The sequence below is a fragment of the Ostrea edulis genome, chromosome 8 (assembly GCF_947568905.1).
Source record: "Ostrea edulis chromosome 8, xbOstEdul1.1, whole genome shotgun sequence".
NCBI classification, from domain to species: domain Eukaryota; kingdom Metazoa; phylum Mollusca; class Bivalvia; order Ostreida; family Ostreidae; genus Ostrea; species Ostrea edulis.
In genome coordinates this window covers 28,740,743-28,801,690 of record NC_079171.1, presented here as the reverse complement: position 1 = coordinate 28,801,690, position 60,948 = coordinate 28,740,743, and the positions used below count along the sequence as shown (strand labels likewise).

Genomic DNA, 60,948 nt, shown 5'->3' with positions numbered 1-60,948 from the left:
ATTGAATTAGCCTTATTCTCCAAAATGTTAAAAAACAAACTAATATGGACACAACGTCCTTATAGCATGGTTTACATATAATTTTTTCTGTTTATATTAGTAGATGTACATCTGTTATAGTTATTTATGAAAAAAAATCCATACCTTTCCTTAATAACTTCAAATCTATAGCTTCCAGAGTATATATACCCTCATAAAAAAACCTAAGTCTGGCACCATACAGCTGAGCTATTCAAAACCACTGATGGATTAAAATTTTATGTAATTACATGAAAAGACACAAATAATAATTCCTTATCACCTTGGTTAAATGTTTGTGAAAAATATAGGAAATCTATTGCATAATGGACTTGATAAATAATTTAATGAAAACAGAGTTATTGTCCTTGGATTCAATATTTTGAAACACATTATTGACTATTCAAATATAACTAAGACTTTTGAAATATTTTATGGCTAACAAATTTTTTTTACAATAACTATTGAAAAAGACTCCAACAAAATTTATGTTCCAGTCATTAAATTATTGACTTTGGAAAATCTTATGACGTCATAGGAGTGTGGAACTACGTTAACAAAACCTTTAAGAATATATAGTATTTTTATGAGTCAATTTTGGTTAAAACATGGGTGTTCTATTTTTAGTAACACAGCTCGGTGAAGGTGTGTCATATGAAAAAAAAATATCACCGAATGAGTTCCTATAAACAATGTTACTATATATATATAAGTATCGGCTCAATCCCTGACGGTCGACTTATCACCATCTACCTGATTTTTACGTCGAACCATACTTAATTATATGTAGGAACAAGAGGCCAATGGGCCTAGAATCGCTCTTCTGATACATTGTAGAACAGGCAAAAATTTTCTCTAACCAAGATTCATCAATTAACAAAGTTTGATGATGTTAAGCCAAATAGTACCTGAAAATTTAAATGTAACTGTCCAAAAGTAGGTCACGGTGACCTACTTTTGGTCGACACACTGAACACTCAAGATGCATCAACTGACAAGTCAAATAGCATTCAAATATAGCCGTCAAATTCCAAAAGAAGGTCACAGTGACCTACTTTTTGGTCGACACACTCCAAAGACTGAAGATGCATCAACTGACAAAGTTTGATAATTGAAGTCAAATAGTATCTAAAATATTCAGATATCAATGTCAAATTCCAAAAGTAGGTCACAGTGACCTACTTTTTGGTCGACACACTCCGAAGACTCAATACCCATCAACTGACAAAGTTTGATGATTGTAACTCAAATAGTATTTGAAAATATTCAAATGTAGCCGTCAAAATCCAAAAATAGGTCACGGTGACCTACTTTTTAGTCAACACACTCTGAAGACTCAAGATGCATCAACTGACAAAGTTTGATAATTGTAAGTCAAATAGTATCTGAAATAATCAAATATAGCTGTCAAATTCCAAAAGTAGGTCACGGTGACCTACTTTTTGGTCAACAAACTATGAAGTCTCAATATACATTAACTGACATAGGTTGATGATCCTAGCTTTCATAGTGTCCAAAATATGCATCTAAAATTGAAAATGTGAAATTTGAATATCTGCAAAATTCAAAAAGTGGGTCACTGTGACCTACTTTTTTAATAAATATGTTTTGAGGCCTCTAGACGCATCAACTTACAAGGTTTGATGATTCTAAACCTCTCAGTATCTGAAATAACAACCTAAAATGTATTCATAAATGATTAGCTATAAAATTCAGAAAGTAGGTCATGGTGACATACTTTTTAAATGACGCAGTTCAAAGTTCAATGAACTATCATTTGACAAATTTTAATGATCATTGGCTCAAAAGTGTCCAAGATAGGCATCAAAGTCCATTTAATAATAATTACCTGCGAAATTCAAAAAGTAGGTCACCATATAACTTTGAAGTGACCTTGATACCACACCCTTTGCCCCAGGATGATGCCTTGAACATTTTTTTTTATCTACAACCTATCCTCATCCTTATACATAAGTTTGGTGATAATTTGCTCAGTGGTTCTTAAGAAGAAGATTTTTAGCAACCACTACTTTTCTTTGCATTTTCCTAATTATCTCCTCTTGTGAAAGGATCACAACCCTAGTTTTAATACAAATGAAAGCCCTTGTGCCAAGGATACCCTGTGGCAAAGTTGACAAAAATTGGCCAAGGGGTTCTTGAGATATAGCCCTTTTTTCAAAAAGTTGATGCACACCGCACGCCAGACATATGATTAGCTCTTTGCGCCTTCGGCTCAAAAGAGCTAAAAACCTGGATAACCTGGATAAATGCAATTGCTTTCGTATTGCCTTTTGAAGGGCTAGGCTGAGAGTGCTTGAGTAGAAATTGTGTATCGGGGAATTTACTACTAGACTTTTGCGAGAACGACTGACTTTCACGGTCAACGGCTGACGTGGACATTTAAATCTGAGTATTGTACGGAAGCACGGAATTGTTAAATATATGCAATGTCGATTTGTTGAACAGAATATAGGGAACTTCTGCCTCGCTCTTGAGCTAGTTTGATAGTTATTTCTCTTGATCACGTAAATTAAGCAAAGACGACCGTGTTCAAGCCGCTGCACGTTACAAAATGGTGACAATGTAGTGAATCGGGTGTTTGGCTGTCCAGAGGCTTGCTTCAGGTAGAGTATGTTTGGAGCTCTGGGACTGTGTGTCCTTATACGCACGTAGTTTCGTCCTGGGGCGACGGTGGTTGTTGTCGTGAACGACATATGCTTTTGCTAAAGAGGTGCCAAAAATCATAGAAGACCCATGCTAAGCTTCGGGACGAAGCCTTCCTGAGTAGGGGAAGTGTAGCAGACAGTATGTAGGGATTTTCTACGGCCTCGCTAGTGAGGTAGTTTTTCTAGTGATATAGTAGAGTCTCTATCTAAGCAACGACGAGCGTGTTCAGATCGCTGCACGTTACAATATTATTACGGTAGGCCTGTTACGTTTCAAACCACTTGAACTTCTTTCATTTATCTGACAATTATCAAAACATATTTCACACATGGCTATTGATTCATTTCATTTTCTGCATGCATACCTGGGTGTAAGATTTTAACTCGCACAGATACCTTGTTAAAACACTACAAAAAATCATTGCATTATGATAAATCAAATGTAAGTTTATCATGCAAGAGTTTTGCATTTTACTTTATCATGAAAATATATGACGTTGTTACACAACTTTATTCAATCAAACACACACAGATACCACACAGAACATGATAAGCGTACCTACAATTCGGAATTTTTATTTAAACAATATTCTATTCACTAATAAGTGAATGGGATTCAGCAGCAGGCATAGCCTATTTCATCCCTCGACCTACTTCGGAATTACATGTGCATCTGCACTAATGTAGATATGTAGCTCTATGGGGGAATAGTTGGATATACCAGAGAGCTACAAATCCACCAATTATAAAAACTTCCGATTTACGGCGTAGGTCGTTGTATTCTTGCATCATAATATCAAAAAATTCCTAACATATTTTCCCAGTATACCGTATTTCTGTCCAAACATTTATTAAAGCCGTATGTGAACCGAAAACGCATATCTTCAATTGATTATGTTTGTAGAGGTAGCCATATTAGATAGCAGTCAATTCGAACCCCGTTGATTTTTTTTTATATCTATTCATTCTATCCAATATGTAATACGTAAATATTGAAAAATAATCCTAGTACGTTATGAAAGCCATACGTTTGGTCCCCTTTCTCCAATCTTTTCAATACTCAGTAACTGACATATAAAAACAGAGCTTGGCGGGGATGGAACTTGAACTGTTTCATCTAAAATATTTAACTAACAAATGGCCCACGGCATAGCATTGAAGAAGATCTATGCTATTTTTAAATGGTTTACACATAAACACTAAATACTAGTTCCTAGTTTGGCCCCGTCCTGGAGTCAGAACGTCTACCCCGATATCATGAAATTTACAATTTCGGTAGAGGCCTTACAGCTCTACATGACCAGATTTTCTTACAAATGTAAGGAATATTTTAACATTGGTCAATTTTTGCTCCTTCCGTGCAGATGTCCTGAAATTTATGATTTACCTCCCCCCCCCCCCCCCCCCCCCCTTGTCTCCAAGATGCTTCATACCAGATTTGAAAAAAAAATGGAATGGCAGTTACAGTATTAGGAAGACGTTAAGAATGGTCAAGTGTTCACGCACGGAGCACGACGACGGATGCTGACCAATTGCATTAGATCAGGTGACCAAAAATATTTTTGGGGATATTAGGTCACATAGTGTTTACTGTTTTAGAAACAGTGAGAGTATGGAAATGAACCGGAACAACTCTATAATGTTTGGACAACTTGACCATTTCTGTACATCACTTATTCATGTATTCAGATATGTCACGAAGAGGTTTCCGTATAGTATGCTCGTTTCAAAGTCAGCCTTGACTGTAAAAGTCAGCCCATCTCACAAAAGTCCACTAGTCACAAGTATGTTATTTGATTGGTCAGTGGCTCATCCATACGTCACATACACACGCACTCTCTATTTACATTGTACAGCCGGCATTGCCTATATAAGCCCTCTCCATAACCATGACGTCAGGGTTATGACGTGTGTCATTAGCTCCATGTGAAAATGAAGTGGCGGTAGTGATTATTTTGAGTTATACATTATTGTTCGCAACACTTACAACTTTTTAAGTGGGAAAGGTGTGTAACGTTTCTATTAACAAGAAAATGTATGACTAATATGGATAGATCTCTTTACTAATGCTGCATTGAAGTAATACAACGTAATTAAAACTATAATACACACTGAACATCATTCTTTAGTACAACCCACATGTAGATCACGCTAAGCACAAAAACGTACACACACGATAGTGAAAGGTGAAGATAACGAACAGTGATCAATCTCATAAAAAATCACATAAGTATAAAGCGGTAAAGTTGTTAGAATTCTTCGATATGTAGTGTATACAAAATAAAGTACACATAGCTACACCAATACGATGACAAATTGCATCCCAGATATCATTTGTTACACTTACTTTACTTTGACTTCAGCAATGCCCATTTTTGATGGTAATGCATTAAGTAGAATAACATATGAAACAATATTGCAATACGCTAAACAAATCATCAAATGACAATGAAAGTATTGAAATATATATGATTTAGTCCAAAATTTGGGGAGGGACTTCGGAATGTTTAGGTTTACATGTTCAGGTCATATATATATCACACATTTGTAGTAAACATAAACTTGAAGCTGTAATGAAATGAACAAATGAAGATAAAGAACAGTGATCCACCTATAAAGAATCTTGTAAAGAATGCTGAATTAAGAAAGGGGCAAACTCGGACCCTTGGACACACCAGGGGATTCGAGTAACCCTTTTCCGGGTTTTCTTAAATGTATGAGCCTCTACATATTCCACCATGTGTTTCAATATTTCCGAATTGTCTTAATTTGAAAGATGTCAATCCCACACGTACATCTAATTTTCAACAATAGTTGTGTACACCGAAATCGTTTGGAAACGGACATACATGCTACGAAAAGTATTCGAATTATCATGTTAGGCTATGGTTCTTTGGGTAACCTAACACACGAAATCATACACGATAGAACTCAACTATCTTTGTGCCATGTTGAGGTCTTTTCTAAGATCATGTATATTCTTTCTTACATCTACGAAGGTATCGTTCAAGAAGTTGAAGAGATTCTTTCTTTCTTTAAGGTAACCCCTTTCCTTTTTCAGGGTCTCTATCGTTTCCGTAATACTTTTCAAATGACCAGGGATGTATTCCACAAAACATTTTTCTATCTGGTCTTCCACGGGTTTTACGACGACTTTCAGAGAATTTTTAATCGCCTTCTCATCAAGATTTTGAATGCATCTATCATAAATAATATTTATAACTTTCTCTTTCTTTTCCACACGTGTATATTTATACGCTTTGGCAATAATCAGTGGCAGAAGAATTACAACCGCTGCTAAACACACCACTCCCGCTATAAGGAGGAGGGGTACCCATAGCGGGGAAGTGGCAGCGATTCCTACCACCAACGGCACGTTGGAATCCGACTCTGTTTCAGCACACTCGCCCATCAAATCCTCCTCAATTTTACTCAATTGTTCCTGCATTGTTACAAAGTTTCTTATCATTTCTTTTTCGGTTTCTTCAATTTGTTTTCGACATTCCCCATCAGTCATCCACTTCTTGATCATGTCCTCAATCCTAGCTGGGATTTCTGTTGCCAGATCTCTGAATCGCATTTCTTTGATTGGTTTTTTGTCTGGTGGATTTAGAGCTTTGTCTTTCCACACACTACTATTCATATCTTCGACAAGTTCAGTGCTTAAGAGTTTTAGTTTTGCTTTCAATTTTTGCTTTAGATCTTCCTGAATCTGAAATGTAAATATGGGTTTCTTAACTTGGAGTTCAGCATTATTATATATCTTTTATAAGTTCCTCGCTTAGTCCCCCTAAACCATAACATATTGGTGTCTTGCGAAATAGAGAGTTGGGCAAACACAGATTCCTGGTGTATAGGATGAATAAGCATCCACTATTGACCGGTTACACCTGTCATGAATCCTATATCTTGATCAGATAAACGGTGTACTCCGAAGTCAAAACCAGTGTGTGAAGAACTGTGTAACAATCGGTATGAAACACGTCAAAAAGTATTGACCCAATGAAATATTGGTAAATTAGATCGTCATAACGACCATAGTATCTCTCTTGAAATACCTGTAACATCAACTTGTTTTTTAGTAGTTTCCCTCGATTATACGTATACCTGTTTACATTTTCCCTCCATTCCTATAATTTCTTTTTCCATACGAGATATTTTAGCCTGGTAATCTTCTTCAGAAAGGTCAAATATCCTCAGCCTAGCTTTAATCCCTCTCTCTGCATTGTGAGCAAATTCAATGAGGAAACTGAAAAGAAACATATAATTAAAATTACGATATGAAATAATAACTTTGTGAAATGATTCAGCAGAAGAAGCTGGACATCAACAAGTAGGATAATTTCTTTAGGTATCGTCTGATAATAATGCAATAATATGTCAATCTAAGGCAATGATATATATCGAAAACTTCAGAATATCAGAAAGTTGAAAGCAGTGTTTTTCTTACCATAAATGTTCCTTCATCCTTTTGTTTTCGGTCTTTGTGACCATATCTGCAAGCCTCGTTTTAAATCGAATGTATTCATCACTTGGATCCTAAATAAGAAGCTTTACAAATATGAATACTAAATGACTCATTAGCAATTCTTAAACTGAACTCTCAACTAGAGAAGAAAAATTATGTGTGGTTTTACCATTTATATGCCCTAACAATATATCTTCAAGATTACAAAAGAGGCAAAACAAAATATTTGCAAAATAAATATTTTATATCGATGAACAAGTGAAGATCACGAAGAGTGATAACTCTCAAAAATCCTATAAAGAATACAATCTTAAAAGTAGGACAAACACATATCCCTGGGAATACCAAATTTAGGAGCAGATGCCTAAGAGGAGTAAGCGTCCCCTGTTGACTTATCACACCTCTCGTGTGCCCTATATCTTGATCATGTAAACGGAGTTATCCGTAGTCAAAATCAGTGTACCAAGAACGGCCTAGCAATTGGTATGAAACACGTCAGGCACCATCCTACCAAGCGACATGTTCCATTTGTAAATTAGATGGTTATATCGACCATACAATTTGCGAAATATAAGCTGTAAACGAGATAGTTGAACCCCCCTGTAACAACAACTTCTTTTTTTCAATAAGCTGTTTCAACTTTAAAACTGGCTGTTAACAACCACACCCGATGTGATGATCATATGCAGAAAATGTACCTGCAATTTGAATCATTTCCGAGGTATAAAACCATTATTAAGAAGGTCAAACTTGAATATTGCTAAATATTGCATTGGCTTTACTAAGGTAATTCCTGTAACACTCGATTACAGATCGCACGTTGTACCTGTTCTTTAAGTGTCATTCGAAATGCATTTCTGTCGTCCTTTAGAGGCCAGACGTCCTTTATTTTCCGGACAACAGTCCTCCAGATCCTGTCTAGTTCCTCATTTCTATGTACTTCGTTCTTCATTTGCAATTCTTGCTCGTCCTCCTCGTCATCTGAGTCCACTAAAAGATCAGGGATGGCAACTGTGTCCCATTTGTTGATCAAAAATAATACATCCTGTTCTTCGAAGCACGGCATGTCCTTTTTGTGTTCTTGAATAAGTTGCAGCAGTTTGGGAATCTTTTAACGAGAGATAACATTACAGAATACATAATAATCCTAGCACATTCCTTCTTTAGACACGACGACCACAAGTAGACTTTTAACTATTGAAATTCTTACTTGAAATAAATTGATTATATTTATTCATTGAGTAAAAAGAGTCGATTAAATTCAGATTAACATCTACCCGATCACATTGCACGCCTCCATCATTCGCCACATTCAGTACAAATATAAAGGACAGGGCGTTTGGTAGGTATTCCTCCAGCATGGATTTAACCTTCTCTTCTTCATTCATTCCCGGTGTGTCAACAATCACAACGTCCCCCTACAAGGTATTTTTCGAGTGAATATATCATCATTTCATTTCTGAGGTCTGTTTTAAGGAGGACGATTCCATGCGAACATTTCAGTGAAGATACAATGAACAAGTATGATGTATCTCACTTATGTTCAGAAGATTTTATACTTTAAACAACAGTGTAAAATAGAAATCACGTTGTACCCCGCAAATATTTATACAGAAATGTTTAATTGATTGGATAATATTATCCAAAAAATAAGGAGTAACTTGTCACATTATGAATATGTGTTTCCTTCGTTCATGTTCTTTACAATAATATGCTTACTATGACATGTTACGTTTTAACGAAGTAAAAGTGTATACCAGTAGGTCAATGAAAAAGGTGAAAACTGTACCAACATTCTGACATATACTTACTTTCAGAACATCCACTGGGAATAGAAGATCGACGTAATGAAATGTTTCCTGGGACATTTCTTCATTCTTCTCACAGTATTTCCTTAATGTTTTTTTTAGTTCCGTCGCTTTGTCAATAAAGATTTCTTGAATCATTTGGTTATCTTTTGTGTAAAGACGGATCCCCTTCTTCTGTGAATTTCGAACACGACACACTCGCCCTGTGTTTGATAAGTGGTCCGAGGTGAGTATAGGCCGACCCATGATTTTATTGAGAAGAGTCGTTTTCCCTGCATTTGTCTCACCTTTAATACAAGAGTTCAAAGAAACATATCAAATCAATCCTTGTATTGTATATTTCATACTCTTTGGTAAAATAAATTGCAATATATGTTTATCTATCGATTCGTTATACTAAAAGCCCTGTGTTAACAAATGAGTTATGTACAGAAGCAAATGACCGTATGTCGTGGGACTGTCTCCATTTTCATAAAAAATTATTGTATGTTCGTCTTATCTTCGAAATAGTTGTGGATATTATCCTTAACAAAATCATATCATAAATGCAATGTAACCGTAACCAAATAAAAACTATTTCGAGATTATACTGCTCAATTCTTCACCGATGTAAAGGTACATATAGTTGTTGTAGTGATTAATGATGTATTCTCTACACGACTTCCTTCTCAGATAGCACTATTTACAGCTAATACCAAGGACACACAACTTGCATTCCATTATATCAAATCCTCTCCAGATAAAAATAATTCCGTCCACCACCAACCAACCACCCCCGATTATCCTCCATCTTCACTGATTTGTCAAATCTATCACAATGACAGTGTGTGATAAAGTATCCTAAGGTTTTGTCATACCTGCAACAACTATAGACGAGTCTGTTCTTTTGAGATCTTTAGCTCTTGTCGAGAGAACCGTTCTGTATTTTGGGCACACAAGTTCCAGTTCTTGCTTCAGGGCACTGTCGTATTCCTTTAATGAAATGATCTTTTCCAATGACTCGTATACACGGCTAAGTCGTTCTTGTCCCTCTGAGAAGGTGATTTTGGAGTCGACAAAGCTTTCATAAAATACAGAATAGACAATAACTATATTTGCCTCAAATCAATGTCAATTCTATGTCAAATTTAGAAAGGACTCCAAAGAATCAAATCATACCACATGTTTTTACCCTTCTTATTTCGGGTGTTGCTAAAACGCAGAAAGGAAAACGGAATAGAATTTAAGAATTAGAATGATTAATGTAGCTGACACCAAAAATCGGAAGAAAATTGTTAACATTTAAATAAAAATTTTGAAAATTTGTTTATAAACGGTAAACAATTCATAATACATTTTTAAAGCAAAATTAAACGTTTGTATCAGAATTTACAAAGCGTTCTTTCAGAATTTTGAAATGTCGGCATTGACAGATGTGATAGCGAGCAACTTTTGCCCTTGGTCTTATCAAGAACATCAAGATCATGTTAGTCATATTGGTATTGCGGCACCTCTCAAATTCATTTTCAGTAACGTTGTGATCCTTTGGGGCTAGGTTTAGGACACAATATAGATTCAAAACTTTTATGAGAATACAAATTGATCAAAAAAATCTTTTAAAAATAAACAAGATGTGTTTGTGAAACAAATATGCCCCCGATGATGGCCAATTCCAAAGATGGCCAAGGTCACAAGGAGAATTATTTTGATACCAGTAGAAAGATCTTGTCACAAGAAATGCTCATGTACAATATGAAAACTCTAATATTTACTATTTAGAAGTTATGACCAATGTCAATTTTTTTTTTTTTAAAGTAGGTTAAACGCCAAGGCGAAAAGTTTTAGTACCCACTGAAAGGTCTTTCACAAGAAATATTCATATGAAATATAAAAGCTCTAGCACTCACTCTTCAAAAGTGATTAGCAAGGTTATTTTTTTTTAAGTAGGTCAAACTCCAAGGTCAAGGTCATAACCGAAAACTGAAAATAGACGAAAGTTGAAATTTTGAATCCCACTGACTTTTGTAATTATTTTCATTAACAAATTAAATTTTCAGAATATGTTTGCATTTTTATTTTATAAACCAGGGGCCGTTTTACAAAACAACTTAAGACAAAGTTGACAGACTTAAATTGTATTACACTGTTATTATTTTGAGTGAATGAAGTAAAACTTTTTTGAGGCTTAGTTTTCAATACATGTATCTAAAAAAATATTTTGCATTTGGAGTGAATGATATTACAATAAACTAGAAAATTCTAGTATGTAAGTTGGTCGTAAGTTCCTTTTTAAAACGTGTACCATTCCTTTAAAGGAAACATACGTGCTAGATAAATCTTAAAATATAAGTAATCAAAACTTGGACTTGATTATATTATCATTTATGGTCTTGAGGACAGAATACCTCTACTTTGAGGAATATGAAATCTTAAACAATTTCCGTCCAGCCTCTATGGGCCTGAAAAGCAAACATCATGAAATTCACAATTTGGCTCTCTCTTCCTGAAAAGAGGCTTTAAAAAAATTCTTAACATTTACATAAACAGTTATTGAGAAATGAATAATGTGCATTTGTTAATGTGCGATGAACGTCGACAGATTGCAATAAGTCACATTAGTGATTCAAGTGATTTAGAAGCACAATACAAACACATCGACGAAAACATTTCTTAAACCTTACTGAACCTCTCATAATTTACATTAACGTTTGTACTACTACCTTTCTATGTCAGGAAGTACTTCCGCTTTATCCTGAACGCCTTCAAGCTCCTTCTCAATGTCTTCAATGGTCAAGAGTTGATTCACAAAAGCCGAAAGTAATTGAAACTTTTCATTAGGAGTCCCCTCTCTAAATAAATCACAAATGAAGACAATTTTTAAAATAATCATTACATATAGGTTGTAAGAGAGGCGTATAAAATTCATTTAATATTTACTGTGCCATTGACTCGCTTAGTTCCACGGCCTGCTTCAGATCGAGCACTGATTGCGATACTGCATCTGCAACATTTTCCACCGAGTCGTTCCATTCCTCCATGGTATCGTTTGATTGTTTTCTTTCTGGGTCCAGGGTAACGTCTGCTTCGTCTTCACCGGGGTCTACGAAATCTGAATCAACGACGACTGAAAGATCTATCGCTGATAACTCATCCAAAGTCGCAGAGTCCACAACTCTGTTTGATGATATTTCCCGCCTTCCTTCAGGGGATTTTACAGGCCTTTCTGGAGGAATCTGAATATCTATCGACTGGTCTTCCGGTTCTGTCACGTCATAATCCTCTGCTGTGCTATAAACACATATACCAAATATAAAGTCTGACTTTATTTGGCGGAACATCTTTTTACACAATTCGTAAAACGCAAAGCGAACATTAATATTTATTTGTCCAATATATCTGTAAACACAAAGTGCCAATTACGTCAGATGATATAAAATAGCTGTTAATAAATTCGTAGTGTGTACATGAAAGGTGAAGATAACAAGCAGTGATCAATCTCTTATAAGCAATACAAAATAGATAGTTGGGCAAACACGGCCCCCTCGACACACCAGTGGCTGGATCAGGTGCCTAGGAGGAGTAAGCAACCCCTAGCTACATGTATATCGTTCTACGTCAAATTCGAAAACTGTTCACTTGTCTAGATGAAAGGTGAAGATAACGAAGATTGATCAATCTCGTAAATCCTATAAGGAATACAAAACAGAGAGTTGGGCAAACACGATTACCTGGATATACTAGAGGTGGAGTCACAAGGTCAAAGACCTATGGAAGTCCTACCTAAAATAGTCCTTATAGACTTAATAGGTTAAGTTGTCTTTAAACTCCAAGGTCAAGGACACAAGTATAAACACGTTGGCACCAACGAAAATGATATGTCACAAGGAATATACATATGAAATCCCTTTCACTCACCACACAAAGATGCAAGGTGAAGATAACGAACAGTGATCAATCTCATAACTCCTACAAGCAATACAAAATAGATAGTTGGGCAAACACGGACCCCTGGACACACCAGAGGTGGGATCAGGTGCCTAGGAGGAGTAAGCACCCCCTGTTGAGATGATATGAGATGAGCGAGGTTAAAGTTTCAGACAGACTGACTGACAGGACAAAATATACCCTCGACTATATTCGCAGGGGTTTAAAAACTTAAATCCACATAACTTGGGAATATTTGCATTTCAATTAGTGTCGCCTTGCTATTCCTTAAAAAAAGAATTTAGTCATTCCCTGAATATTTTCTTATCACACTTTCATCCCCTATTGTGGCCAAGCCCTACGTCGGGGACCATAATTTGAACAACCATATTTTGGAAATCTTTCATGTAAATTTAGACTTTTCTGGCCTAGTAGTTCTTAGGAATAAAATATTTTCCAATATATCAGCATGTAAAATTTGATTCCCTATGGTGACCCCTCTATACCCACATGACTATAATTTGAACAAACTTAAATCTACTATATGTCAGTATTTCCACTTTTCCGGCCCAGTGGTTTATATCAGGAGATAAAATTTTAATCTCCTTTTAAGGCCCCATCATATCCCCGTGGACCACGATTCAAACTCTGCTTTATGTACAGAAATTCCGCTTTTCTGGCCCAATGATTCCATAGAAGATTTTTAAAGATGTATCCTATTTATCAACCGTTTACATGATAACGAATTGCAATTGCTGCTCAGTATGGGTGTGATCGGTCGACAGCAGGTGCTTGCTCCTCATAGGTACATGTACCTGATCCTACTACTTGTATATGTATGTCCAGATGCCAATGTTTGCTCACTATTATTTTCTCAGTTCTTTACTGGAGTTATGAGATTGATCACTGTTCGTTGTCTTCACCTTTTCATGTAAAACTACGACACCCAATTGTGGCCTAACCTAGGGGATTATGAATTGAACAGCTTGAATCTACTCTATATCAGGAACTTTCATAAATATTTCAACTTTTCAGACCCTGTAGTTCTTGAGAAAATCTTGAAATCACCCCAGTCTACGTTTGTCTTTCTTTAATATCCTCCCGTTGAAGAGGATATGGCTATTCAATTGAATAAACTTGGATCCCCTTCACCCAAGGATGATTTGTATAATACGTTTGCGAAGACAGCAGCGGTGGTCTAGAGGTAGAGCGTTCATTCCTACATGCGGATGGTCGACAGACTTAAGCCGTTTAAACAGGTAGTTACAGTTCTATCACTAAACGCTAGGCATCAGGTGTGAATGTCACGGGTGCTCGGAAATGACCTTAAAACGCATGTTCCCTGTCACACTATCACTCTAGATGAGGCACGCTAAATAATCCTCACTGCTCAAAGGTCTAAACGCCGAGCAAAGGCCTAAATCTGAAGCCCTTCACCGGTCTTGGTGACGTCTCCATAATACGAGTGAGAAGTTCTCGAGAGGGACGTTAAACAAGATACAATCAATAAATCATACATTTGCAAATGTATTTCCTTATATGACATGACATGTTATGAGATTGATTACAGTTCATTATCGTCCCCTTTCGTGATAATATTAATCAAATTTACATTCAATTTCGTATAATATGAAGTTGGTCACGTGTCTTGCGTATGAATACAATCGCCGCTTCAAACGTCGTGTACTGTCACCTGCATGCTTGCTTAAATGCAATGAAGTGGGGGATCAAGACCCACCCCCACCCCCACCCAGTCTTTTCACAGCAAATTTAAAAAAAGAGAGAGAACTAGTGCGATTAAAAGTCCGGAGTGGCACCCAAAATAGCAGAATATGTAGATTAATACTCTACTTTTACCACCCCCCTCCTTTCGGAAATATCGGATCTACCAATGCAATGTCATAAAAAAGCTAAATTTTAAAACATCGCAACAGAATATTTATACAGTGTTTGTTACACCCTAAATTGTCGCCCCTCCCGCGTCGACGATTTGGGACAAGATTGTACTATCATTACTTATATCGCTGGTGTTTGTCGACCTATTCAAGCTATTGGGCTGAAATTTTGTATGTAGATTACAAGTGACCCTCTGACATGCGTCCCCCAGAATGAGAATTCCGGAATGAGAGCGTAACGCGCCACGAGTTGTACACAAGTTTCAGCAACACTGCAATATATCTGGTGTTTGTGAACCGATATGTGGGTTACATGAGTTCTTGACATGTGCTTCCTGTAACATGAAATCTCTTGATCGCGAGCTCAAAACACCGCGAACTGTAATCATAGCGAACTATTTTCGACTGTCACTATGGTGTTTGTGATCCGATTGAGCTGAAATGGTTTTATGAGAGAGAGAGAGAGAGAGAGAGAGAGAGAGAGAGAGAGAGAGAGAGAGAGAGAAGAGAGAGAGAACGAGTTAAACAGACGATCAAAATATTGAAAAATAAAGAGGAAGGATGGGTTTTCTCGAGGTTTTCACGAGTGTCCAAACGGCAAAAGAGTATCCAAACAGTGACTAAACAGGTGTAATCTAATAGAATCTGCGGTCACTAATAAATCTGAAGTACACGATACCCAACCACCCCGTGATTAGCAGAATGAGCCTACAACAAAAGGCAAAATGATTTGTTGTCGGACACATCCTCTCTCTCTCTCTCTCTCTCTCTCTCTTGAGGACTGGACTAGAAAAATCATATTGACAACAATGACACCACCAACAAATACAACTCTTTCAATAGTAACAACACCACTACCAACCAAAACAACAATAACAAATACTGCGATCATAATAAATCATATTTAATATATATATATATATATATATATATATATATATATATACAACAGAACAAGTAAAAGACGAAGTAGAAGATTAAAATGTCTTGCTTATAGGGTCCAGGAAACCTTTTGCGGTCATAGCTGGACCACAAAAGAAGAAGAAAGAGGAGGAGAAGAGAAGGAGTTAAAAAACAGGGCCAGTTTGTATGTAAATGATGTTTCCAAATAATATCAGCAGGGGGACGACAATTTGGGATGTGAGGGTATGTCCAAATCGTCGCAGGCGACGAGTTGGGACGGGCGACGATTTGGGGTGTAACACCTTCTAGATTAAATATTTATATCTTATATTCTCTAAGATAATGTTCCTCATTATTTAGTCGATAAAAATCTAACGAAGTATATATTTTGCGTTGTGTGATCGTTATTTCGATCATTTGCTGCATAACCATGGAAGTTTGGTAAGAACACAAATCAATATAGAAATATAATGATTTGAAATAAAATATCATTTTTGAGTGTTATTGGGACATGACATGAAGTTGGTAAGTGATCAAATTTACTATGACGCCCTTCAGACTAAAAAATGATATCTTATTTCTGAATTGAAATTGGCTTAGTGATTCTGGAGAAGATAAAAATATGACAAGTTAATGCTGACAGCAACAGACGCCGGCGATCAGAATAAGGTGCGCTAAAAACCATTTATCTTTTCTTACCTCACCATTTTTGTCACCTCAATAAGAACATCTTGAATATCTGCAGTTGATCTCCTGCTGAGCTTCAAATAAAAAAACCGCTTACTTAACTTTTTACCCAGTTCATCTTGCGTTCACCGTTCACTCTGCGCTCCGTTTGCTCACTGTTTTCACTAAGTTGCATTCACCGTTCACTCACCATTCAAGTAGAACGTGTCAGTGAATGTGGTAACACTATAGCATAATTTTGGGCATCACCCAAGATTTAGAAAACTCGAGTCACAAAATGTACAATTTTGGTACATTTTTCAATATACATTTGATTTTTATACAGTATCAGTAAATTTAAACAGGTCTTTCAAATAATAAAATCAATAATCACTTTGACAATTTTATTCTAACCTGGAACTAAATCCCTTGCTTCTAAGGCCTTAAGGTGCAGAATTCCTGAAATTGATATTCCCCTGTCCCAAAGATGCGTCATTACAATTTTTAAAAGAATTGGAAGGGTAGTTATCGAAAAGTTCAATATGGCCCAACAATGGTACCAAAACCCCTACTCTTGGGACCATAAAATTTACAGTTTTGATAAACGACTACCTGCTCCTTCTAGATGTCCATTTAGTTTCAATTTAGTATCAATTGGATTTAAGAACATGTTGTTTAAATGTTTTACATATAGACACTATATGCCATATTTGGCCCTGTTCTCTAGTCAGAACCTCTATCCGGGAATCATGAAATACAATTTTGGTAGATGCCTTCCTATTCTACATGACTATGCATTTAGTTCTTATTTAAATAGATGTGCAGATGTAGAGAAAATAGATTCACAAATTTTAGACAATTTTTGTCCCACCTCTGAGGATGTGGCAGGAATCCTGAAATCCTGAATTCTGAAATTTACAATTGATGTCCCCCATGCCCGAAAGATGCTTCATACTCAATTTAAAAAGAATTGAAAGGGTATTTGCCAAGAAGTTAATGATATTGAATTGTTAACGGACGACGACTGACGCAGACCAATAACAATACATCATCTAAGTCATTCAGGTGATTTACTAAGTTTTGTTTTCATTTCTGCTTTCCGTTCCTTTGATTTTTCATAACTGGAAGGTTAGTTATCAAGGAGCAGTTATTAGTGACCGATTGTTAACATATGACACACGACGACGAACGCAGACTAAATCATTCAAGTGACCTACTACATGTATATTTTGTTTTTATTTCTGTTTTACGCGTTCCTTTCATTTTGTATAACCTTAATGAGCTGCAATTTAGTGATGTGGATTGGTTTTACATGTAACTTTATCAAAGGCCTTCTTTAGAATAGATTAAATTCCTTAAATTGTCTATAACTGTATTGAATTGTAATATGAAGAATTGAATTAATGTTATCAAAACCTACTTTAGAATATCCTTGCTGTATATCAGACAATGTCTTGGAGACTTTCTGTATTTTCTCTTCATAAATCGGGTTGTCTGCTTGAACGAGTCCATCCTTTACACATATGCTTTTGATAGCTTTACATGCCAGTCCACGCAGGAATCTAACAATACATAATATTTTTCGTATTCTTACTCTGTCTTTGAGAATTGTCTGTGATATATGGTGTTGACATACGAACGATAACTCGTAAAGTTAATTTACAGTCAACAAGATAGCATAATTTGTAGTTTCAATCCCATTCTCAGTCTGAAATGTCACTGTAATAATAATGAAACACTTTACTGAAGATGGATCTTCATTTGTTCGTCTTCACCAAATAGAACCTCTCTCTTGATTCGATCGGCAAAATTATCAAACTGAGTAATGTCCTGAAAAACCATTGGATGATAAGATAATTTAAACAGTTGAATTTAAATGAATCCCATGACACGGTATTATACATGCATGTATTCATACATCATTATTTCTTTCATTTACAAACCTTGAGTAAATGTAGATCAAATACATTTTCCACTTTGATGAAAGGCATCGCGTCTGTGATAGCCAGGGTAGATATTTCAGTTCTGGGACGCGGTGGGCGGTTTGTATTAGGAAGCGTTTCACATTTTCTACTCCATTGTTTGTTCGGAACAACTATGACTTTGTCAGCATGAAAGGGCGTAATGTTTTTCAGTTTCCATATAATATTGCCGAGGACTTTTTTTGATTTCTGGAGATTAATGAAAAGCAGATATAAACAATCATTTTATGAATAACCAACTTTAGGAATTGCAGCGTAGATAAAGGTCTCCGGAAAAAAATCATAGAAAGATACAGAAATTCCCCAGATGCAGTTCGCACTGTGCGAGGTCAAAATGCAAGCCTTTATAACTGTACTACGGATAAAATGTCCAATTATTCTGTCGCTATTCACTACTGTTATCAATGTTTAAGTCAGCTTGTCAAATGGCTGTTTTCTGTTTACACCGATATCCTGTAAGTCTATGGTTTTAATTCATGACAAACGGGATGATTTCAGCTTCTCCATCGTCAACTCCCCATATTTATGTAGTAATATTCCATTATCACCTACATATGGTGTTTTTATCTCTCAAATGATTCTATACGCAAGAGCTTGTTCTGCGTATGGTCAGTTTTTAAATCGAGGCATGCTACTGACAAAGTTAATGATGTAGGGGTTTCAACAGTCTCGTTTAAAGACAGCATTTTGCAAATCTTATTGTCGTTATAACGATCTATTTGCCAATACAACCTAACAATGGGTCAAATGCTGTCTGACGTGTTTCATACCACTTGTTAGACGGATTTGGCACACTAATTTCAACTACGAATAACTCCGTTTACCTGATGAAAATATAGGGCTCACGGTGTGACCGGTCGACAGGGAATGCTTACTCCTCCTGGACACTTGACCCCACCTCTGATGTGTCGAGGGGTCCGTGTTTGCCCAACTCTTTATCTTATATTGCTTATAGGAGTTATGATATTGGACCAGCTAAGGAGAAATATGTCATGTTTGGTTTTTAAAGAGGAAGATACAAAGTCTTATAATTTTAATAATAAGTGATCGTTATCGTTATCTCCGAAATATTAGTCAGTTCCCACCATCTTTTTCAGTAAATTTGAGAACGATTGATCTGTCCTGCACTGAATATCATATCAGTCACGTGACTCTAAAACGAGATATCCTTTCTGAGATACTGAATATTCATAGCCGTTTAACTAATGAATATTCGCATTGAGGCATGGATTTTTTGGGGAACACATGCATGTAAAAAGTGAAGGTAACAGTGATACATTTCGTAATCCAAAGAAGTGTCAAATTACAGAATTCAACCCTTGTGTGTTCCATCGAATGTCTTTTTTTTTTTTTTTACGTAGGAACATCATTAAATTATCAATTGTTGCAAATTTAAATTTATTCTAGAAGCTCCAAAAGTGTAACAGTGAAATTTGCGGTGAAACGTCATAAAACAAAAACTAGTTTCTAATTTTGAAACATCGTTTGAATCCATATTCAAATATTTTTAAATGTGTACCAATAAAAATTCACCTGGATATCGTTAATATTGCTGATATCCACCACGAAAATGAAACAGGTCGTCAGCCTCAAATAATCCTTTATAATTGCAAATCCGCCCAAATCATCAGGAACATCTAGAAACGTCGCATTCACCTGGAATCAGAGAGGATAAATATTAGGTACATGCAGCACGTATTTCTGTGTATCTACATACTGTATTTAATAAACGTTTTGTTTAGGAGTTTGTGAATCGTAATTATTAAATACTATACGTACCTTTGACTTATCTGTTTTCACAATTTCAATATAGCAGCCTCGAAGAATTGATACATCATCCGCCACGGAATTTAAATGTTCTTTGATTGCCTTATGCTCATCCTTTTGAGCGTTTTCAACCCTACAAGACAGGCCATGAACCTGTTCTCCTCGTTTGAAAACTTTGACCCCGGGGCCGTCTCCAGCTTTAATCACAATATCGGCGTTGCTAATTTTTCTGTAGGACTCTATTGTGATTAAATCACCACAAAATCTTGATAAAAGTTGGTGCTTAGCCTCGCATCGCTCACCTGTTTATAAAAATGATATGCGGTAAGTTTTCCTGTTTATGGTAGATTTGCCCTTTCAGGAGTCCATGTTTTAATTTTAAACACTAACTATGAACTTCTGGATATTAATCTGACTTTGTGCAGGGAGGGATCTTTACCGTACCACACCTGCTGTGAAACAGGGCCTCTGTTTTTGCGGGCTCATCTGAATAACCGCCGCATTTAGTCGCCTCTTACGACAAGCAAGGGGTACTAAGAACCTATTCCAACCCGGATCCTCACGTAATAGTTGCATATGAAGAGGTGAAAATAACGAATTGTGATTAATATCTTAACTTCTATAAGGAATACAAAATTTAAAGTTGGGCAAACATGGATCCTGGACACATCAGAGGAGGGATTAGGTGCCTAGGACACCTTTTTCTATCATTTTGGGGAAAGTCACAAAAAATTAAATAATTTAGAGCCTGTGCAACTCTTTCGATGGTGAGAGCATACTTCATACAACAAGGTGCTTAAAGGATCCATTAAATAAAAGTTTAGTGTAATGCACCATCTTGATATAACTGCCACCCATTTGTGGAGAGTTTGGCAACTGACTTCCGAGCTCTATACACTTTACAAGTCCGGGACATACACATTTCATATCCTATATCATTAAAAATCATTTATGTCATTTTCATAACACATACAGACCACTGAACATAATGAATCTGTCTGACTCTCTTTTTTCTACAGAGGGAGGGTTCCTTCAACAATAACTTGTTCCCAAAATGGAACTCCCTCTAATGCGAGTGAAGAACAGAAAAACTGTATTAATTTTCTCGTGGTATCGTGTAATTTAATTAATAATCAATGACCATATGCTATGTTTCCATCTTTCTAATGTCGTACATGTACAAACATGCATAGAAGTATGTATGCCAATATCAGAAATCGCAAAGCAAACTACATAAGCCTCATGTTTGGATATTTCCATTTTGTTCTACTTCCGAATTTTTTTTCCTAATATTCTTTTTAAGGAAAGATTATTGGGTACATGTAATTCATTATTTTGATTAAAATTAAGCAAATGGAATACGTAAATATGTACTTATATATATATGTGAACGAATCTCTAAAAATCTTTTGTCCCTAGGGGACATATAGTAGATAAACTGTGTGTATAATTATGAAAATTCTACCGAAATTGTGAAATGTGTGGCCCCTGGGTGAAGATTCTAGTAAGGTATCACATATACATTACCGGTCCGCAAAGGATGTTTACTCCTTCTATGCACCTGGCTTCCACCTAGTATATTCAGGGAGGGTTTGTCCAATATGGCACACCCGTCATGAGTCCTATATATGTTGTATTCCTTTTAGGTTTTGAGATTCATTACTGTTCGTTATCTTCACCTTTTCATATAAATATATTACCAGTAAATCAGGTAAACGGACTTACCGCCCACGAGAACACTAACTTCATCTGACAAAATATCCCTCTGTATCTCTTCCAAGGCATTGTGATACCGAGGGTGAGATTTTGACAGATACTGTTGCAGATCCCGGGAAAAGTCAGTCTGAAGTAGGATGGCTGTAAGATCATTGGCGACACGTAAGGTCTTTTCCACATTTGATGAGTAATGGGTCCTATGGAACAAAAAAATCACAACTATAAATTTATTCCCAAACTTTTGCCTTTATATCCTTTCGACGTCCGGGCATCTTTGAGCCCGCTTGGCCGTACTGTAAAAAGCGAATACGGAACACCGGGTTCATTTAGACGAGGGATATTTTCTGACGAACATCCGTAGTGCAATAAACGTAGTGCAATAAAATGGATATAAATCAAGAGGCCCACATGCCTTATTACACCTGATCAGTAATTATATGTATCACTAGTCCCAAGGCCTTTAAAATATATTTAACAAAGGTACATGCTTAAGTTTTAAGAATACATATTTGTTTAAAATTGCCTCGAAAGTGTTTTAGTGATGAAAGGCTTTAGATAATATAACAAAAGATATTTGTAAAACACATATGCCTCCATGGTGCAACATTGAAAAGGGTTATACGCATGCATCATTTAATTGATAGTAGTATCATCAATTCAAAATATTGAGCAGAGACCATCTTCCTATGTCAAGAGTGGATTGACCATGTGACCTAAAAATCAATAGGAGTCATCTACTCCTTATGATGTACCAGTGTACCAAGATTGGTGTCAATCAAGCAAATAATTCTTAAAATATAAGATACAATATATTACTATGGCCAGTTCAACAATTGACCATTGACCTTTGCCAATTAAACCTCAAAAGCAATAGGGGTCATCTTCTCCTTTGTACCAGTGTACCAAGTTTGTTGTCTGTCAAGCAAAGAGTTCTCAAGATATTGAGATGGCAGTATATTCCAATGTCCAGTTTGACCCTTGACCACGTGATCTCAAAATCAATAGGGGTCATCTTCTCCTAAAGATGTACCAGTGTACGAAGCTTGATGTCTGTTGATGAAAGGGTTCTCTAGACATTGAGTGGTCAGTAAATTCCAATGTCCAGTTTGACCTTTGACCATGTGACCTCAAAATCAACGGGGATCATCTACTCCTTAGGATGTACCGGTAAACCAAGTTTAATTTCTGTCAAGCAAACGGTTCTCAACTGACAAGATATTGAGCGGAGAGTATATTCCTATGTCCAGACCCCAATCAATCAATCCTATGTCCAAAAAAGATTGACCGTTGCCCTTTGACGTTTTGACCTGTAAAATTATAGGGATCCTCTTCTACTCATAACCAACCCACATATGAAATATCATTATGATCGAGTGAAGTGTTCTCAAGATATTGAGCGGACAACATGTGGTCTATCGACCGATCGACATGCCAACTGACCGACAGGTGCCCCTCTTCTTTGATTGATTGAATATTGTTTAACGTCCCTCTCGAGAATAGTTCACTCATATGGAGACGTCACCATTGCCGGTGAAGGGCTGCAAAATTTAGACCTATGCTCGACGCTTATTGCCTTTGAGCAAGACCTTTTTATCGTGCCACACTTGCTGTGATAGGGGGCTTCGAGTTTTGCGGTCTCATCCGAAGGACCGCCCCATTTAGTGGCCTCTTACGACAAGCAAAGGGTACTGAGTACCTATTCTAACCCGGATCCCCTCTTCTTTGAAGGGGGGGGGGGGGCATTCTGAATGTAACACTAATACAACATGCCTAATTTGGACCCGTGCTAGAGACAATAGTCTGGGGTTGCTAAATTCACAATTTTGGAACATCCGTTTCTGCTTTTCCTAAATTAGCATTTAGTATTTATACCATATCAGCAAAGAGGGTTAGCGGAAATATTCCCTAATCGAAGCTTTGTGTCTGTATTTAATTAACGCCAGTGACGTAGAACATACCTTCATTCCTATTTAAACTCTTATTACGTATTTGCCATTTAAATACCCGAGGGATTCCCCACAACTAAGTACAAGCCTGTGTCCGTGCATAGTCTAAACATAATTTTTTGAAATCGTGAAAATTGAATTGTTTTATTTTTTCTTAGCATTAGATACAATGTATAGGGTTACGAGTGAATCAGATATTTAATATTCTACACTACTACAATCTAAAAGCTCTTTTATAGACTCGTATGTATTATTTTCTGCAAACATATGTATATAACTCTGGCCACAAACCAAAATATGGGAAGTTTAATAAGCATTAATAAAGTTCAACAAAATTCTAAGTAAATGCACCTGAAAACATTGATTTACCACAACAATTTTCTACTGGAATACATATTGTCTTATCCATACAAACTGATTAACAGTTATTTACCTTTTTTGACATTTTTCTTTCAAAGCTTTAAGATCAATTCTATGTAAAAATCAAAGAAATCAGATAGGGTCTGGCCACTCAATGTCACAGATTTCTTTGATTTTCACAGTATTAACTTTACTTGCACCATCTTACATAATTTCAACCCCACCACCGAATATCTACCATCCGTTGCCATGGAAACCGACAGCAGTCTATGAGGGCTAATTGAACTGCAAAATTCAGCCCGTTTTGCCCATGTTTTGTCCTTGTGGTACATAAAAAATTGAAAAAGACAACTAATTTTCTCCATAAATCTCGATTCCCCATAAAATTCTCTCCTTATTTATGATATCTATATCCACCTATGGTAAAGAGTGTGTTACTGACTGCTGTACCAATGTATTATAATTTGGCACTTTGCCAAAAAGTGATTTTTTGTTGGATTTCATTGATGAATTTAGATAATTTGGAAAATACATACAGCATAATCAACTGTCATCAAAGGATGTCCATATCAAAGACTCTTAATATATATAAAAAGATTAATGGTGAAACAGAGTGCAATTGATCTGTAGTAGCATGAAAACTGTAGATTTGGGCATTTTGCCAAAACGGGATTTTTTGTTGGATTTCGTTGATGAATTTAGATAATTTGGAAAATACATACAGCATAATCAACTGTCATCAAAGGATGTCCAAATCAGAGACTCTTAATATATATAAAAAGATTAATGGTGAAACGTAGTGCAATAGATCTATTGTAGCATGAAAACTGTAGATTTGGGCATTTTGCCAAAACGGGATTTTTTGTTGGATTTCGTTGATGAAATTAGATAATTTGGAAAATACATACAGCATAATCAACTGTCATCAAAGGATGTCCATATCAAAGACTCTTAATGTATATAAAAAGATTAATGGTGAAACGTAGTCCAATAGATCTATTGTAGTACGAAAATTGTAGATTTGGGCATTTTGCCAAAACGGGATTTTTTGTTGGATTTCGTTGATGAATTTAGATAATTTGGAAAATACATAAAGCATAATCAACTGTCATCAAAGGATGTCCAAATCAGAGACTCTTAATATATATAAAAAGATTAATGGTGAAACGTAGTGCAATAGATCTATTGTAGCATGAAAACTGTAGATTTGGGCATTTTGCCAAAACGGGATTTTTTGTTGGATTTCGTTGATGAATTTAGATAATTTGGAAAATACATACAGCATAATCAACTGTCATCAAAGGATGTCCATATCAAAGACTCTTAATATATATAAAAAGATTAATGGTGAAACGTAGTGCAATAGATCTATTGTAGCACGAAAACTGTAGATTTGGGCATTTTGCCAAAATGGGATTTTTTGTTGGATTTCGTTGATGAAATTAGATAATTTGGAAAATACATACAGCATAATCAACTGTCATCAAAGGATGTCCATATCAAAGACTCTTAATGTATATAAAAAGATCAATGGTGAAACGTAGTGCAATAGATCTATTGTAGCACGAAAACTGTAGATTTGGGCATTTTGCCAAAACGGGATTTTTTGTTGGATTTCGTTGATGAATTTAGATAATTTGTAAAATACATACAGCATAATCAACTGTCATCAAAGGATGTCCAAATCAGAGACTCTTAATATATATAAAAAGATTAATGGTGAAACGTAGTGCAATAGATCTATTGTAGCATGAAAACTGTAGATTTGGGCATTTTGCCAAAACGGGATTTTTTGTTGGATTTCGTTGATGAAATTAGATAATTTGGAAAATACATACAGCATAATCAACTGTCATCAAAGGATGTCCATATCAAAGACTCTTAATGTATATAAAAAGATTAATGGTGAAACGTAGTCCAATAGATCTATTGTAGTACGAAAATTGTAGATTTGGGCATTTTGCCAAAACGGGATTTTTTGTTGGATTTCGTTGATGAATTTAGATAATTTGGAAAATACATAAAGCATAATCAACTGTCATCAAAGGATGTCCAAATCAGAGACTCTTAATATATATAAAAAGATTAATGGTGAAACGTAGTACAATAGATCTATTGTAGCATGAAAACTGTAGATTTGGGCATTTTGCCAAAACGGGATTTTTTGTTGGATTTCGTTGATGAATTTAGATAATTTGGAAAATACATACAGCATAACCAACTGTCATCAAAGGATGTCCATATCAAAGACTCTTAATATATATAAAAAGATTAATGGTGAAACGTAGTGCAATAGATCTATTGTAACACGAAAACTGTAGATTTGGGCATTTTGCCAAAATGGGATTTTTTGTTGGATTTCGTTGATGAAATTAGATAATTTGGAAAATACATACAGCATAATCAACTGTCATCAAAGGATGTCCATATTAAAGACTCTTAATGTATATAAAAAGATTAATGGTGAAACGTAGTGCAATAGATCTATTGTAGCACGAAAACTGTAGATTTGGGCATTTTGCCAAAACGGGATTTTTTGTTGGATTTCGTTGATGAAATTAGATAATTTGGAAAATACATACAGCATAATCAACTGTCATCAAAGGATGTCCATATCAAAGACTCTTAATGTATATAAAAAGATTAATGGTGAAACGTAGTGCAATAGATCTATTGTAGTACGAAAACTGTAGATTTGGGCATTTTGCCAAAAATTCATACTAATGACAAATAATACAACCTACACCATTTTCAGTGAAAATGAACAATATGAGCAATTGATATTTCAAAAATAAACACGGAGAAGTTTAACATATTGATAAAAAATAGTTAGAGTGATTAAAAAAAACCATGTAAACATAAACTGTAATCCAGTAGGACCCCCCCCCCTCCTCCCCAAACACCAAGTAGATTTTGCAATCATTTCCATAAACGAGCTATATTACATGTACTGTATTGTCATGTAAACTATTATCAATAACTATAAAAAGTCTTCTCAAGATATTGGGTAGATACCAATAAATTGTTCATTGTACTGCCTTGTATTTGTTGACCTTTGACCTGGAAATCATTAGGGTCATCTACTATTCATAACCAACAAACATATGAAATACGATAATTGAACAACAGGCCCAAGATATTGGGGAGACACCATTGCATAGAGTACTAGCTACATTGCACCTAGTCATTTTTAATTGATTGATTTATTGATATTTTCCGCCACACTGAACAATTTTTCAGTTTTCTGGTGGTGCCCAGTGTTTATTGGTGAAAGTGAGAACTCAGATACAATGTACCTGGGAAGAGACCACCGACCTTCCGAAAGTAAATTGGGAAACTTTCTCACTTAATACCAGCGCGAGCGGGATTCGAACCCGCGCCGACTGAGGCCGTGTCATTTTGAACGCTATGCTCCAACCACTCGGCCACGAAGGCCCCTGTCATTTTTAATCTTTTGACCTGAAAATTAATGGGGGTCATATACTACCAGTGACCAACCCCTGTATGAAATATCACTATCAATCAAAGGGTTCTGAAGAAACTGGTCAGACATCAATTGTACAGAGTATTGTATTGCACCTGGTGACCTTTGGACCAGAAAATCAATAGGTGTCATTTTCTACTGCAGAAACTGCATGAAACTTTAAAATTTATTGAAGTTTGTTCACTGTTACTGTAATCTATGTTGGCATACCAGTAATTAGTAAATTTATAATATTAACACAGAACAACTCATTTTTGCAAAGTTGTTTATTCAACAAACATGGATCACAATGTTATCCAAACAACACAATCATCTTTTTTTAAAAATCATTATAATAGTGATTTTCCTTCAACTGTTCAGTAATGAATCCTTATTCAGTAGGCTCACATAAGACACTTGCAGGTTAATTTTGCAATGTTTTAGTTACATTAGTCTTCTGACACCAAAACTTGATCTTAACTAAGTCATGGTGTGATCCTTAGAAGAATAGTTTACTGAATCAGGATGGACTTGTGTCGTGAGGTGTGTTCATTGACTGTAAAACTCGCAGTTTTTTTTTCCATTCTCAAGAGCTCTTCTTTGTCTTCTATATCACATAAGAGTCATGGAATGCATCTTCTGCTCTTCAAGTTCTAAAAAATGTGTTGAACAAATATTGAAAAGTTCATCTAATTTTTCACATTTTCATACAGTACACACCTAATTCAATTTGATTAAACTAAATTTACATGTACAAGATCATTCATGATGCTAGAATAGTAATTTTACCACTTAATTAATTACTTAGTTGATAGATTATCATGCCCGCCCACCCGCCCCTCAAAAATCATCTGTGAAATAACATAGATTTATATATCTGGCATTAAATTATGCACTTCTGTTGACAAAAACTCGTTTGTCATCAATATATTTCTCAGAAAATAAAAATTAAAAAATAAAATCTTCCCACAGTCTGCCCCATACCTTTTGGTGACCCAGGATGATAATCTTACTAATTAAGTTGAATTGGCCTAAGGATGTTATGTTTTGATACAGTTTGTATACATGTGTTTATGCTGTATTGAAGAGCTATTAATAGTGTTAATACTCATAAATTAACAAGATGTCCACAAACCTTATTGGACCCAAATTCACAACCCTGTGTTTTCGAAATTCGCAATTTTGGTACCCCTTTCTGTTTTTCCTTCATAAGCATTCAGCTTTATTTAAGGTAGTTCCACCCTCCTGTGATGTCATAATATTTTGTGAAGTCAATGATTTAATAAGATTTATGCATAACATGAACATAAATTGTGTTTGAGTCTTTTTCAATAGTTATTGTAAAAAATCTTGTATAACCATAAAATATTTCAAACGTATATGAATAATCAATGAGCTACATTTTTCACAATGCTATACGAGTTATTTCCCCCTGATTACAGGGAGCGCGCATCACATTACTGTCATTCGATGGTGTCAAGTAAGAAATAAATAGAAAATTTGCAATTTCTGATTGCAATCAATTGCCAGTTAAGGAATTTTTCTAAGAATTAAGTGTAATGACTTGAAAACAGTATAACTGAACAAAATGTCTTAGTCACTGATTACATGTATGTGGCCCATGTGTGTTTTTCTTGCAAGCAATGTATGGTCATGATGTAACAAAGTATGTAAATATTAACTAGTCCTCAATTTCTCAGAATCATGATGTCCTTAGTATATCAGCAATTCTTCATTATTAATTTCTATCAATATTTTCGACAACCAAACACAACAAAACATGCAATAAGATATGCCTAAAACACATGTACAACCAACGCATACATGTAAATTATCAATTTATCGTTTCACAATTAACACTACTTGTTGCTAAATGTACACCAGATGCCAATAAACAAAGCATGTTAATTATCTTGAATTGGCATCTCTAGTGTAAAATTTTTGTAAAAATTTACTTGTTAAGAATTTTCAGGCATTATTATGAAGTCACCCCCCCCCCCTCCTTATCACATGTATGCTTTCATTGTGCTCTTAATTCTAGGTGTCTGTTGTTTTAAAAACAGACTACTGCTGAAATCCTCAGTATTAATTGCATAATTTGGACACAAATAAATGTCAAATACACTTATACCCCCCCCCCTCCCCAACTCTACAATTTAACGAAGTGTATATCTGAAAAAGTTTTCTCCATGAAATTGAAGAAATCAAACCCTGGTTCTAAAACAAAATTCTCAATTTTGGTATAGAGCATTTTAAAAGTACCGTCAATCCAGAGTCCTTAGATTTACAATCTATGTTAATTCCCCTTGTTCCAAAGATGCTTAAAAGAAATTTGAAAAGAATTGGAAGGGTGGTTATCAAGAAAAAATATTAATGTTCAATTAACGTCTTATGATGACTGACGCACACAAATAGCAACATGTAGGTCACTTGAGTGATTCTCAACATTGACCTAATTAGAATTAATCATTTTTACAAATGATACTGAGCTCATACACATGTGTACATATATATGTGCATTATTGACAACAAAACAACTAGTCTTTTTGAGTATGCTAATTAAGTGAAGTAATAAAAATTTTTTAGGAAGTTGTGATGAAAACGTTTCAAGTCATCATGTCGCATAAAAAATGGATGGTTTCCTGTGATTATTCTAGAGAATTCAGTTTCCATGCAGGCTCTATAACCAAGAAACCAAACCCAATGTACCACATTCCCCACATCTATTAATTTGTTTTAGGATTTATAATACTGGGATTCAAATTTGAATTCCAAATTATGTATTCAATGTGTATGCATTAATGCTGAATATTTACCTCCTCAAAGTCAGCAACTTGGTCAACTCCATCTTTAGGTGATTTGCACAGTATGATGCTCATACAGCTGAAACACAGAAAAGCACATATTAATTACATAAAATAGTGGTCATGTACTTTGGCCAAAATATGTGATTATTGGATGAAAAAGTAAGAATTCAAAAGTATTTGAATATTTACAATTTACATTTAATATTTTTTGATTTACTTCAGTTGACAGGACCTACATGTATTAAAATTTGAGGGCCTAGTTACAGGACCCAATTCAAAATCATCAATTTTTCATCATTTAATTTTTCCAAAACAAGTGTCCTAAAGTTCATAATTACAGAGATGAGAAAACTTTAAATCATAATAGTATTTGTGTGATTTCTTCTGTAGATTAGAACCATCACATATTAGTGGGGGTTACCACAGGTAAACAAATTTGAAAGTAGCCTGGCTCACCAATATATATGATTTTAACAATCTTTATCTAGAATGCACACAGGCATTCACATGTTTGTTTTTATTGTAAACTTGACAGTCAGAGAGAGAGAGAGAGAGAGAGGTCATCACTTAGGATTACATAAATTAAGCCTAGTCCTTTTGAAAATTTCCACATGAAACATGATTTTATAAGTATTCCCCAATTTTTACAGATCCTGAACTCTGTGTAAATGTGATAGGAAACTCCCTGAGTGAATGTTAGGTTGGGGACATACTTAACTAGTATTCTATATTGTACACCCATGCAGTAAATGACAGGACTACTTACAATGTTCAGTCTACATGTATACCACTATAGCTGACTAGTCTGGCTGGCAGTATAAAATAAATTGGGGTTCTCATATGTTTACTAAAAGCCAAATTTTCTGATACATTTTATTCAGCCTTTACTTTAGAATTTGGATTCTAAATCAAATAGAATACTTACGTCAATACAAGTTCCAACACGGCAACAGGCAGGGCTTTTTCACATTTTCTATGAATATGTCTGTCAGCCTTCTGTTTCCCTGGTCATTTTTTTAGTCGGATGTGATGCAATAAAGCGTTAAATTCCACAACATTTACTTTTTCTACGAATACGTAGACGATTGGATGCTAGAGTCCGGTAACTATTGGCAAAGATCAAACGGATTTGTATTCCATGAAATAAACCGGAATCCTTTATCACAATTGAAGATAAAGATCGTGGTAGTGAATTAAGTGAACAAAGAGCATCTGATATTGATAAACTTCTGAAGAACAAATTGAATAAAAACTCAATTTCCACCTCCTGCCATACTGAAAACAAATGAAGGCTGTTCATATCTCCAATACAAGAGAGTGTTACAAAGGGCAATAACTCTTTCTGGTGTATTTTGGTTTGTGCACCAGAGGAAACTACTGGTTTATGTGTTTACCTTTGGTTTCTCCACAAATGTGTTTCTGTACTTTTTTAAAGTAAGGTTCAATACATTTTACTAGCATGTGAGTTTACACCAAATGACTAGGCAAATATATTTTATCCCTCTCTAAAAATTACATATATCAAACCCTTATACATCATAAAAATAATTATTTCTATTGTTTTCAAGGATTAAATAAATACAAAAAAATTTCTAAAAGCTAGAACCTAGCTGAAAATAATTTTTACAATTGTTGTTTTTATAAACAATAGCGTTTAATTTTTGATCATTCAAAATATATCATACATGTGCATATCTTGTCCAGCTGTTGTTAGAGGATCGGTTTCCATGGCAACCGTTGCTAAGTCAAACCTTTGCATGTCCCTTTTGTTTTATATCTATCATAATATTGTTACACACAAAGTTTCATAAAAATCTGTGACATACCGTGGCCACTGAATTTTGATAGTTACATAGAATCAGTCTTAAAACCTAACAATTCTCGTTAAAAACACAGGTATCACATGCTGTATTCGGCGTGTTTGTTGCGACTTCCATTCACAAACTAAACAGTGTCTAGGTTGGAATTTTATTTCAAACTCGGCACATTGTACGCGTGTTTCAATTAAGAAAAAAAAAATCTAGATCGAAAATGTAATATTGAAGGGGGGGGGGGGGAAGCTTATGTCCGTGAGGGATTCGAACCCAGCCGTTAGAAAAGATGACTTCTTTACACATTAAATTCTACGACCTTATCCACTGAACCCAGCAGTAGAACTTATGTTGCAATGAAAATTTAACGTTAATGAGAAGTTGAAATTGATATCAGTGAAATCGTTTCGATTATTTGATATTTACAAAAAAATGCCCTCGTGAAACAAAATTTAAAAGCAACAGTTTTTTTTTTAGTGGAAAGCTCGATGAACATGTTCATGTTAAATTCATTTTGTTTCACGGAGGCAGTTTTTCTTAAATTCGGGAATACCCCTCTATTTTAATGCTAAAATCATATAAATCGCTTGTTGCTTGATTTAAACTCAAATTATTTTGGCTACTACACGTCTTTAAAACTTATTTTCAAAAATGTTTGAATCAAGACAAACGTTCCAATTGATTTTATTCAATATTTGAATAATAACTTTATTTTATCGATATCTCACGCAACACCTTTAGGGAAATTAACATGAGTCGTGGAACACCTTGTTTATTTTATCGATATCTCACGCGTGTTGCGTGTCATTGATTCGACATGAGTCGTGGAACACCTTGTTTAATAATTTATTTCAAATAATAAATCAATATTATTCCAAACGGTTATCTTTTCATTCACCAATGTAAAGTTAAATACGACCCTTGTTAAATATACCTTGATAACATCGCTCTGGGTACGTGCGGCGTCACTCATCTGTAAAAAATAAAATAATATAAACGGGTGGATTGGACATTTGTCACCGCGATACTCTGAAATTTTAGAAAAGTAAATTTTAGAACGGGCGAAAGGCACTGTTAAAAACAATGGTATATGACGATTGTGCTTAAGGACAAATGGTAAAATTAATCAAGCTGATTAAAACAAATGATTGTTTATTCAAGAGTCCCATCTGAATTACATAGTCATAGAAATATATGTAGATATAAAAATATAGACTCCAATATATGCTATGCACATCAATGTCGACCTTACAAAGAACTCATACTACAGTAAATGCATAGCAATGTTATGCGTTAAAATCTTACATATAACCTGCTCTTGTTCGTGTACAATTAGATAGATCAGGTAGGGTACATTGTCAATATTTAATAATTAAAGTATGCCTTACTTATTTGTCTGTAGCACATCCCAAACACAATTTTTTCAAAAACGCACATCAACCGGAGAAACCTCATACTATTTAAATCTCGTCGGATTTGACCTACATGTGCACAATAATTGCATATTTGCAACTAGATACTCGTGCAAAGGTGAGAATCCGGGATGCCCGTCTCGTTTCACTGAGAAGGTTTAAATTTAGACATAGCAATAACTGACAACTAGTTATAAATCAAACGCTCAGGGGCGGATCCAGGAATTATGGTTACGGGGGGGGGGGGGGAGGGGGGGGGCACCACTTTATGAGGCAGTGGGTCCAGGGGTACAGGGGGGGGGCTCCTGGATTTTACAGATTTTATGGGGCTTGAAATATTTCTCCTATTAAGTCATTTGTACTATTTTCTATCATTTTAATAAGGTGAAATTAATAAAATGACCGAAATTTTAAGGGGGTTTTAAAAAAAAATTAGGTTCTCCCAATAAAGTAATTCAAGAAATCAAAGGATTTTGTCATTTATTTCTCCGGGAGTGGAAAAAAATTATTGCTTCTTTTATCGTTTAGTACATTTTCCGAACAAGATACCGCGATTTACCTTAAATTTGAAAATTTTAGCCGGCGCCCCCTCTAAATCCGCCACTGACGTTGAAGTGCATTTCAGGACGCCGAGTAAATATATCCATTTGTACAGTATATACAAAATGAAAATATGTGTGTAAACCAATATACATGTATGAAGGATACACGTAAAAACCAGAATTTACTTTGTTGTGATTTGACTTGTTTCTTTGGAAAAAAACCTGTAGCTGACTTAATCAGTACTTTAAATGATTTCTGACGTCACCAAATTGGTTACAATACAAGGTGTGGTGATAATTCAACGTCGTAAAATATAAATTGCAATTTATTAGAGCTGAGACAACACGCCTCCTTCCCGATAAGATACTGTAATGAAAATTCCTTTGATTATGTAAATGAGGCAATCAGGGTCAATCAAAGTCTTGTCAATGATTAGCTATTTCTTGTGTGTTGTACATTGTCTCAAACGTTTTGGAGACTAGTATATGAGTCAGCAGATTTGAGCGGAGGTATAAATAGAAGGCGCTTCTGCGCATCTAAGTTAGTTGGCTGGTAGACGGAGAAGAGAGAAGATCATATCTCACATCCAGAATTTAGGTAAGGTTTATTGTCTCATATGCGGGACCTCAAATTACTGCGGGTGGACCATTTGAGACATTATTCCTTCAGACGATAGCCCGGGAGCAAATATTCAAATAAATAAAGGGTTGAAACTTGTAGTTTGAAACAGCGTCTGAAACAGTGGTTTCAGACCAGAGGCTGAAACACGAGTGATTAAACTAGGCAAGGAATAGTTAGAGGAAAATCATATAATAAATCAATAAGGAAATAATCACAGTGTTTGATTCAAATTGATTTATTATCATTGTTTAGAACTATAGTTTAATGCAATCATTTAGAAACGTAGGAAACGTTTAAGAAAAATTATTATCCGTGGTTTGAACCCACATTACACGTTACAATACGTATTGCAATACTTATACACCACGATTCAATAATTTTAATACATTTTACAGAAGAATTTAATTATAAACATTCAGTCACAATTTTATAGGCAAAATGTTTCCAAACGACCGAACTGTTAGGTGCCTGTTTGTTCCGTAGTTAAACCTTATCGACTTCATGATCGTTTTTTGTCAAGGCTAACAACAGTCTGACTGTTATTGAATGCCATTTTGTCCCTCGTATGTGTAAAAATAATAGTACAAGTGACGCCCGAGACATTTTACCGCATCAAGTTTTTTTTAAAAAAACTGAATCGAACCAAATGTAATGGACATTCTGGAAACTTACCGGCTGTACGTAAGTGTTCTATATGTTAGAGTAAACGGAAATCACGGTAATCTGTTTTGATCGTGCAACACTGAACAGAAATAACAAAATAATAGCTGTAGCAATTTATATTAGAATATATCAGACACAGGGTTTGACATTTACTTTTTTCAGCACTAGACCAGTCGGGCTACTTCAAATGATTTTTACTAGACCTGACTTTATATCCACTAGCCCTGACCAACTTTCCAGAAAAAACCCTGATAGTTTCTCCATATTTAAATACTTCATGTAAATGACAAACGTTTACGACGTAATTTATTAACTTGATAAACACTTTATTATAGTCAATTCAAATAAACTGTTTAAAATTAACATCGAGTAGATGTCGTAAAACATCACTGCCGACCGCGACTTATTTATTAGAACACGGTTCAAGATTGGTAGTTTCTTGTTTATTATTTAACACGACCAGTCGGACTTGTAAATCGACATTTTACCCGACCGGAACCTATCATTTAGTAGACTCGGTCAGTCGGACGTGCCTTAGTGTCAAACCCTGCAGACACATAATCACTGTAGTACATTTAGTTGTCACATGTTTGCATATTTTCTGCCACATAATGTAAATTAGGTTTAAGTTGTCTATTTGTATATTCACACGTTTGTTTATGAGTGCGTGCCATAGTATGGAAACGTGTTCCGGTAAAAATTACATCGCAGTATTAAACTTTCTTTAGAAAACCTTACCGAATACACTGTCCATCACAATATTATATAAAGCACTTATTATGCTTTATTTAATTTATTTGTAGTCAATCTTTTCTAACCTGTACAATTAAACGATGGGAATGAATTGGCCTGTTTTGTGAGATATATATACGTAAAGTGATTTCCTACACACAAAGAACACCGGAAAAAACACTTATAAACAGATATATTAACAAATAAACAGAACAACTTACACGAGGTCAACAAATACAATGACTACAATGCTGCGCAATAAAATCCCCGTCCGCTTGCCTAGAGTTCGCGGGTAAGAGAGAGAGAAAATCACTTGCAGGCTCAGAGGACTCCGAGCCCGACCAGAAATACTAAAAATCCACCCCCACCCCCAATTTCACTACACTCCCTTCTGTTTTGAGGAGGAATGTCCCAATTCCGATAAGTTTACAAGTAAATGAATGAATTACACCTATGATCTACAGTATAATAAACTTTACTCTATAAAATCATAGCACTTTAGCAGTCCAAAAAGTGCACAACACAGAAAGTCATGGTCACACGACGCATCACAGAAAATCCAGCAACAGAGTCATATACTTTCCACATGAAAACGTCACAGGACAGGTATCATCTTGGGCATCGGACACGGCACATCACACCAGAGGACATCACATCTTCCAGGTCAGCAGATCCGGAAATACCACAAGGAAATACTCCTGCCCAAGAACGGCTGGGCTACTGCAGCCTAATCTACCATTTCCCGCATTTCGGGGTATTGTGCGCATGGAGGAGTAATTTACTTGCACTTGATATGACAATTGTAGAGAACAAAGTAACTCTTATTAATATATACGGGCCTAATACTGATAACCCTCAATTTTACGAAAATGTACGAAATATTTTCTTGGAATATGACAATGAATATTTTATTCTATGTGGTGACTTTAACCTCACATTAAACCCTTCACTGGATACTTATAACTATTGTGGAATCAATAATCCCAAAGCACGTGCTAAAGTTCTAGAAATCATGGACGATCTACAACTTTTAGATTACTACAGAGTGCTAAATCCAGATAAAAAAGCTTATACATGGCGGAAAAAAAATCCCTTAAAACAAAGTCGCCTTGACTACTTTCTTGTATCTGATAGTTTGTCAAATTTGGTTGAAAACTGTACCATAAAGCCAGGATATAGATCTGATCATTCTGTTGTTATTCTTGAATTAAAATTTAATCCCTTTACAAGAGGGCGTGGCCTTTGGAAATTTAATAACAATTTATTAACAGACAAAAAATATGTTATGAAGGTCAAAGAAACTATTCAATCTGTTACTAGCCAATATTTGGATAACATAGATAATATAAATTTTCAGTGCAAAAACGATATTGATGAAAGTTTATTTCTGGAGGTTTTAATGATGGAAATTAGGGGAACTACTATATCATACTCAGCATTTAAGAAAAGAGAAAAAGACATCAAAGAAAAGAAACTTTTAGATGAAATTGAAATTTTAGAGTCTGACTCTCCTATTGATTTTGATATTCTAGATGAGAAGAGAGCAGCTCTTGAAAACATTAGAAAAGAAAAGCTACAAGGTCACATGATAAGGTCTCGTGCACGTTGGATAGAGGAATGGGAAAAACCTTCAAAATACTTTTGTAATTTAGAATCCCGAAATTATTTAAATAAAACTATCAAAAAAATTCAGTTGGATACTGGTACAATTTACAAACAGTCAGATATATTAGAAAGTGTCAAGAAATATTATGAAGCCTTATATACTAATAATGATTTTAACTTAATTAATGTCGACCTGGAAAGCATCATCTCCGATTACAATTCTCCTAAGTTAGATACACATGCAACCAAAAAACTGGAAGATGATATTGAAGAAGCAGAGGTTCTTAAAGTATTAAAAAATATGAAAAACAACAAATCCCCGGGTAGCGATGGTTATACAACTGAATTCTTTAAAAAAAAATTGGAATGACATTAAATATTATGTTGTTAGAGCTATTAATTGTATATATCATAAGAGGGAACTTCCTATTTCGCAAAGACTAGGAATCATTTCATGCTTACCTAAAGGGGATAAACCAAGACAGTTTTTAAAAAACTGGCGACCAATTACACTTTTAAATGTATTATACAAAATTATATCTGGTTGTCTCAGCTTTAGAATTAAACAAGTTTTGGATTATATAATATCCGATACACAGTCAGGTTTTTTAAAAGGTAGATATATAGGGGAGAATACTCGATTTATCTATGATATTATGTCATACACTGAAAGAAATAATATCCCAGGCCTTCTAGTTCTCATTGATTTCGAAAAGGCCTTCGACTCAATGTCATGGTCATTCATATATAAAGTTTTAAAGTATTTTGGTTTTGGGGAAAACTTTATTCAATGGATAAAAATCTTAAACACAAATTTCAGAGCCTCAGTTTTACAGAGTGGCTTTTTATCTGAACAGTTTGATATACAAAGGGGATGTAGGCAGGGTGATCCCATTGCACCTTATTTATTCATCCTATGTGCAGAAATTCTTGCAATATTAATTAAACAAAAGTATAAAAGGCATATGTATAGAAAACACAGAACACAAAATATCGCAATATGCAGATGATTCTTCACTAGCCCTTGACGGTTCACCTGAATCGCTTTTTGCAGCTCTAGATACGATAGAATTTTTTTCCAGTTTTTCTGGTCTAAGGATTAATTCTTCTAAAACAAAAATTGTTTGGATTGGTTCAAAAAAAAATTCAGATCAAGTTTTTCACCATACAAGATGGAAATTAGATTGGGGATCAACAACTTTTAATTTATTGGGTATTAATTTTTCAGTTGACCTTACAGAAATTGAAGATATAAATTTTGGAATTCAAATACCAAAAATCGTTGCTCTTACTGAACAGTGGAAAAGAAGGATTCTTACTCCCATTGGGCGGGCTACTGTCATTAAAACATTGCTTATTCCAAAATTGAATCATTTGTTTATATCACTTCCTACTCCAAAGAAAGAAACAATCTCTTATTTATATAAAATTATTTTTGAATTCCTATGGAAATCTAGTGTAGATAAAGTTAAGAGGTCTGTGATAACACAAGACTATATATTTATCGGGTGGTATCAAGATGGTTGATATAAGCAACTTTATTACATCATTGAAATGCTCTTGGATTAAAAGGCTTACTAGGTCCAACTGTCAGAAACCATGGATGAATATTTTTTTTGCCATCTATGGAAATGATATTTTAAAGAAATTATATGACTTTGGAGATAGTTTTATTGTGGAACAATTATGTGTTAAAAGCGATGTTTTTTGGAAGGATGTTTTTAATGCTTGGTTTTTTTTATTTAAATATAACCAAGCGACGTAGGTTTTATTAAATTTATTAACAACTAAAGGCAATGGCAGATCTGAAATTAACAAATCACACACCACATTACATATGCAACAAAATATACAATTACATAAATTCATATTCGTATTTCCCTTTAAAGAAGTCAAAATATTCCAATGAAATGTATATGATCGACTTTATTACTTTACTTCAAAAAGTAACAAAATTTATAGTCCTTGATCAAAAAACGGTCATTTCATAGTAGAGAAATATACTGATAAAAAAATAGTTCAACGTACATAATTATCAATCAGTTAATAATAAACATTTCAAATATATACCTTAAGGTGTGGCACAACGGGCAGCTACATGTATAGGTCTACTCCCTCTAAAACAAATTTCCTGCACTGATGAAAAAGCCCGCGAAACTTATTTATAGAAGAAAAAGTTATTAAACTGGTTTTAGCTAGAGTGAGTGAATTCCTACAAACAACCTGGTCAATAGAATGTTGTGAATAGATTTCATTCAATTAATATAGCAGAGCTTAGTATTGAAAAATGTAGAAAATTCAATTAGATATAAAGATCACCCTGCCACATACTCCCCAGCTTTAAATTTAGCGTCTCGATAAATGAAAAACATTAATCAAATATAAACAGCCACATACTTCCTACTAATAATATTTACATGAAAACACAAAGCAACAAAAAAAGTTCATAATATCAGACATAATATGTATAGAATTGTCATCTTGAAACAGATTTGGTAACGTCACGGCGGTTTAATGTTTTCTGGCAGCCACCATCGGATACAACAGCTATAACGTTTCCTGAAATGTTCACTACGCGATACACAGTTGAATCCCATGAATCTTGTATTTTGTTACGGCCACGCACTTGACGGTTTCTAACATATACCTTGTCACCAATGTCCAAGTTCGGCTCGAATGCTCTACAGTCGTTGGTAGACTTCCGGTATTCCGCCATCATGGATGTACGGTCACCAGCTTTGTCGAACGCGTACTTTAGTCGGTCTTGGTGGTTTCTGATCCATTCATCAGTAGACATCAGATCGTCATCGTCGTCATGTAAGAATCCAAGTAGAAAATCAATCGGTAGTTTAGGAAGACGTCCAAACATAAGATGAAAGGGGCTGTATCCTGTTGTTGTATTTTGCGTTGCGTTGTAGGAAAATAGTAACTCTGGAAGATGTTTCGGCCAATGTCGCTTACGTTCAGGTGTAAGTGCCTTTAATAAGTTGTGGAGAGTTCTATTAAATCTTTCACATTGAGCGTTTCCTTCGGGATGATAAGGAGTGGTGCGTGAACGTGAAATCCCATACATCTTACACAATTGAGCAATGACATTTGCTTCAAAATTTCGCCCTTGATCAGAATGTAGACGATCCGGTACACCATACTTGTAAAACCACTCATTGAGAAGTACGTTTGCAACGGTATCTGCTTTTTGGTCTTTAGTCGCAACGGCTTGAGTAAATTTCGTAAAGACATCCGTCATCACGAGAACGTTTTCCTTACCATGTGCTGGCTCCAGAACGGTAAAGTCGATTGCCAGAATTTGTAACGGTTTGGAAGCGATGAGATGATTCATGGTAGTCCGAACAGCTGGTTGAGGCATCTTAGAAATAACACAACGTTCACAACGCTTACAGTAATCTTTCACCGAATTAAATATTCCCGGCCAGTAACATCGTGATCGAATAGCGGAGAATGTTCTCTCAATACCTTGGTGTCCTAGATTGTCATGACAACTGATCAACACTTTCTCATGCAACGATCTGGGTAGAACAAGCTGTTTTAAATCCCCTAACGTAGGATCTGCTACCACTCTGTAAAGTACTCCCTTGACAAACATCAATTTATCCCACTGCTGAATCAATGTAACCACGGCTCTCGGTAGTTTTCTCATTTCTTTTTTCGTTGGTTTCACTCCCTCATTGAATATATTAAGAAATGTTCCAATGTTTGAGTCAGCGGACTGTAGAGATAGGATTTCGTTCAATTTTAGAGACGGGAAAGTGTCATATTCTTCATTAATAAACTCACTAGGTGTATTTCTTTTCTGCAAGTCTGAACATTCTGAAGGTACTTTTGTAGAATCAGAGAACTTTTCCAGTATAACCTCTAAATCACTCTGCCTCAATGCGTCATTTGGATCATTCATCCGTGAAAGGGCGTCTGCATTTGCGTTATTCCGACCTGGTCTAAATTTCACATCAAAATTAAACATAGCCAATTTTGATAGCCAACGTTGTTCTGTTGCACTGAGTTTAGATGTTTGTAGGTGACACAGCGGATTGTTATCAGTAAACACAGTGAACTTTGATCCAATTAAGTAGTCCTTGAATTTTTCTGTAATTGCCCACGTTAACGCTAAAAGTTCCAGCTTCCGTGAACTGTAGTTTTGCATGTTTCTTTCATTTGGTCTTAGCGATCTGCTGGCGTAGGCAATCACATGCGGTTTTCCGTTGTTGAGTTGTGAGAGAACTGCTCCCAGACCACGCATACTGGCATCCGTCTCAAGAATGAAAGGGTTTTGGAAATTTGCGTACCCTAATATAGGAGAACACACCAGAAGTTCTTTCAGTTTACAAAATGCAGTGTCACACTTAGAATCCCATTTATTTCCAAATGGCTTCCTTGGATGAGGTGTAAACTGTTGGGATAACTTGTGCAATGGTGCTGCAATGTCACTAAATCCTTTAACAAAGCGTCTATAGTAACCCGTCAATCCAAGGAAAGATTTCAATTTTTTCACTGTTGACGGTTTTTCAAAATTCTGTACAGCACTGATTTTTTCAGGGTCAGTTTTAATTCCTTTGGAAGATATAACATGTCCAAGATAGCGAACTTCACTCTGGAAAAATTTACACTTCGACATTTTTAATTTTAATCCATGTTCACGTATTATTCTAAACACAGTTTCTAATCGTTTAACATGTTCTGGAATGTCCTCTGAATACACAATGATATCATCCAGAAATACTAATAATATGTTAAATATTTCATCCCTAAAGCAGTGCTGCATTAACCGCTGAAACGTAGCCGGCGCGTTGCATAAACCGAATGGCATACGAAGGTATTCATATAGGCCCATGGGTGTTGTAAATGCAGTTTTCTCAACATCATTCTCGTCTACAGCCACTTGATTATACCCACTGGTAAGATCCATAGTTGAAAAATATTTTGCACCACACAAAGCATCAAACGATTCCTCCAGTCTAGGTAATGGGTAAGCGTCACGTTGAGTTTTGCTGTTAAGCTTACGGTAGTCCACACACAACCGAAGCGAATTATCTTTCTTCCGTACCAAGACAATAGGTGATGCATATGGACTACTACTCTCCCTTATAATGCTATTGTTCAACAGTTTACGAATATGTGATTTCACCTCCTCGTACTGAGATGGCGCAATTCGTCTATAAGGTTGCACTATTGGTTGATTGTCCATTGTTCGTATACTATGCTTGATTGTAGTCGTATAGCCTATGTCATCATCGTTCTGTGAAAATACATCACGATTTCTGTAGAACAGGGATCGAATCTCGTTCATCTGAGCTGAATTCAAATTCAGTTTATCAATCTCAGAGGGAATTTGAAAATCACTCGGCACTTTGTTAGTTAATTTAGTTTCACTGCACATCAGTTCTTCTTGAATGTAAATTTCTTCAATGTTTCCATGCCTGGTAAATTCAATGTTAGAATGATTTTCAACTATCTCACCATGTACAAGAACTGCAACTCTTGCTCTGGGTGCTAGCCACACTTCGTCACTGCCAACGTTTGCTATGCGGAAACTCAAAAATCCCCGGTTCACTTTGGTTAAAGTACGAACGACAATAATATTTGACGACAAATGCTGATTAGATGCTAAAGGTTCCACCATTGCTTCATATAATCTTGGTAGCTTTGGTCCTGTACCATTGATAACAGTCACTGATTTTCCAGGAATGCGAACTGGAAATTTAGCACAGACTTTCACATATCCTATGACATCATGTTTTACATTTCTGTTACACGCTTTGAATTGTTCCTTTAACTTGTTGTTCACTGAAATCTCTTCTACTTTTTCTGTGTAATCAGTGCCATGTTGTGTTTCCAATAGCTTTCTACAAAGTGAAATAGTGTTCATTCCTAAAATAGCCGGAATTTTCTCTTTGCGTTGTCGAGTTTCATAGTCAACAGAGTCCTTCACTATTAATACTCCAACTTGCTCTAATAGCTGACCCATGACCTCTATGTTGACCTCTACGTATCCAATGAATGGAATAGAAAATCCATTTGTAGCTTTCAGTGAAAACACAATGTCAGTATTCAGTTTGCTTGCTGCTTTTAAATGTTTTTGATAAAAAGATTCAGTCACTGTTGAAACTGATGAACCAGTATCTACTAAACAATTTACTTTAACACCGTTCATATTTACAAATGTAGTAGGACATTTACCGACTAATCGAGTGTTCATTCTCCAAGAGTCCGTTTGATTCCCTTCTATAACTGGACTCGGCATTACGAAGGGCTGTTGTTTTCCGGTGGAGCTTTTGTAGACTGACGTTTTGAATCTGCATTTGTAGACTCGGATTTTGATGGACAGTCAGCTATTTTGTGGCCCTGCTTCTTGCATCCAAAACATATCAGTGGTCGTTCATAATACCAGTCAGGTTCATACCTTTGCGCTGAATTCACTGCTTTTGTTAAACAGTCTATTTGTCGCGATTGTTTCTTCAACATTTCGGACAGTTCTTTGATTCTGCTTTCACTTCCGCTTTCCGATTGTTTTGTTGACATATCAAGTTTCGTTTCATTTGATTTCTCAATTTGTTTTTCACTTGAGTCTTTTACATCGGTGTTTTCGTCTTCCTCTGCCCAGAGTGTAGCCTCCTCACGAAGTTCGATAAATGTTATATCCGGCTGTGTCCGCAGAATACGCTTTAGATGTTTCCGTAGAAAGGTATCCCTGACGTTTCCTGAAAACTGGTCACGCATGGCTTTATCTTCATTCCTAAACACTGACGAATCCTTGCGCAATAACTTTTTCATGATATCCATAAGTGCGTATGAATATTGACGTAGAGTTTCACTTTCGCTCTGTTTTCTATCTAGAAATTTCTTTTGTAGTTTCATAGCATTTTCTTTATCCCCGAAAGCTTCTCTTAATACATTGATCATTTGCAACGGATTTTTTCTCACATTTCCATCCAGGAACTTGATTTCGTCTCTCGCATTTCCAGATAGGTGTTGGTAGATTAGATCCGCGCCCTCTTCTGTCGTTGTTCCGCGTGCTGCGTAATGGACATCCTCTATCCAGTCCTCGATGTCCATGTTGTAACCGTTAAATTTGGGAAGTGTTCGATCTCGTTGTACATACACTGTTTTCGCTTCAGTATTTTCCCAGCCCATTTCACTGATTTTATTCTGCAATGCGGTAACCTCTTTTTGTAATGACTTCACGGTCGGGTGAGCCGCCATTGTCGTTGTCGGGTAGGTGTGAAATCCAGCACAAAGTACTCACGGCGTCCACGATATTAATATGTAGAGAGATCTACCCATGAATTCCGCCATCCGTTGTTACCACAAGCCATTGCCTTACAAAGTTGATGCGGGATAACCGGCGACGCCAAATATAACCAAGCGACGTAGGTTTTATTAAATTTATTAACAACTAAAGGCAATGGCAGATCTGAAATTAACAAATCACACACCACATTACATATGCAACAAAATATACAATTACATAAATTCATATTCGTATTTCCCTTTAAAGAAGTCAAAATATTCCAATGAAATGTATATGATCGACTTTATTACTTTACTTCAAAAAGTAACAAAATTTATAGTCCTTGATCAAAAAACGGTCATTTCATAGTAGAGAAATATACTGATAAAAAAATAGTTCAACGTACATAATTATCAATCAGTTAATAATAAACATTTCAAATATATACCTTAAGGTGTGGCACAACGGGCAGCTACATGTATAGGTCTACTCCCTCTAAAACAAATTTCCTGCACTGATGAAAAAGCCCGCGAAACTTATTTATAGAAGAAAAAGTTATTAAACTGGTTTTAGCTAGAGTGAGTGAATTCCTACAAACAACCTGGTCAATAGAATGTTGTGAATAGATTTCATTCAATTAATATAGCAGAGCTTAGTATTGAAAAATGTAGAAAATTCAATTAGATATAAAGATCACCCTGCCACATGAAGACTAGTCAAAATCTTCCAAATATTAAAAATAATTTTCATAATATTCCAGTGCGGTACAATTCTAATATTAGAATTGCGGGAAAACCTGTGTTTTATGAGAAATGGTATGAAAAGGGGATTAAAGCTGTTCAAGATTTTTTTGATACTGATTGTAACTTCCATACCATAGAAAAATTTCAGTGTTTATACAATCTTCAAGAAGTATGTGTAATGAAATAAAATAGCATTATTTTTTTTTATTTTTTTTTTTATCATTTTCAACAAATACATATACACCTTTTACTCACACTCTCATACAGATTAAAGAAAGCGATATAGACAATTACATGTATATTCTAGTACTTATTGTTCAAAAAAAGAAGAAATACTGTTATCATTAATTGAAAAGACATTTCCATTTAGACCATTTCTTTTTGTAAAATATTTGTTCTGTAAGTTTTTCTTCCAAAATGTAGTAATCATATAAACATTTCAAAACATCATCAAAAACAATATTGACATTCTTTCTTGAATATTGGAATATGTATCTCTTTACTAAGAGGATTATAAAGTTTAAAACCATGTGTTATTTTTCTGGAAAACCAAAAATAACAGTTTGTACACTAAATCCCATTCTTTTACCAGATTTTTGAAAAATCCAATCTGATAATTTTGTCCATAGTGTAGAGACAGAGGGACAATAAAAAAAGATATGCTTAATTGTTTATGGTTCTAGTGCACATATTGAACAAAGTGGAGAGTTTTTAATTTTTGATATATGTAGGAGTTTGTTAGTACCCAATATTCTATGAATGATTCTATAGTTGAACCATATCAGTCCTGAATCTTTTGTTACAGATTTGATGTTTGTATATACATGTTTCCAATTTAAATCTAATTGCAAATTTAAATCATTATCCCAATTGTTTTCACAAATAGGTCGATGCTGTGATTTTGATATTAAATAGTCATAAATATTCCTAGAACCTTTTTTGTATTTGCATAGAATTTTAATGAATTCAGGTTGATATGGTTGAAAAGTTGTATCATGTATAAGTAGTTTGATATTAGGCCATGAGTGCATAATAGCTTGTTTTAATCCCTCATATGTAGTAAATGGAATCTGAATTGAGTAATCATTTGTGATACTCTGGTAGCTGATAAAGTTATCATGCTTATCTAATAAATCAGATATTATATGAAACCCCTTGTCATATAATTGCTTGCAAAATATGAATTTATTTTGAATCTTTATTTTATCATTATACCACAGGGGTTCCAAAAAAATGTGAAAATCATTCATTTCAAAACTTTCCAAAAATTCTGCGAAGTAAAATAAAGTTTCTTTCCAAAAAGAGTTTCTAGTGGAATTTGCTTTTTGTTTACAGTAAACAGGTCCAAAATGACACAATTTTGTAATGTTACAACCAGTAATTTCAGAAAATAAGCTTATCCAGCTACATGTAGAATTAGTTGTAAAAAGTCTCCTAAACCAAGTTAGTTTGAGAGACTTGATAAATGTTTCTATATTGGTCATTCTACACCCACCATTTTCAAAATCTAATTCTAGTGTTTTTCTAGAAATTTTCTCCATTTTGTTCCCCCATATAAATTTGTAAAAAGCTTTTATAAGTTGCTTTATCCACTGTAAACTTGGTTTGGGAAGCGAAATGAACAAGTGCGTAAATTTTGATAGAAACAAACTTTTCACCACTGTAATTTTTCCTATGGGAGAAATATTTCTTTTTGACCATTGGGTTATTTCTTTCTGGATAGCTGTAAGCCTGTTATCAAAATTAAGCTTTTCCATGTTCTTAAGGTTTACAGTATATGTAATGCCTAAAACTGTGAATGGTCCTGTTGTCCATTGTAATCCAGTATCACTACAAAAAGTATCTTTAGTATTAATCTTAGAACCAATCCAAATTCATTTGGTTTTGGAAATATTGGGTTTTAAACCTGAAATTTTTGAAAATTGAAAAAGGAGATCAAGAGCACTTTTTAGACTTTTTTCTGATCCATCCAAAAATAAAACTGTGTCATCTGCATATTGTATTAAACAAATTCTTTCTTTATTTATTTTAATGCCCCTGATGTTTTTGTTTTGTCGTATCATATGGCCTAAAATTTCGACACAAAGGTTGAATAAATAAGGAGATATTGGATCACCTTGACGACAACCCCTGCCAATTTCAAAAAAAATTGAAAAAACACCATTTTGAATAACACATAATTTGGCCTTATTGTATAACACTGATACCCATTTGATAAGATCATGACCGAAATTAAAAAAATTTAAGGTTTCGTACATAAATTTCCATGATATAGAGTCAAATGCTTTTTCAAAATCCACAAGTAAAAGCATACCTGGGATGTGTTTTTCATGTACAGAATCTATTACATCGTAAATAAGTCGCGTATTTTCCCCAATAAACCTATCTTTGAGGAAGCCCTTTTGATTGTCATGTATTAGAAAATCAAGAACATTTTTTATTCTATTTGCTATACATGCAGAAGCAATTTTGTACGTTACATTAAGAAGTGATATTGGTCGCCAATTTGTAAGTAATTCCCTGGGTTTGTCTCCTTTTGGTAATATAGATATAATGCCTTGTTTCTGTGTTACAGACAGTTCTCCCACATTAAATCCAAAGTTTATTGACCTAATTAAAAAACATCCAAGATCTTTCCAAAAAAAAAAATGAAAAATTCTGCTGTGAATCCGTCACTTCCAGGACTTTTACCATTAGACATATTTTTAAGTGCTAAAAGGGCTTCTTCATTGTTTATATATCCCTCTAATGTTTTGACATGTTGTCATCAAGTATTCTAACATCATTCTTATCAATAATGGTATCAATGTTTACATCATGTAATTTATTATCATAACTAGAATAAAGATTTTTGTAGAATTTCTCAATTTCTGCTAAAATATCTGTCTGTGAAGAAATAGTATTATCATTGCTGAGCATAAGTTTGTTTACAGTTTTATTTATATAATTTCTTTTTTCTACGCTGAGGAAATATTTCGTTGGTTTTTCTCCCTGCTCAATCCATTTAAGTTTTGTTCTGACAAAAAGGCCCTTAATATAGTCTTTTCTGAGTTCCTCTAAACTTTTTTGAGCAGCATTTAATTTTTGTACAATTTCTGTGGAGTCATCATTGTTCCTTAGTAATTCTAAATGCTTTATTTCTTCTTCAATTGAATGTATTTTTTCGTTTTTTAATTTCTTTTTTATGGAACAATAACGAATAGTAGCACCTCTTATGCTCAGCAAGAGTTGTTCAAAAAACAACTGATCATCTATGAGTAGTTGTAATTCATCGTTCTCGATCATATGTATGTAAGCAGGATTATATGGCAAGACGGCATATTGTTCTTTGACCTTACGTATAATACTTTTGATATTGTTTACATAGGTCTGATTCTTGAGTAGTGAACTATTAAACTTCCAGAAGCCTTTACCCTTTTCTAATTTAGTTAACTTAATTTCCATATGAACCATCGAATGGTCAGATTTATATCCTGGATTGATATCAATTTTGTCTAGCAAAGCCATCAATTCATTTGATACTAAGAAAAAATCAAGTCTAGCCTTTTTGATAGGATTAGTTTTAAACCATGTGTATCTTTTCCTTTATTCATATTTCACTCTCCAAGGATCCTTCAAACAATGTATATCCTTCATACTCAATACTTTTTCTCTTGCCTTTTTGTTATTAACATTATTGTAGTTAAAGTAATCTAAATTTACACCTTGAACAAGATTAAAGTCTCCGGCCATAATAATGAATTCACCTTGAAAGTTTGAGATGATGTCTGATATAGATTGAAAGAAATGTGGATCATCATTGTTTGGCCCATATACATTTACTAATAAGATATCATATTTTTTAAAAATGTTAATCTCTAAAACAAGTAAATTACCCTCTTTATCTTTATGTTCATTTAACACCATGTATTCAAAATTGTTATTGAACAAAATTGCAGTGCCTCTTGCATTTGATTGGCCGGGAGACATGTAAACATCATAGCCCCAAAAAGATCTCACTTGATTGTAGTCATCGCGAGTAAAATGAGTATCTTGTAAAAAAAATAAATTGAGAAATTCTTTTGTTTTAAGTAATTAAGTACGTCTTTTCTCTTTTCAATTCCACCAAGACCTCTACAATTATATGTCACAATATTGAAGCTCATTTGACGTCTTGCATGTACATAGTATATAAAAAAAATATAAATATGAACCTTTGCGTATTGTAAACATTGTGTCTTCACAAGAAAGAATATTGTTGACCATACATGTAGTTTCCAGTAGTACAAGCAATAGTACAAGCACGCACACATCTTTCACACAAAGACAAACACAAAAACACAAAAAACATAAATGTCATGTTCATTCCTGAATGGTTCCCAAGCAAGCCAAGTTTTTACCTCACGAGTTCAGTTGAAAAGTATCACCGGAAATGAATGTCACAAAGTAAATAAAGAACCGGCACTGAATGGATTTACTTTTTTCGTAGCTTTTTATCGATATCGTTAAATAAGTCAAACTTGATTCTGCGATTACCGCACTGTCCATATACCGATCCATTGAAGTACCAAGCTGAATTCATTCGTTCGTCCTTTAAGAATTTGGAAATCAGTTCAGAGTTGTCTTTTGTCACATCATCTGTCACCTTGACTTGTTCCTCAGCGCTTTGATACTTGATCTTTTCCTCATCACTCTGGCTTTTGTTTCTGCGTTACGTAGTTTGATGAGAATGGGTCGTGGACGATCTTTTTGCCCCGGGATCCTATGTATCGCTACCAAATCCTTTTCCTCTATCTCCACTTCTAACAGAACTTCATTTAGGACCTGGAGTAGATCTTCTCCTTTGTTTTCATGAAATCCATGGAATTTGATATTATTTTTCCTAGAGTATTGCTCATTATAATTTGCTTTTGAAACTGCTGTTTCAAAAACAATAGCATTATTACTGCAATTTCAAAATATTTGAAATGTCTGTCAATTGATAGACACTCAACCAAACAAAATGTTAATCCATGTATGCCTATATTTTTTGAACCAGTTTTATTACATGAAAGATGTTCTAATATTATTTACAATATTTTAAATGCAAAAGAAGATATCCCAACTTCTATGGACAAGTGGGAAACTGAACTATCTTCATATGGAGTAGATGATATTTCAGTGCAAGATGTGTTTAAAATTTGTTTCAAAACATCTAGTGATTCTTCTGTTCAGTGGCTACAGTTTAGAATTTTACATAGAATTCTTCCTGTTGGTTATTATTTGAAAAACATTAGTGTTAAAACAGATGATCTCTGCAGATTTTGTACAAGTAATATTGAAACAATAACACATATCTTTACTTCGTGTAATAAGACCCAAACATTGTGGAGTGAGTTAAGTCTTCATATATATAGAAAAATTTCAGAAAGAATTGGTTTTAATGTGTCAAATATAATATTTGGTGAAATTCCACTGTCTTTAAATAATAAAGCTATAAACTTTATAATTCTATATGCTAAACAATACATATTTATCTGCTTAATGCAGAATAAAGAACCAAATCGTGTTGGATTACTATGTCACTTAAAGTTTAAATATCATGTAGAGAAATATGCTGCAATTCAAGCATTTAAAATACACAACTTTGATAAAATATGGATGAAGTGGGAAAATATTTTTGCAATTGATTAATTATTACTACATGTACTTGTCATTATTTTTAGTACATGTATTATTGTTATTATTATTACTTTCACTATTGTACAGCAAGTAACCTAGACCACAGGGAGATGTATGCATGTATGAAAGGTATGTTTGTGTAAGTGTTTGATGTATGACTAACACAAACACACTGACTAGACAACTTGGGACCATCCCTACTATCAGCCTTGCAGTCTTCTGTACTGACATGCCTAGCGAGTGGAGATCTCGACCTTGACCTGCTATGTCTAATCCCACGTCTGACTGGCGAGAGACCGAAACGCATACCCTTATTTGCATTGCCCGTAGGCCTCACCGGCACCTCACTCGTCTGCAACTTCAACTGTGATGCACCAACACCTGACTGACCCTGCGAGATGCACTGGTACCATGGGGCCCTGAGGTACTCTCGTTTGCATAGATAGGCAAATGATGGGGAGACTGAGGTTGGTCATGACTACCACCACTACTAGTACGGCTAATGTAATGGGTGTTCTCCAAAGATACCGACCATTACTGCTGAGGACTCTATGGCATGGCCCACCCACCACGCTGGGACAACCAACCTGCTCGTCCAATATAACAGGCAGAGTTGGTTCAGGGTACCCCCCTCCTTGACCTACGGACAAGGTATCCCAACATGGATTTAAAGATGAAACCCCCAAATCACCCCTGGACAGAGGCCGTGGGGAAGAGTTACGTACATTCCCAGGACACCCTGCTAACTGCTGAGCCACGACTATGGAACTGTTGCCACCCCTACTGTTTCTCCTAGACATTACATGACTGACCATGTTACAAACATTGTTAGTCAACTGTGCAATCAGGGTCTTTAGCATTAGAAACCGATCTTCCAGCGCCTGTGACAGATTAACTGACCCAGTCCCATGTCCCTGGCCTGAAGCTACAACAGAACCCATTCTATCTAGATGGTAATTTTGGTCCGTTTCAAGTCCCCCATGTGGCCTCGCATTCCATCCTTGGGTGCCCGTCACGCCCCGCGTAACATACCCCCCCCCGGAATACCCCTGCCACCCGGCGACCCCGCATCCCCTACTTGGGTACCCGCCAAGCTTCCCTGCCCGACTGCCTTACCCCCCCGGGATCCCCCGTCACCTATCCATCTCGGACTAACCTGACCAGAATATCAGGCCATCAGAATTACTGCCTAGCCACAAACCAGAATAGTACAAGACAAGGCACAATAATTACATTTAACTATGTAAACTAATAAAATTAACCAAGAAGTTCTAACATTTCAAAATGGCTCCCACCTGCGACCACGCTATGATCCGCGGCGCAGGTGGGAAATATCCTACCGGCGACGCCAATAAAGTGGTTTCCTACACACAAAGAACACCGGAAAAACACTTATAAACAGATATATTAACAAATAAACAGAACTTACAAGGGGTCAACAAATACAATGACTACAATGCTGCGCAATAAAATCCCCGTCCACTTGCCTAGAGTTCGCGGGTAAGAGAGAGAGAAAATCACGTGTAGGCTCAGAGGACTCCGAGCCCGACCAGAAATACTAAAAATCCCCCCCACCCCCACCCCCAATTTCACTACATACGGATGCTACACCAAAGATGGAGGCAATAAATCAAACATTGAATCGAGCGTTTATATTGAACAGTATCGATATTTCGATGAATCGTTTCAACCCTGTACTTTATGATTGATTATATATAGTTTAACGTCCATCTCGAGAATCACTCACTCACATGGCGACGTCACCATTACCGGTAGATTGTAATCTAAATGCTAAATTCAAGCTTAACGGGCCAGACATTACTAACGTCATTATCAGTCTTTTGATTGACTGATTGTATCTTGTTTAATATCTCAATCGAGAATTTTTCGCTCACAAATTTGAACCAGCAGGTCACTGTGCAAAGTACAGAAATGTGACTTTTTTTTGTCTGCGCACCTGTTACAATTTAAGTAATTTTTGTGGGTATATTCTCCTTTAGTTTGTTGTGATTCTATTTTGACTAATTTCAAAACAGGAAAAAAAAAATGCTCAAAACGTTTATTAACATGAGTACTGCAAACGGTACATAATACACCAGTGAAAACGCTTACGTGGGGTGTTTTTCTTAAGGAGGTACTCTACATCGTCAGAATGGCTGACTTCCTTTTAAAACATGGATGAAAATATATAATAATCAGCAATATTTGTCTATTCATTTCAAATTACATCGCCTAGCGGAGTAGCTCGGTAGGTTATCACGTCGACTGCTGAAATGTAGATCGCGACTTCGAGTCCAGCAAGGGTTATAATTTTTTTCTTCAAATTGGTCTCTACTAAAACTGCATTTTTGTTTTACTAAATAATGTAACTTTGAAAGTTTTCAGTTTGAAAATATTGTTGTAAATATCCTCCACATTTCATCTATATCAAATTTCTCAGTGTAGCAATACCTCCTTTAGCCATAATTTGTAGAAATTTGCTTCAGGCTGTATCAGCCATTATCAGGTTGTGACATACTTCCTTTGTATTGTATGGATCAACGGCCTTGGTCTAAACTGTGACAAGAGGTAGACAGACAAATTGTGAGTTTTGTGTGTAAAAAATTTCCCCAAATTGGACCAAGTTCAACAACCTGTAAATATTTAAAACATCAGATAAAATAAACAATTGTTGAGAATCAAAATTCCTGCACTGTGCACATCTTCAAGCTATATACAAAGAACCTAGCTTCTAAAATGTAAGGGGAGTTAAAAGGACAAACCATAGCATGTCCTTTATTTAATATTTCCTCAAAACGGACTACGTTCACAACCTGCATTCAAAATCATTGCCATATCCACGTCTTCTGTACCCATACAAATAATACTCTGTAAATAAATGTTACAAGGTCCAGCCTTGAAAACTGTGAACGGAATAATAAAAGATAAGGCATGTACTCTCTATGTAATATTTCCTAAAAACTGACAAGTTCAACAACCTGAAATTTCTCAAAAATTAAAGGAAAAAGATAGTCAGGTTTGAGGAAATATTGCATAGAGAGTACATGAGTTTTCTTTGATTTTAATTTCTACAGTTTTCAAGTGCGGGCCTTCTTCTTTTACAGAAGAATTCTATGGGAATGAAGATGTGCATGTGACAAGGATTTAGATTTTCTTCAATTTTAAAGAAAATTACAGGTTGTTGACCTTAGTCCTATTTTTCAGGAAATATTATATTATGAAAACAAAGTATGCCACAGCCTGATAATGGTTGATAATAGCTGAAGTAAAGTTGCAGAAATTATGGCTTAAGAAAAACACCCTTGCAAGAAAAGCACCCTATGTAAGCATTTTCACCGACGTATTATGTACCGTTTGCGGTACTCTTCTTAAATCCAGGCTGTCTACTGGCAAACACGTTAATGGTGCAGGGGCTTCAACAGTCTCGTTTTTCGTCAGCATTTTGCAACTTCTATAGTCGTTATAACAATCTAGTTTGCCAATACAACCTATTATTTATGGAGAGTAATCGTGTTCAAAAATCCAAGCATGTAAACTTGCAACCGTGTTCATTTTCAGATGCAGCTATGTATATGTGTAACTCGGGGGGGGGGGGGGGGGGGGGGGGGTACGCTACGTATCTCAGAAATGTATATATCAGTGTTGTACTCTTCATTTATGTAAAAAAAAAAAAAAATTTATCTTACATGTCTCTTTATAAAAATGCATCAAAACTCAACCTTTTGTAACATGATTTGACCTGTGTCCCGATATACATGTATGAATATTTTCCAAACAAAGAGGACAACAAACATCATTAGATTTGTGTTTTCATCTCCGCAAAATCGTGAATAGAGTAGAATGGTAAACATCATCTGATTTGTCCCCATTCATTGAAAGCAAACAACATTATTTGACAAGGTTCCTCAGACAATAGATATTTAAATTGTAACGAGTTGCAAACTAATGGATGTACTAAGCTAGAGTAGAAACATTACAAGTGAAATTAGTTTATACTGATGTAGAGAAGTTACAACTATCAAGTTGTTGGGTGTAATTTCCGGAAAAACCGCCTCAGGAGCAGTACCAATTCAAAATTCAAGTCGCTAGATTTCAGTGTTGATTTCAGTTATTGTACAACACAAGAGTGTGTTAATGAAGGACCGATCTAAATGTAAAATGTGATTCAGTAGTACGAGAACTTATTTCCGCAACATGTTGCAGTGGCCATACAGGCCGTATAGCTTCTGAACTACTTAGGGGAGAGTAAGATTGTGATGAGGTGATTGTCTTTCATATTCATGAAATGTTTCAAAACTATGTGTTGGTCTTTTTCATCGCAAAAGTTGTCATTCCTCTGCACTACAGAGTAACCACTGTGACGTATAGCTAGACGTATGTATGCATGAAAAGCTAGGGAAAAATCAATAATACTCTTTTATAGATATCAGGAACTTTATGAATAAGAAGTTTCAAAATGTTCACAAGAAAATTTCTCGTAATGGACGTTCCAGTATCAAGACTTGTTCTTCTGTTTAGTGATCTTGTAATTATTTGTGATTTTATTCTGTTTTGGAAATATCTCAGTCATTTACGGCGGTTGATCCTTTGAGAATCTTTTTTACATTGGAAGCGATGAAGCATGTAGGATCTGGTACTGTTGCTAATTTGTGAACTTATTGCAGAAATATGGGATGTTCTTATATAGCTATATGAGTAGCTAGCAGATGATAATACAGCAAGGAAAAGTATCTGACTGGCAGGGGTTTGAGATTTTATGTCCTTCCTGTACCATTTCCCTGTATTCCTAGCAACTTGAAATGTAAACCTTGATTAATGATCTGCTAGTAGATTGTCTTTTCCAGGAATATGTTCGGCCTTAGAAATATGCTGAATGTCATTGCTGTTATCACTAAACAATCTGACAAGGCGTTCGTTACTTTCTTTTCTCGGCCACGTTGTCTGATGGTGTTGCGATTTAAATTTCAACGTCCGAGTGTTAACATTAGAATGAAATTATATCATAGTATCAAGTATAGCATAGCCTATACACTGTATTTCCAGGAACAGCAACATACCCATTCTTCTGATGTATCACTATTTGTAGCGGAGAAGGTTATGTCTAGGTGTTCACGTACCCTATTAAATTCTTTAAATACAAAATAGTCACATCTTTTTGCGAGATTTAGCTTCTGTATCCAGTGTAATGAGGAATTAGGTTGTAACACATGACATGTAAGGTCGAGTATGCGATGCAAAGAAGCTCTACCAGGACCAATAACCGCACCGGCAAAACTGAGCATCCCAATCACCAATTGAACTCCTTTTATATCAACACGTTTATGTATCGTGTGCCATGATAACACACTTTTAAGATTTTCTAGCTTGTGATATGACAGTCGTCTTTCCATCCTGATGGAATTTACTTCAATGTCATAAATAATGATAGCAGTGGAAGGCAAAACAATTTTCGACTGTTTGATGGTTGCACGTAACATGTCAGATAATTTCCCCAAGATTTGCACTTTTGAGTGTGTTTATCAGAATGGGGAGGTTTAATAAAGAAGACGTCATCGATTTACACAGAATTTTCAAATTATATCATGTATGTATACTTGTTGATTGAATGTTGTTTAACGTCCCTCCCGAGAATATTTCATCATATGGAGACGTCACCACTGCCGGTGAAGGGCTGCACAATTTAGGCCTATGCTCGGCGCTTATGGCCATTGACCAGGAAGGGATCGTTTTCGTGACACACCTGCTGTGACACGGGACCTCGGTTTTTGCGGTCTCATCCGAAGGACCGTCCCATTTAGTACCCTTCTACGACAAGCAAGGGAGTACTGAGGACCTATTCTAACCCGGATCCCCACAGGATCCTGTACGTATAGTGGAATATGGAATATAGCCAATTTCAACTTTCAAATAAAAATCAATACAATAAAATACCTCATCTTGATTACCTCATATTAAAAGAAACATTTTTGTCATCAAATGAATTTGACTTTATTTCCTAATATAACTCTGTAAATATTCAAAATGCACGAATTCAACTTATATTTTTAAACAATAATCAAATGGTCTGAAAATTAATGAGTTCCTCATTTATTAGCAACGCGGTACAATGCACGTGCTCCAGCGTTTGTTCGGGTTGACAGTGTAACACCAGGGGGCGTTTTCGCCGTCCGGATTTCGACAGTAGTTACTCTGGTCATCAAGATAATCAAAATTATGATGATGCGGAGTCGTAGTGTCCCATCTCTGACACAGGTCTCCACTATCGGCAACATTTTGTGTCCCAAAGTAGTGTCTACCAGTAGGATCCGGGTTTGTTAGGCACTCCAGTGGTGGGGCGACTATAAAATAAGTAACACGGTTGTATCTATATTCTGAAAGGTAACTGTAAAATAAGTAACGAGTTTATATCTATATTCTTAAAGGCGACTCTGAAATAAGTAACGGGTTTATTCTTACATTCTGAAAGGTAACTGTAAAATAAATAACGGGATTATATTTATATTAAAAAAGGTGACTCTGAAATAAGTAACGGAATTATATTTATACTCTGTAAGGAGACTGTAAAGTAAGTAACGGAATTTTATTTATATTCTTATAGGCGACTGTAAAATAAGTAACGGAGATATATTTATCTTCTGAAGCTAATTGCAAAATAAGTTGCGAGATCATTTACATCATAAGGATCGACTGTAAAATAAGTAACGAAATGAAATTTCTATCATAAGGGGTGACTGTTTGTTTGATATTGGTAGGTTGGTTAACTATATATTGTTAACCAATTGGTGACTGTAATATCAATCATAATACTACCCATCTCATTGCGAACCAGCCTCAACCTCCAACACCTCCCAAATGCATCAACATAGTGAAAGTAAGGTGTGTCGAAGTAATATGCATATGCTCCGTACGGGACGTATGGGTTGTCCCGTTTATTAAAAATAAATAACGACCACAGTGTACCAACAAGTCTGATGACTGTGGTACTATCTTGTGATGACCGGACACATACATGTGGTCACTGGTCATAAATCACAATGAAATAGGGCGTAATTTATAATTTTAAAAAAAAGAAAAAAAAGGTTGGTTGTTTTAATTAGGTATAATTAGTAATAATTATAATAGTAGTAGTAATGAGTAATATTTGTGTTGATTTGAAGATGTAAGTATGTATATACATGTGAAATAACTAACATATATACAGAAAAGAATAAGGGGAGGGTCGCCAAAGAGAATTTTTTTTTTTAAAATAGAGTGCTACTTGTTATTTAAACATGGATTGTACCAATATAAGAGTTTTGAGGTCGTCATCAGGTGCTACACATCACACTCTGCACAGTAATAAAAAAGTCAACATTTCATTGATGTAGAATAATGTCAATATAGCGTTGATGTTTTGTTTTTCAAAGAATGTAAAACTTATACGGTACCAATTTTGATGCACCAGATGCGCATTTCGACAAATAATGTCTCTTCAGTGATGCTCAACCGAAATGTTTGAAATCCGAAATAACTATGAAGTTTTAGAGCTAAATATAGCCAAAAACAGCGTGCCAAAAAAGTGCAGCCAAATTCGTCCAAGGATAAGAGCTATGCATGAGGGAGATAATCCTTAATTTTGAAATGAATTTCTAAATTTTATAACAGCAATTAAATATACATCCGTATTTTCAAGCTAGTAACGAAGTACTTAGCAACTGGGCTGAAGAGACCCTCGGGGACTAACAGTCCACCAGCAGAGGCCTCGACCCAGGGGTCATAATGTAAAACTTACACGGTACCAATTTTGATGCACCAGATGCGCATTTCGAATATATTAGCACAATACCATCTTGTATAAAATTCGATCATGTAATACAATGGTCAACTATTGTAGCATTCGCATACGATAAATCGTTTGATATACATGTAAGGATCCCTCACTTCTTCTGTGTAAAGATACTCTGAGACCCATTCAAAAGCCTATAATTAATTTAGCTGGTCTTGATTATGTTTAGCTTATGGCAACATCTTTTCATACCACATAAACGTAAGTATGTTAAGTGACATGGCTCATTTCTGGCGTACAGGCACATAACACCGTTTTTTCAAAGTGGTGGAGGGGTGCTGAAGAACAGATCTACTTCTTAAAAGTCTAAAATTATTGTTCAAAACCGAGAATATCGCCTTATTCAATTCATAAAATGGGACGGTTGGGGTCGATTGTTTGTTAACTGCATGGGTTCATTTCATCATGCACTCTTACCGTTCAGTACGACTAAAAATTAAAAGTTTAAAAGTGGGAGGTGTCACAAAATATTATCTAACATGTAAAAATTATGCAAAATCAACATCGTCACGTTTTCAAAAAAGCGGAGAGGGAAAAAGAGACAGGTCACCCTCCCTCCCCTAATGCTACGTACCGGGCTGGACTTTGTGTGCTAAATTTAACAATGAAGCCATCGGAGTGGTACACAAAGCATATATACGGGAAGTTGAAACTGAAAACTTTCAAGTGTTTGATGCGGTTTGTATTTTCTGTTGCAGTCAGTTCATCATTTGCATCATGATGTCAAAACACAGACAATGATGTAAGATATGTCACCATGCCCAGACTAAATGAACATTAAGAATATTCCTTTCTTTCTTTCTTTCATTTGTCAACTTAAGAATTACGTGTTTAGGAAACTCATAGCATTGGATGAGGTCTACGTCTGTCACAGTGGGAATGATGAAGCTGGTGTTTGTTTTTATTTTCTCTCAGTTTTATTTAGTTAAAAGAAAAAAGACTTCGAACGTAAAGTGACGATGATTTATAACGTAACATGAGCTTAATAATTTCATACGACAGTTGTTATCATAACGTAGGTTTACGACTAAATTTTGAATATAAGATGTTTAATAAAACTGGACCCAGATGATTAAAAAGCTCACTTACACGAATAGCTGAGATTAGCTAAAAAAAAATATATTTACCACAATCCGGAATATCGCATAACTCGTATCGTACGTTTGGGTCTGTGGTATAACACCAAGGTGACGGTTCACCATCCGGGTTCCTACAGTAGTTTTCCGGTAGATTTGTCCCTATGCCGTGGGAGTGAGGTGATTGAGAGCCCCAGTCCTGACACGTCCTCCCAGATGTTGTCACGCTGATGGTACCCGTATATTCCCACCCCGTGGTTGTCCTCTTGCAATCAGCAACCTCATCAAAATCTACAATAAAGATAAGCCTCACATTATATTACCCTCGTATCGTCGACATTGTCTGGGCCATTCCGTTCGTTCCTGTCGACTTATTGAAGAAAGAAAAGTAAGAGTGCATTGTGTGCCTGTTCTATTTTCCCAATAACTCTATCGTTCGAGTCTGCATTAATTACATGATCATTTCCGTTGATGAAGTTCCGGGGGATCCAGGTTAGAATAGATCCTCAGTACCACTTGTTCTGTCATTGGAAGTGACTACATGGGGCGGACCGCAAAATCCGAGACCCCGTTTCACAGCAGGTGTGGCGCGATAAAGATCCCTCCATGCCCAAAGGCCATAAGCGATCTTCATAGACTTAGATTTTGCAGCTCTTCACCGGAAAT

At 35.4% G+C, this 60,948-nt stretch overlaps 2 protein-coding genes and 1 long non-coding RNA gene across 5 annotated transcripts in view; all 3 read right to left on the bottom strand.

Annotated features, from left to right (window-relative positions):
• Positions 1 to 3,176: 3,176 nt before the first annotated feature.
• LOC125661203 (uncharacterized) lies at positions 3,177 to 33,702 on the bottom strand. Its single transcript, XM_056147313.1, has 18 exons — positions 33,568 to 33,702; positions 33,114 to 33,152; positions 21,802 to 21,989; positions 20,089 to 20,378; positions 19,843 to 19,965; positions 18,271 to 18,498; positions 18,072 to 18,157; positions 17,748 to 17,889; positions 16,361 to 16,422; positions 11,877 to 12,227; positions 11,660 to 11,788; positions 9,818 to 10,020; positions 8,964 to 9,247; positions 8,430 to 8,570; positions 7,979 to 8,260; positions 7,135 to 7,223; positions 6,792 to 6,933; positions 3,177 to 6,396 (listed from the first exon to the last, which is right to left on the bottom strand). The coding sequence occupies exons 2-18, from the start codon at positions 33,122 to 33,124 to the stop codon at positions 5,620 to 5,622; spliced, it is 3,528 nt and encodes a 1,175-aa protein (XP_056003288.1). The 5' UTR covers positions 33,125 to 33,152; positions 33,568 to 33,702; the 3' UTR covers positions 3,177 to 5,619.
• Positions 27,797 to 31,825, bottom strand: LOC130049528 (uncharacterized). Its single transcript, XR_008798072.1, has 3 exons — positions 31,294 to 31,825; positions 30,378 to 30,444; positions 27,797 to 28,214 (listed from the first exon to the last, which is right to left on the bottom strand). It is a non-coding gene; the product is annotated as an uncharacterized LOC130049528 (long non-coding RNA).
• Positions 33,703 to 57,330: 23,628 nt separating the features above from the next.
• The window catches only part of LOC125661191 (uncharacterized), a 41,153-nt gene continuing 37,535 nt past the window's right edge, over positions 57,331 to 60,948 (bottom strand). For all 3 annotated transcript variants that reach the window (XM_056147310.1, XM_056147311.1, XM_056147312.1), the window contains exons 26-27: positions 60,334 to 60,573; positions 57,331 to 57,719 (exon numbers count right to left, since the gene is read on the bottom strand). In XM_056147310.1, coding sequence (XP_056003285.1) covers positions 57,472 to 57,719; positions 60,334 to 60,573 — 488 coding nt within the window. In that variant the 3' untranslated portion in view covers positions 57,331 to 57,471. The remainder of the gene's footprint in view (positions 57,720 to 60,333; positions 60,574 to 60,948) is intronic.

What these genes read in the sequence shown, in the direction of transcription:
- LOC125661203 (XM_056147313.1), bottom strand. An exon ending in CAAATGAAGATCCATCTTCA is followed by an intron (nt 17,890 to 18,071) that starts GTAAAGTGTTTC and finishes ATGTATTGTTAG; the next exon opens with ATTCCTGCGTGGACTGGCAT. An exon ending in CTAAGCGAGTCAATGGCACA is followed by an intron (nt 11,789 to 11,876) that starts GTAAATATTAAA and finishes TGATTTATTTAG; the next exon opens with AGAGGGGACTCCTAATGAAA.